Source organism: Diadema antillarum, unplaced genomic scaffold (assembly GCF_040938485.1).
Source record: "Diadema antillarum isolate AM-2024a unplaced genomic scaffold, OU_Dant_1.0 scf00000068, whole genome shotgun sequence".
Classification (NCBI taxonomy): Eukaryota; Metazoa; Echinodermata; class Echinoidea; order Diadematoida; family Diadematidae; genus Diadema; species Diadema antillarum.
In genome coordinates this window covers 1,315,590-1,387,678 of record NW_027270957.1, presented here as the reverse complement: position 1 = coordinate 1,387,678, position 72,089 = coordinate 1,315,590, and the positions used below count along the sequence as shown (strand labels likewise).

The 72,089-nt window shown below is 38.4% G+C and overlaps 3 protein-coding genes across 3 annotated transcripts in view; 2 read left to right on the top strand and 1 right to left on the bottom strand.

Annotated features, from left to right (window-relative positions):
* LOC139716625 (protein DD3-3-like) overlaps positions 1 to 10,278 on the bottom strand; it is a 25,371-nt gene extending 15,093 nt beyond the window's left edge. The window contains exons 1-3 of the mRNA XM_071628151.1: positions 10,190 to 10,278; positions 8,902 to 9,058; positions 7,630 to 7,707 (exon numbers count right to left, since the gene is read on the bottom strand). Coding sequence (XP_071484252.1) covers positions 7,630 to 7,707; positions 8,902 to 9,051 — 228 coding nt within the window. The 5' untranslated portion in view covers positions 9,052 to 9,058; positions 10,190 to 10,278. The remainder of the gene's footprint in view (positions 1 to 7,629; positions 7,708 to 8,901; positions 9,059 to 10,189) is intronic.
* Positions 10,279 to 17,459: 7,181 nt separating this feature from the next.
* On the top strand, positions 17,460 to 36,235 carry LOC139716624 (protein DD3-3-like). Its single transcript, XM_071628149.1, has 14 exons — positions 17,460 to 17,589; positions 21,032 to 21,085; positions 22,495 to 22,581; positions 24,450 to 24,545; positions 25,140 to 25,278; positions 25,876 to 25,992; positions 26,646 to 26,813; positions 27,218 to 27,423; positions 28,412 to 28,513; positions 28,972 to 29,124; positions 29,860 to 30,030; positions 30,744 to 30,979; positions 31,581 to 31,797; positions 32,782 to 36,235. Exons 1-14 carry the CDS (start codon positions 17,519 to 17,521, stop codon positions 33,266 to 33,268), a joined length of 2,304 nt encoding a protein of 767 aa, XP_071484250.1. The 5' UTR covers positions 17,460 to 17,518; the 3' UTR covers positions 33,269 to 36,235.
* Positions 36,236 to 39,891: 3,656 nt separating this feature from the next.
* On the top strand, positions 39,892 to 50,523 carry LOC139716623 (uncharacterized). Its single transcript, XM_071628148.1, has 5 exons — positions 39,892 to 40,109; positions 45,323 to 45,544; positions 46,206 to 46,577; positions 48,951 to 49,149; positions 49,861 to 50,523. The coding sequence occupies exons 2-5, from the start codon at positions 45,344 to 45,346 to the stop codon at positions 49,995 to 49,997; spliced, it is 909 nt and encodes a 302-aa protein (XP_071484249.1). The 5' UTR covers positions 39,892 to 40,109; positions 45,323 to 45,343; the 3' UTR covers positions 49,998 to 50,523.
* The last annotated feature ends 21,566 nt before the right edge of the window (positions 50,524 to 72,089 follow it).

Here is a 72,089-nt window from a genome sequence, read left to right as displayed (position 1 = left end):
TAACTGCGGAATTGCCCCAATGATGATGATTTAAGGACAAAATTTAGATGAGATCGGACAAAATGAGTGACAGGGTCAACAGGGATTGCAATTCAGGTACACGTAAAGAAATATAAAGCAAAATCACATAAACAAGATTAAATTCTCCAGGTAAAACAATATCGACAGGCACATCTTAATGAAAGTGCACCAAACTACAAGAGTCATATTTCTTTCCATACACTCTCAAATTCTCTATCTGATTTTAACAGACTTTTTTTTTTCACACATTCCCCTCCATTACAAAGTGATTTCTCTTTCACTTCACTTGTAAAGTATGTTAGTAACATTTACAATATTGTGAATAAGAATCACCAGAACTATGAAATATTTTAGGGAACTTTCCTTCACTTATAAATTCAAATAAAATCACATCTTTTCCATGTTTGATTTTCATTATCCGTTTTGCTGTTGTTGATGTTGTTTTAAATCAAGAGTACATGTGCTGGAAAGCTCTTCATGGTTGTTTAAAGTTTAAAATTACAAATTCAGGTGGGATGCATTTAGAATGGCATTGAGAGCTCCATGGCTAGGACTGACTACATGAATGTTGGGCTTTAAATTTGAGCAAAAATACAAACTATTGATGTCTTCTTACAGAAAGAATTCATAATTTTTTTTGGTTTTTTTTTTGGATTTTTTTTTAAAGGGGATGGCTAGTAACTGATCAGTGGGAATCAGTGGGAATGCTGAAAGATGATTGAGGGATGTAGAGTACATTATATATTTATTGTTGTGTGAAAATTGTTTGCTTCAGAATTGTCTCATATTCAAGTAATGTGCAGTTTAATGTTTCAAGTTTAGCGTGCCTCTACAGTGACGGGGAGATCGCTAACGGCTCATTAACGATCGCCCCGTCACTCTAATGGTGTGCTAACCTGGAAACATTAGACTGCCCATTACTTGAATATGAGACCATTCTGAAGCAAATAATTTTCACACAACAATAGATATATAATGTACTCTTAAATGAATCCCACAAGGATTGGAACAATCATCCCTGCAGCATTCCCAGCACTGATTCCCACTGATCAGTTACTAGCCATCCCTTATAAAGCAGTATTTGTTCTGACATTTACAGGAAATACTCTTTCCTGATTTTTTTTTCTATAATGGTTTTCCATCATGAAATGAAATCATCTCCTGTGGCTACAGTATGACTTTCATTTAAAAAGCTTATATTGCATTGGATGTGGTTAGATAAAAATGGAAACATAAGACTAACAGAATCCAACAATCAATGAACATTATACGATGTACATTGTACACTGAATTAATTTACAACTGCATCAAGGTGGAATCACATTGAATCACCTTCCGCAAAGCTGTGCATATCATCCGCACACATTTCCCACTACCTGCCCTTTGGAACAAACACATATCGACCCTCGACATCCTGTGCGACATCCAGTGAAGGCAGGCGGATACAAAACAATCGATCAAACATTAGAATTCCTGGCCATGCAATGACTAACAACTTCCTATTTCACCCACCACAGCGTAAACTAGGGATTAAATAATAGATGAGAAATTAGAAATTGCTTGAAATCAAGCTGAGCAGATGAGGAAACTACCGATTATATTTCACACCCCCTTGGTACCAGTATCTACCACCATACGTGTGGCTTCCCTTGTTCTCTTAATCACTTTAACTCACAAATATTTGCATTAAACACACTGCTTCAACACTGCTACCCTTTGAGTGCATTTCAAATTATGGTGAAAGCAAAACAACGTCCCTTGATTTCTGTAAGCAAAGAAGCAGAATACTTCTATTCATTGCATATCTCTGGAGCAGACATGCGCAAGATCCTTTTTTCTTTGTTGCTTCTTTAGTTGGAGAACATACTTTGCAGTTATTTTGAATTTGAGGAGGTTTTTTTTTTGGGGGGGGGGGTTTGGTTTTTTTTTTTTACTCACTTGTTACGTAATCATAAGTAAATTGCTGGTAGTCTGAGGGGTATCTCTTTCTTATCATGCTAGATGCAATTTGGGCCATTAGTACTGCTACTGCAAGGTGAGAAGGATGTTCCCCAAAGAGATTTTGCAGGAATGGGCAGCAAACAGCTCTGTTCTTTCCGCTCAAATTCCTCTACATGGTAAACTGATGGGGGGAAGAATAGAGACGGTGTATGTGTACCGCATGCACGAATTTAGAGCTAGGAAAATACTTGATTGGGTCACCACATGTGAACAATGTTAATGCAGTTCTTCAAACTTTATTCCCAGCATTTTTTCTGAACTGCGTAGTTTGCAACGATTGAACCCCTCGCATAAATCAGGTCACAGTGGCCTTTGATGCTGAACGAGGATTGTGTTTAAACACCCTATGACTGAAACGTAATAATCTGCTGCTGAGTTTTACAGTTGTACTTGAATTGTCTGCTTTCCACATTTTGATCACATTCATTAGGTTTGGTTGCAATTTAGTCAAGCATACTATAGGCCTATAGAGTGGATATGACTCTATTCAACCATCCTCGGATAAGACGACATAACAACACACACACACAAACAAAAATGAAGGTTATTTTAGTGTATGACGTGTACTTAATCACCTGTAAAATACATTGGAATTGCGTAGTTTGTATTGAAGTATCAACACTGCTGTTCTGTATTCATTCCACTCAAACTGATGCATTTATTGGCATATCTCTCTAAAGTTATAATGATAACAGCACTTTTATGGACTAAAAATTGAGGCAAAAATTCCCAATTTCTACTATCATGTACAATTCAATTGAGAGAACTTCAACAGGAGTTGAAAAAGACACGATGCGAGTGTGAATAATTTTGAGTTGAATGGTTGAATGCACAGCATACACACATTATGTGGAAAAGAAAAAAAAATGAAGACTTGAGATGAGGATGTTCAATAACAAGATAATGACAACACTTTAAGCTCCTCCCTTATTTTATTTTTCCAGGAATGCTATTCCAGCAAAAATAAAATAAATAAATTTAATTCAAATAAAGCTGTTGATAATGAAATGTGAGTTTGTGTAATTCCAAGAGTAGTTTGGATTGACATTCTGGCATGAGCAGCAGCATGATATTCCCTGCAAGAAAGTTGTTTCTCTGAAAGTCATTTTCTAAGCATAAAGCAGGCAATTTTGGCATATCAGAGGCTTCATCTTGGTGCACGTGCAAAGATCTGTAATTCATATTAGCAACCAATAACTTCAAGAAATAAATTGCTATTCTAAGCACTAATTTGTAGCCCTACCCCACCCCCCTCCACTTGAAGCCACATATTAAGCTGCCAATTTTATTCTAACAAATACATACCTTACTTAACGAGTCACACAAGGAAGTAAGACCTTCATGTACTGAGAAGGATATAACACATGAGTGACCAGGGACTGACCCTCTACCTCAAAGCACAAAAGGCTATTGTCCAGTAATGGTCACATCCAAAGGGGGGGGGGGGGTGGGTTGGGGGAAAGAAATCAAAAGGAGATCTAATGTTCTCTTCATAAAGATCTGTCAAACTCCAGTACACCCTTGTCAGACATGAATGGGTGACAGGTTAGGGGTGGGTGGATGGAATGGTGTGGGTGAGTAGGTGAGGATGAATGCCTAATTGTTTTGTGTCATTTCAGAGGGGTCCCCTGTAGGTCTAGTTAAAGCCCAAATAAGGCTAAACCTTTGGTTTGTATCCAAGGCAGCTGAGCAAGTACTTCCTGCTTTACTCTCCTCCGTAATGAATTGGGGCCCCTGTGAGTGATGGCAACTGCTGTCTATACATCCTGGCTCTATTCAAGCAATCTACGCACTATGAAAGCCCTATTTGTTGTTCTTGTTTCTTTATGGCGGTGTTTTCAGGCTTTGTTAATCTGTTAAACTGAGGGTTAGTTCCTGGGGCTGTTGTGAATGTCTGTGACGTAATTGATGGCATTTTGGAAATAAACTGATGTCTCTTTCTCTGGCCAAGCTCTAAATTATTTCCTGGTTCGGCACAATGTGAGGCCCCTTGAGGGAAACCTCCACTTCACCTTATGCAGAATAGTCTGTTTTCAGCTTCCATCTTTGGTTGTTGTTGGGCTTTTTGTAAAGAGGGGGGGGGGGGGTACGAATCTGGTGTTAGTCCTCTTTACAGCACGTGGTTATCCTTGCGTAAACTAGTGAGATACGATCACCACCTGACTTCTAGAAACACATGTTGGACAGCGCAAAGTGCATTCTATCCCTAAAAGAATATTAGTGACGTAAATATATAAAGTTCTACATATTCTGGGCACCTTTTTGACGCAAGGATGATGATGACGAGTGAAAAGGAGGTAAAATAAAAGAAAAGAAAAATGTAAGCAAGAAGAAATCAAGGAAAAGCAGATGAAGGTGAGGGAAAAGACCAGGAAGAAAAATGAGAATGAGAATAAAAAAGGGAAGAGAGAAAGGACAAGTTTGAGAGAAGAAAAAAAACAACAAAGTTTGAAAAGGAAAGAAGAAAGAAAGAGAGTCCAATAATGAAGCAAAAAGCAAGAGCATATTTAGTTTCTATGCACACTATGCACAGGAGGAAGATAAGGATACGAGCAGCAGATCATCTGTACATGGCATTAACACTGACTGAACAAGACTTCACTTATCATACTCTAGGACAATTGATGAGCATTCACTATGAAAACAATAATAGCATGACATATATCTAGCTCCAAGGTTAAGCACACCAAAGAGCATATGTTTATGAAAGGCATCAATATGTTCCCAGAAAAACATCAAGCATTTTGCCCCAAAAGGTGATAGTGTGCTAGTACTTGATTTACTTTCATTTTGATTGTGATTAAAGAAACAAGATTGTGCTGTCACCAATTCTCAATGCCAAGACATCAGGGCCTCCCAAATTCATGTTCAGAAAAGTGTTTAAAGTATGGTGAACGAGACATTAAAATCGAGAAAATCATATAAAATAAGGTGTCAAAGCAGAGGGAAATGTCTCCTACAAAGAGATTTTTAATGCGACTTATTAAAAGATATTCGCGCCACTGAGAAATCGCGAGTTAAAACTGACTGATTTGCTTCACCGATATTCGCTTCGGAACAGCCGTCTTTTTCGAGCCCTAAAATATGACATCACGAAATGAACAAAACCCTTTACGAGTGCAGAGGGACATCGAGGCCACCATTCATAAAGCACGTATTTCTTGGTGAACGGATGCAATATCTGGCCTGTCTTTAATAGTTGCATTTGCTTTCTCGGCTGAGACATTAAAATGTCCAATTTTTACCTTATATTGTACGGGAAGACTTTGAGTTTGACATCGAGAGTGAATTGAGTGATGACAGTGACAATAACATTGTTAGTGACAGTGGCAAAGTCGGGGTGGTGCGAGGGCGAGGCGACGGATATGGAAGGCCGCTTCGGACACAACTCGTTTGGGGCATACATGGAAACGGGCATACGTATGCAACTGCCGCGCCCCTCCATACGTATGCCCCAAACGAACTACGTCCGCAACGGCCCTCCATAGACGGAGCCCACTGTGTGGATGGAGTGCTTAGGACAGCGCACATTTCGTGACGTCATAATTTTGGTCACCAAAATTTCACCGTCAGATCGGGTTCAGGTGGTCTGAAAAGGGTCTCAAAACACCATCTCTCCATCGTTCTGGAGATGTTTCTACCTTCTGAAAGTTAATTATTCATATTCCTAGAGACTTAAGCTTTCCAGAAATGTATAAAACACCTTGTTTATGAATATCATCCTTTTTTTCTCATTCACCATACTTTAATAGTGCTAATAATACCCTTTAAAGGTAATCTTGACTCTGCCCCCGCTGTAGGTCCCTCCCATATGCCAAAGCCCTCCTCATTCTTTTCTGATGCTTTTATTTTAGCTTTGTTTGTCAGTGGTCTGTCCTTCCAGCAAGGGTACAGCAATGAGATAGTTTAAATTGTTGGTGTCGCATGAAACTACATGTATTATCACAAACTCACAGAAAGCAATAAATGTGGTATCTTTGGGCACTAATCACCATGAAAGCAAGATCCAGTATCCATTTTGAGTCTACTTTCCACTTTTGTTCTGTGTTATGAAAGGATAATTTGACACACAACTCTTTCCACTCTGAAGGTCCTCTCTTCATATTGACAAAACCTTGCTGAATGTACTGAAATGACATTCAAAGGAGTAAAATTTATCCTTTTTGAACCAATAAGGATATTTTCACAAGATTTTATTCTGTTTACACTAAAGAGCGAGAGAGAGAGAGAGAGAGAGAGAAGACAATAATATGGATAGATCATACATGTGAAAGCTATGTGTTGTGATTGAAAACAAACTTAATGATGCAATTTGGTTGTGTATGTTTTTATGGGGTGGGGGATGGGGGAATGTTACGTACACAAGTATGTAGTTGAAATGCTCATGATGTTAATTCTGTCCACGTTTATTATAGGTTTCAGTTCCTCATCAACATAAACTGTATTAAACCAGCAAATAAATGTACATTGTAAGTGGTAACTTTTCATTTTCAACATTGTTTACATGTATCATTACATCATCACCAATATTTTCTATGTCACAGCAACATGTATAAAAAAAGCTCATCAGCAGTGGTAATGCCATCATTAACTTGCAACTCTAATGGATTGCATAATTGATATTTTACATTGATCAGTGATTTGGCAAACACCAACTCTTCCCCTGTAAAAGACATCAGTAACAATAGCATCAGGCATCTCGGAAATGCAATTTTCCCATCTTATTGCCCCCATTTTAATAAGCAATCAAATCTGCGGGCTAAAATATTGTTTATTGTCCACTGAAGAATATCAATGGGACTTAGCATGTAAAACAGCAGGCAATAAACGTGAGTACTAGTACTTTGCCTCATCTGTTGCATGAATGCTTGATATACATTAAACTCTGGCTACAAGGCCACAAACTCTTGCTCCAAGTGCAAGTGGGCAATGTTGGTAAATTGCCCCATAGTCTACTTGTTTTCCCCCTGATTAAAATGCAATTTAAGATATGATCACATCAACTGTCCATATTTTCAAGTTTGCTCTTTCTGTATGTTATTTCATTTATCATTTTGTTATATCATTTGACTTGGGCAATGAGATTCTACTTCAGACAATAAATGCGCTAAGTTATCCCCCTCAAGGCCAGTCAATTATTGACTGGTCATTCAAGCACAATATTTCAATACGACAAAGTTGTTGATCACATGCAATGGATACAAGTTATCATTTCAAGGAAAGAGATTCTTTCAGCGTTCATGTGTAAGTCAATGGGAGACTTGTGAGGTCATGACATCGTCATCTTATTTGCATATTAATGCTGGGTTGCTATGGGAATCCTTGCTTCACCAAAACTTACTCAGAACTTTCAAAGTCCATAACTATGTATTCTTAATTAGATTATTTCAGAAACCTCTCACAGTACTTTACAGTACAGTACTTTATAGTTAGAATCTGACGCACAGCACAACAATCTTGCCACAGTAACAGAAATTTGATATTGAATACAATACTATGTATACACCCACAATACCTGGTAATCTAAAAACATAAAATATTCTAATTTTTAAAAAAAATTCTAGTCCATTCTTGATCAGTACTAACAAGACAAAGTGCTTGACTTACCATTCGGTACTGGTTTTCTTCTTGGGTATTGGCATTCTGTTGCGTTTCTCCTACATTGTATCCACCCCTGTTGTTATTCTGTAGTACACATGGATACAAAAGGGTAGAAAAATTAAATAGAACAAATGTAATAATTAACAAAGAAAGTAGGTCAAAGTGATAACTCTAAGCACATTTATTTTGCAGAGGAATAGTAAATCATCAAGATCAAAATTATGCAGGAAGCACCACAATCTGACAAAAAGATGAAGATAAAAGCTGGCAAAACAGGCCTTGCTGAGTACTGTTCCCTTTTATCATACGAGGACAAGGATATAAATTGGTACAATACCTCTGTAGGCATTACTCTGCATGTATCTAGCCAAGTGATTTTAAATAAAAAAAAGACTGCTTTTAAACTTCCATGTGACTTTTGACACTAATTACAACTGGTTTATAATTTGAGCTCATTACTAGTTCTTCTACAGGTGCACTGATCAGTTTACACTGTCATCAAGAGACCTGCGATTTGACCAAATAATTATACACATAATATAGTGTATAAAGTGACCACCCAGCTCCATCGCAGATTAGGATTCTCTGAACGATGAACCAAAACATAATTTGGGTTGACAAACTCAAATTTTTGATGTTTGTCTTACCTGGGAGAGTAATTTCAGTAAAACTGAAATTTGGATATTTTAGCCATTTTTCTGTAACATATATTTTCAGACAGGCACTGTTTTCACTGAGAAATAGACAACATTTCCACCGCTACTTCTGCACAGAACACCTGAGTGATCCTAATATTTAAATACTCTTTTTCTCCTTTGTCTATGAAACTACACCTCCACGCTCTCTTATTTCAATCACTTTTTGAATGGGTTTCGATGATCCCATTTAAAGTTTTATCATTTTAACGCTTACAGCTTTGCACTCTTTTAAATATGTAGACAGTGGAAATTCATTTTGACCAACTTTTTTGCAGGTTTTGTCCAGGGCAGTCACACAAATTCAGCCTGGCATGTACCATGAAGCTGAGTAAGGTGTGTAACACAACATAAAACACAAACCGAAAAATTAACACAATTGGTTGTGATACGTAATACTTCTCCCTCCACAATGCTGAGAAGAAAACAAAGAACAAAGCTGACCACCCAATCTCATAGAAAAGCATTAGAAATCATGCTAAAGTATCTTTCTCGCTTGGCACGAGAAATCTCAAATCTTTATGTTAAATTACTTTACTGTTTTTCATTTCCCCTTTCAAATACGAAAGCTCAGGAGACCTACCTGAGAGTCAAAGGCCCTGTTTGCATTCTGTCTGTTGGCTGATTGTTCATTGAGTCTGTTGTTGGATCCCCTAGGGTTGTGGAGGTAGACATCGGCTTGTACCCTCAACATGAGGGTAGCCACCAGTAAGGAGGTAAACCGGAAAATCATTGTGATACTGGGCGGGGAGAGAGAAGTAAAATGTGGTTAACATTTCTAAATGTCATCACTCATTAAAGGCATCATGAAGAGAAAAGAAAATGCAAGAAACAAAAACAAAAAAACAAATTAAACGCAAACATTTGATAAACGCATAAATGAATAGTGCAAATCTTGGAGTAAGCATCAGCATGTTTGTATGTGCAGGGGGGGGGGTCTACAACTTAAGCTCAATGACTAAACATTCACAATCCTCTATGTGTCATGATCATCTATCTCAGAATTTAGATCCTTGATCATACAAGATAGCTCTACAAATACATAATCAATGTAAATATGAATTCTGTAGGCCTGTTATCATCACTCAAAAACCAGCAACAAAGTTTGACCTCCCATGCACAAATCTGACTGTGTGCAAAAGCATGATGTAGCCAGCAGTTGAATTTTTGACAACATATGTTCAGTTGATTTATGGACGAATTGCTTTACTGCTTCACATCAGCTTTGGCATATTGACTTGAAAATCCATCATCCATCATAGACTACTACTACGAAGGGCCTTTTTAATGATACCGGTATGTTCTTTTTATGAAAACATCTGGCCCTCTCCTTTATATCTGTCACAAAGATCAACTTCATCTCACATCTGTACGCTTTGGTATCCTTTAGTGCATTTGTTAGTGAAAGTGGAAGAAAGCTAGATTGAATACCGGTAGTAGATCAGAGATACATAAAATTTACACTAACTTACACTAATTTTGGCGCATCACTTATTGAAACATGGATACATTCAAGCCGAAAGTTAATGCAAATGAATGACCACTAAGAACTACAATACTGCGTATACTACATTATCTTGTTTGAGCTGCAGATCCCATTCCGTCTAACCTACGGTTAACTTTATTAACTGATCACTAACACTAAATTTACAGGTTAAAATTTGCGAGAATTGTTACGGTGAATTGAGCCGAACAGTACATCTTAATCAGGGTGTGGGACTAAGCTCTAGGGACGCTGGCATCACCACACTTGTCAACATACCACCCATAAAGTATAGACTTTCACAGTTTTACTACTATAACGTTAAATTTGATTTGATTACTTGCATAAGACCTTTAACATACAAAGTTATAAGTTGTATCACACTTACCAATACTACGAGTTCTCTCTGCTTTGGCAAGTTTAGGTTTGCTTCTAACTCACAGTACGTGATTGTTGTCGTTCTTTATCTTGGCTACGATGTCATGAAAGTAGTCCCAGTCGAATGGGCGGAGCCTAGTTCGCCACTAGCTCAAAGTTCTGAGATGAAAGGAACAGGTTGTTGAATCGGGGGTGGGGTGGCTACACTGATCTCTCTGTTGTACTCCAGTACATAGAAATCATCAGTTTATTATGTACAAGGTAATTCCTCTTCTTTTTTCGACCTTCTTTGCTCCTAAAAGGCGAGTTATAACGTCTCCTTTTCTCAACCTATCTGCTGAAGAAGGCAAAACGCCAGATGCGAGATTTCGTCTTTTACACTACTTGTCGAGGATAAAGAAAATAGAATGACGTAAGCGAGGGCATTCAAGCTGGCTCCATTTCCTTATACGGCAAATAAGTTCGCCCCACAGGGAGGGGCGTCGAGTCGCATTGGCGTTTTGCTGTCCCTACGTAAGATGACTATTAGATAGCGTCAAATCAAATTCATGAGGATTTTAGTGTCAAATAGCCATATACAGGCCTTTAGACACAACATGACAAATTGCAGCCAGAGAAAGATTGTAGCAAGCCCCTAACAATCACGTAAACAAATTATTAATTCACATCAGCAGTGTAACTGTATCATAACATATCTAATGCGGTGATTTAATTCCCTCGATATGTTTTATTCTCTTTTACCGAAATCGAAGCGTAAAATGTCAACTACAAATCTATCAAGCGCTTTGGATAAGAATGATTAACACTTGTATTTGATGCTCATTATCATGCAGGCCTATATCCATGCATTGTATCCAAGTAGCTTTTGAATGACCGTTTTTACGATGAATGCTGCGATGAACTTTTGTACACAATATAATTATATGCAAATAATCTAATCTAGCTGATCCTCAAAACATAGTGGATATAGAATTAAAACATGCCTACTACAGGATCGATTTACTTGACTTTCGATTATCTTTTTTGACGCTTTACATTTCTCCTTTCACATTCAGAGTCATGCTGAAGTCTCTCCTCTGCTTTGCATTACATATCTGTTCAACGTGACTGTGAAAATTTGCCGAACAAGTAAATGAGATCCGACACAGCCCTAACCATGGAGCCGGAAAAGTACGTTTTCAGAAGCAGTGCATGGCAGATCTGGGGAAAACGGTGCCCGGGGCAAGTGCGAAAATTGCGCCCCTAATTTCTGAAAAAGTGTTCAACCCCAACCCCATCCCGGTAGGGTCTTTAAAAAAAGTCCACATGATATGCTTTTGTTTTTGTTTTGTTTTTTTTTTTTGCATTTTTTTTTTGCTCATAATTTGAGGTACCTGCACTAGACTAAAAACAGGAATCTCCTTATTGAACATTCCACATGAACTGAAACCAGATGGTAATTTAGTGTAGTAATAATGGGTGATGATGATGATGATGACAATAATGATAATAATAACAATAATAATAATAATAATAATAATAATAATAATAACAATAATACTAATAATGATAATAACATTAATATATATATATATATATATATATATATATATATATATATATATATATACATATCAAGCATTTACTTTTCGCTCAAATCATAGAGCAATTATTCATCGCACGAACTTCCTCGTGAGAATGTCAGGACTGTCAAACTATCATGGGAGATGGTTGCCACTTGTAAAGAAATGTTTGAGTTTCATTGTTCATCAACTAATATACACTATGAATATATGAGTATAGAACAAATATCTACCATAAAGATAAAGAAAGGTATAAAACTTTCACTCTTAAAAGTATTCGTTCACCGTACTTTCATAACTCCGTTGATATCCTCTAAAATTTTTGAGGTTTTTTTCCCTTTCGTAACATGTCGGTTATATAAACGTATCTATTTTATGGTCTACAGTATGGAACGCTGTAGTGTTGAGATCCCTATAAGAATCACACTTTCGGATGGTTGAATAAAAATGCTTACAAAACGACGACTATTGCCAGAAGGAAGAATTTCCTTCAAGAGGTTTCCTGAAGACAACTCTGGATGATTCCACGGAAAACCCTCTTTGAGCTGCGTTTTGGCCGAGACAATTCTTTAGTAAAGCAGCAAATCCACGCGGCAGTAAATTGCTTTCATTCATGCCTCATTTTGGAAGTTTTGTGAAACTAGAGGTATTATTCATATATCGTTTGTTTTGTTCTATTTGTTTTATACTGTAGAGTAGGCCTGTTCAGTTTTGCAGAACTGCTTTTCAAAGGCGTCCTGCAGAATGAAAGGTAACATTTGCAATCATCCAGAGAATGGATTATAATAATGAATAAATACGTAAAAAATAATAAACACATGTGTATGATAGCACTGTTAAAAATCAATTGAATTCATTATATAAGGCTTTGCATCGTTCTTTTTTTTAATCCATGGAGGGATGTACAGTTTTGAACATTTACAGGGAGTGCATTAAACAAGTTGGCTCCGACATTATGAAAAAAAAAATGTATTTCATACTCCGTATTCATCGGATGTCGGTGTTAGGGAAGTATTTGTACAGTAAAGCTGAGCTGTCTGTCAAATTATGATATGTACGACTTTTCTTTTTAACTGCAAGTAACATTATTGGTATAGTATAGGTATGGTCCCACAATCTAAACTCAATCAAGAAAATTTATTCGTTCCTACAGTATATGATAGAATACATGTCTTTGGAATCGGCTCTTCCTATAGTCCGAGACGCTATCCCTCTTCAAATTCAAATAATTTTGTTTTCATATAAAGTAATACATAATTATAACGCCTACATGAGTAAAAAAATTTTAAAAGAATTTCAAATCACACAAACTTCAATGTAGTACATAAAATCATCTGTGTATTTCGATAAATGAGGAAGTAAGCAACTACAATTGTTTTTTTTTCAAATGTAGACCTATATGGAAAAGAGATATTCACAAGAGAAGCATAGCTTGTAAATTTGTAAAAACATTCATGTTTACATGCATAATGTCTTTTATAGTGTATTGGTCAACTTGAGATATCCCTATATTGTTCCAAGGCTATCCGCTTCTTTTTTCATAATTATGTAATGTATCTTTATTATCATTATGAAAAACTTATTTTGCACTATTCACCCACAATATTGCCATTGTATGCTATCAAAACTTGATTCGTGTCCTTGATTTGTTACTCTGTTATTTTGTTGCACGGTCCCCGAAATAAGGGATAAATTACTGATGGGACTACCTTATAGGTAAAGAACACAGCATAAGAAAGTGTTAGTAAATGAATTAATGAGTGAATGAATGACTGAACGAATGAATGAATGATGAATGAATGAATAACTATCTAAGTACGTAAGTAAATAAATACTGTAGTAGATACAAACATAAATAGGACACACGTACATACCCCCATACATACATACATTCATAGATCAATAGATAAACGAATATAGATAGTGAGGTCAAATCATTTATAGGCATTGCCTTTTAAAGGCATAATGTACCATTTGTTTATTAAATTCAAATTCGGAATTAATGCTTCAAACTAGTTCTAAAATATGAGTTTGGAATAAAGACAATCAATGTAAATTTTGAATGAGTTCAATGTTAGATATACTTGAATTAGATACAAAATGTGAACGACAAAATAAAATGTTTTCAAACAAAACCGCCTACAGTTACGGTTTATTGAGGGAAAAAATAGTGATATCTCTTTATATTTTAGTATTTATTGCAAAATTCTTATGATGGATGATGTTTTGTGATACAACTGACCAACACAAATATATGCATCAAATGTGATTTCTTGAACATTTAAAATCACCACTCCCAATGGTGAATAGAACCTTTAAGCAAATAACTTGCCATTACTGCAGAAGATAATACAGCTGTTGTTCTCCTAAAATCAACAGAGAGAAAATAAAAAAAACAAACAGACAAGCAAACATCTATGTGATAACATTATTATTTTTTGTTGTTGTCGTGAAACGATCAAGTTAAGATGTGCTCTATATATGAAATAAAAGTTAAGGGTCGGTAACATTTACTTGGAGGGATTTATACATTCGAATCGACTTAAACAGGCGTGGCACATTGCTGTGTGTCTTTGTTTCTTTATGTGATTTCTGTTTTGTCTGGTCAGTATACAATGTCTGTTCTGTTTTTTTTTAATTGATTACTTACTTTGTACTGTTGTAATTATACAGAAAGACAAAGTTTTTTTTTTATTGCATGGCTTATCCGCAGTGCATGCACAAGCACTGCTTTAAGTGGATCCTTTTTTTTCTCCTCAGAACATTGATAATGCCACAAGTTAGTTTGAAACTATAATGTTTATGCTTTCAAGTCCTTCATCATTATTCATCCTCACTTTGAAGTCAGCCAATGTGTACTCAAGATCATTTGTAATTTTCTTATATCTATACATGTTTTGTGGAATAGAAAAAAAAATAACCTTTGATAGATTGAATTTAATAATTAGGTCCTATGTGGGTTTTTTTTCGCTCATTAGACCTTACTAATTAGGAAGGATAACCACTTTGCATTTCCCAAGATGCTTTGTAACGACCTATTCAATTTCCCTATTCCTGTTAAATAATGTTATACATGGCAATGCTTGGTATCCAGTTTGCATTAATTCAGTTGTTGCTGTGCTGTGTCGGGCGTGTCTTGACAAAGTTCCTGGTTGTCACAGAAACGACCAAGGCTGAAATGCGTCGAGGATGAGCTCTTCTGCAAGTGTGTATACCTCCGTTTGTCCTCTCTTGTGTAACTGAACGTTACATATCAATGAGGAAACACACTCGCAAGGTTTATATTCTGAAAAAAAAAACGACAACTAATCGATTATGGAAGCTGAACGAAAAACACGAAGTATTTTGCCTTTCTAAGTCACGTATACCTCAAAGGGAGTTCATCACATAACGGTTTAAGTTTTGGATTATTCCTTCGTTTTTGTTAACGGGAGAATGGAGCGGGATTTTAAATTCAATTCAAGTACAAATAATTTTATTTCCACACAAAGCAATGTCCATACATAACGCTTAGCAATATACATAACGCTTACATGGTTACATAATATTTTAAAGAATCTTGAATCATAAGTTCAAACAAAACATGGATACAATCATATCCTAATGATATCAATTTTGTTTTTTTAGATGAATAAACAAGTAAGCAATACAATTTCAATTTGTAACTCTATATTGAAAAGAAGAATTCACAAGAGAAGCACAGCTTGTAAATTTTGTCAATTACTCTAGAAGAGGAGGGCATCTCAGGAGTTTGTTTTTCACCATTTGGCAAATTTTATTTTCAGTCCAATCTCTTAAAAGCACTATCAACATTCAGAGACTATAGGTGGGACATGATGATAATGCAGGGCTCGACACTAACGGTGGCCCGGTGGCCCGGGGCCACCAAAAATGAAAGTCGGGCCACCAAATTTCAAAAAAGGGCAAATTTGGTGGCCCGCCTCGGGCCACCAAAATTTTTTGAAAAGTATGTCAATAAATTCGTAACTTTTTGCGCCGGAAATTAGCAGTTAAATTTGTTCAAAGGATGGATGAAAAGGACTGAATGAATGCCTGAGAGTGAGTGTTGCAAGTTTGTTGAAGTTTATTCATGAGTAGATATGTCCAACTTCTAATTCTTACTATCACAAATCTTAAATATTTGACTCATTTTAAAAAAAAAGGACTTTTAATGTTTTTTCATTGTTTTTTTTTTTCGTGACACCAAATTTTTCTCTCGGGCCACCAAAAATTTGAAATTTAGGATTTTGGTGGCCCCATCGGGCCACCAAACAACAAAGTTAGTGTCGAGCCATGGATAATGGATAGTTGATTTTTTTATAATCTCTGTTTATGTATATCGTAATGCTGATGATTTTGATAGCAATAGTGATTATGATAATGGTAACAGTGATGATGATGATGATAATAATGATAATAATGGTAATTCGACTGCTATGATAATACCAACGAAAATATAAATAGTATAGATATATTGAATAACATCAGGAGCAGCAACATAAAAAATATGTTTATATGTATAGATATACAAATGGCCAAATCATGTCTGTACTTCTATCTGGCAAACAGATGACTGTTTCATACTACGTATAAGAAGAAGAAGACGAAAACGAATATGCATAAATGCAAGGTCAAATGAAATTTAAGGGTCTTGTGCCAAAAAAAACCCCCAAACAAACAAACAAACTTCTATCCACGAATGTTAGCTTCCGACAAACGTGTCTGTGCTCCATCTTCCGATGTAAATGAGATTTTAAAAAACTTGGAGATGTTAGTGAGGTATATGTCACATGTGATGGAACTATATCTTTTCTCTTATTGACAACGTTTACTTCGATATGTGTCGATATCGCTGTAAATGTAAATGCGACATTCAAATTGACTTCTGCAGGCATGAATCAGCGAAAGCTGTTGGTTTTTTTTAGGGATATATATATATATATATATATATATATATGTATATATATATATATATATATATATATATATATACAATGTATATGGTATATATTCTTATATGTTTTTATAGTCTTTGATAATCACTTTAGCCTGTTGTCATTAGGTCCAGACAAGAGTTCCGAAAGTGCGCGTTCATGACACGGCGTCACTCCCGGCTAAAGTACCCTCCATGTAAGTAATGACAGTCATTTGACCTTTGACGTAAGATAGGAATTAACTATACAAAGTCTTCCCTTAGACCATTGTAGTAATCTTCTCCTATAGGCCCGATCAGCATTCACGCAATGTGAATAATTTTCCGCCATTAGTTTTGTAACGCTGTGGAACGCGGAAATGGTCAAACGCTGTGAAGCGGAGTGCGTATGGATTTCATACAACTTAAGGCAGCGGTGATGCGGTCCTCACACTTTTCCTTACATGTCACCGCCCACAATTCACAAAGAAACGAATGATTAATTCTTAAGTCCTAAGTGATATAAAACACATCACATTATACCAATACGTGTTTTTATGCACAAACTATCTTAGTACGTTAAGTAGTCTGTGATGTAAGGAATATTTCCTCACCAAACATCGGAGATTTGTGCACTATATTCTCATCTTGCGCACGAATACACCGTCACGGCCGACTCCTCTGGAGCATGACTGACGGCGAGTGTTTACAATGACGTCAGGTTTACTGTTCTCTCGACTGACAATTGGTACCGCCTTCGTGTGATATATTTCTGCTGATCACGACTCCATCTATCAGACCAGAAGGCTCGTGAACGGGTTCACTTTAGTCATAACTTTCGCAATTTTTATAGCAAGACACGAAGATGAAGCTTCTTGTAACGGTGTTAACGATGTTAATAGGGGTCCAGGCGGACGTTTACATGCACAACCCAAGGTAAGAGCTCATCGATTTATGCATTTACTCTTAAATTATGTACCCAAAGTGAGTGAATCACCTAATGGAAATTGCATCGCAATGCACGCCTGTCCCTCTGGCGTGTTAGTTACTAGTAAGTCGGGTCGGTGTGATGTGCCCTTTCCTTTCGTGTTGCAGACAATTATAGCGGTTTGTTTCACCATGCAGAAAACACAGCCACTAACCCTTGCTTGTTTTGTGCACGCTTGGTTTAGCTATGAATATAATCCAATCCTTAAGAGTTGAGGTGGTATGCAGATCAAAATAGTGCTTGCGATGATAAGTCTCAGTGATGACAGATCCTGCCATTGTCCACCACAATGCCAGTACTGAGAGAAAGATGGTGATAGAGCAGTCGGGTGTACGATATCTATTGTGTACAACGAATAATCTAGATGTAGTAAACATGAAGAAATATTGTCTGGATTCACTGATGAAATTATGAATTTCTCCACACTTTCCTAAGCACTGAATACTATACTGTCGATTAAGTTTGATTTAAGTCTTATTTGTGTTCACTTTTGTCATTAATAATAACAATATCATATGTTTTTCCTCTTTTGAATAAGGCAATTCTATTTCATTCTTTCTGTTGAGAATATTCACACAATTAAGTTCAGAAGTACAAGGATGAGGTGAAGGAAGTCATTTACTGCATACATTTGACAAGCAAGAAACATATTTCGTCATAAAATTATACTGACAAGATCCTTTGGGCGTATTTTGTCAAGATTATTTGCTGCAGCAATGACTTAAAGTTAATTTTTGTGGCAGCAGACAAGCTTCTGTTAAAGTAGATATTTTTGCTGGAGTAATTTCTCATGCTTGCCCGGGTAAGATGAGTTTTGCATGTTTTTAATTCTGTGGAATGAAGAGATCTTAAAGTCGTAGCCTGTCAATTTTATGAGGATCGCTTTCTTTTTTTATGTCTCAGCCATTTTAAAACCAATTTCCATCGAGCAAACGTTGAATCTTTCTTGAAATAACATTCTCTTTCATATTTCATAAGAGGTTTTTCATTATCTCACCAATGAAATGTTATAAACCTGACATTAGGTCTCGACCAAAACTATACAATCCCTTAACTTAAGAAACATGGTAAGCAATATTATTCATGTGCCTTTATTTTTGTGCTAGTTTCTGATTATTCGAAATGTGCAAAGATTTTAACACCATAAAAATTTTCACTTTTACAGTACATCAACTCAATCACATATGGTTCATTCAGTTGCTGCCTTGATGCATGAAATTATTGTATCCTACAATGATAGCATGTATGTTGTGTAAAGTGGAAACTTTACATGTAAGTGTATGGGATTTTTTTTTCTCAGGTGGGGAGTAGAAAAGCATTGACTCTTTAGTTATAAATCATAAATTGATATTTTTAAATTCATATTTACAAGGTTCTCAAAGCAAGAATCAGTGCTACATACACTGTAGTCCATAGTGGATTTAGAAGAGCAAAATAACCTCATATAAAAGTACAAGGACACATAGTATAAAAAGCAAATTGAAACAAGATGGTAGCATGAAAAACGTCATCTAATAACTTGCTAATTGATTTAGGTCTATAGAGGTGCTGTAAAAGTTCCCAAAGATGGACTTAAAGCACAATTTGGCTCTCTCTGTCGTTATCAATGAGAATGTAACAGTAGATGTGATGTGACTGAATTCAGTAATAGTAACATAGTAATATATGTGTGTGTCTGGACCTGAAGTGAGGGAAGCTTGACCTCTGACATGGCATACACTATAAAAGGAAAAACACTGTTGAACTTACTACGATGTGTACTTTGAAATGCAAAAAAAAAAAAAAAAAAAAAAATAGAGTGTATGTATTCATAAAGTATTCAAAAGAAAGAATTAGAATGTCAATTTTTGATTAATTTATGGGTATCTGTTTTGTGGAGTTCAAACAGAAATAGAAACTGTCCTATTAGAAGATGAAAAGAAATCTAATATAGGAAGTCAATTGAGGCTAACCATTTAAGATTCAAAATTATTCCTCTAAATTCCGATGAATTCAGGAGAAGCTACAAATCTTGTAATTTCTTGAGAGGTTTACAGAGGGCCACAACTATTCACAAGGTATTTTGCAGAATACTTGTTAGTGGTAAGGTTAGAGTAAAGATTAGGGTTAGGCTTAGGGTTAGGAATTTAGGCTAGGGTTAGGATTAGGTTCAGGATTAGGATTAGGGCCAGGGGAAGGGTCTGGGGGTAATTGCCCAGGGGGTAATTGCCCTAGACCCATTCCCGCTCAGCAGCTTTCTGCAAACTCTGTGTTTTTGGTGGTAAGGGAACTAATCAGAAAAAGGCCTTGTTTTATGCTATATATCCAATTGTACATTTGTGTGTGTGTGTGTGTGTGTGTGTGTGAGTGTGTGTTTGTACTTGTGTGATATGCAATTTCTTTACTTGTAATCTTACTTTTATAGGAAGATGTGCATGTAACATGTATATGACACTAATGTGGTATTCTTGAATAAAAAGTAATACAAAATATATATTAATCCCTCAGATGTGGTGCAGTTTAAGTTTGAGTTTTGAAGAAAAACTGCTCATGGACACATGGGAGGGGGTAGGGGTTGGCATACAGACTGCTTTTCATGTTTAATTCATGAATATGCAAATTTCTGAGACCAGGAAATAAACTACTTGAATGGTCACCCCAGTACTCCCAAAGAGCTCTTTTTGCACACAAATGTTTTCATTGTGATTGTCTCATTTTCTTCTTTTTTTTTTCTCTTGTGAGGATGGAAATTTTTTTTTCTCTCTCTTTTCTTTTTTTGTTTGTATAATCGCACAATAGATCCTATGGATGATTGCAAATCATAAATGCAGAGATATGATGTATGAAAGTTTTGTGGTGGATAGAGGGAATGGGAAACAAAAGGGAGCATGAGGTTTGTAAACCGTTTGACGTCTTTCAAATGAAATGAGGCATTTCGTCACCATTGTTAAAGTCATATCTCTATAGTACAGATGGTTTTACAGAATCCTGCCAGTTAGAATTTTCATGATATTCATACAATTCTGTCTACATGGAAAAGATTTGGTGGTTGTTAACTGCGAAAAAAAAAAGCTTTTATAAACTCATTTAATTGAAAGCTTATACAGGTACATCATGTACACATTTTGCATGAAGGACATACTGTACCATTGGTCGATTATCTTCATCATTGAAGTATCTGGCCTGAAGTTGTCATGATAGAATATCCATTCTTTCTTCATTCTTCGATTTTTCTTTATCATATTTGTCAACATCCTTGTGACAGTACCTCTTACTAGTGGTAATGTAAAGCATAACTTGCTCATGTACTTGATTTCCATGCTGCAACAACAGCTACTGTATAAACAAGGTGAGATTTTTTGTTATTGTTGTGTAAATTCATTTTAATGTGAATGTTTTATCTTCTTCCAGAGGGAGTAATAACAGACTTGATGAGAATGGTCGAGAGAGGAACAATGGAAACAGGTGAGAATACAGTGTACTCTTGCACTAAACTTTGGAACTTTCATCATAAATGTCCCTCTTTAAAATCAAGGTGTGTCACTACTCCCCCCCCCCAAAAAAAACAACAAAACAACAACAACAACAACAACAACAACAACAACAACAACAACAAAACAACAAAAAACACACAAAAAAACCCAAGCAAACAAACAAACAAAACAAAAAACCCAAAACAGAGAGATTTCCCTAAGTGTATGTGGTACTTCGTCACTGGGGTGACAAGACCTTGTATCTACAAAATGTCAAATGTTCAGGAGAGCCAAAAATTATGGCGGCCAAAGCACGGTGGTGAATGGGATAGCCTTTCCTTTGACATGCCGTAGTGGCTTCATTTTTGGAGTAAGACAGTTGGGATTTGGACAGGACATCACTTAACCTATTATTTGACCATTAATCCAAAAAAAGTCATTTTCACCAAAATTGCAGAGACAAGGTCTTGTCACCCCAGCGACGACTTGTTTTCTCTCATGTTAATATTGCCCATTAATTTTTAAAGTTTTGCATGCCATGTACTACAACATGTATTTCTACTATTACCGGTACTACTACTCACAGACAAAGAAAAATAGTAGAATATGCTGAGCAACTTCCTTTTTAGACTTATAATGTTTTCATATCTCTGTGTTTTATTATGTTTTGATTTATTTGTTGTTTTTCTCAATTGATTGAGTAATCAATTTTCACAGAAAAGATAAACACAAAACCACCAGGCACTCGAAATATACAGGAAGTCGAATGTTTGAAGAAGAAGCGATGTTCTAGCAGGATGTTTTCATAGCATTTTCATAGCTGTCTCATGCTAAAAAAAAAGAAACACACACACAAACAAAATGTTTCTAGACATTAGGTGTTGAACTTTTAACCCATGGTTGTATAAACTTAAGTCCTGTCTCTTTTTGCAGAAGTTCTTGTAAAGGTGTAAATGAGCCTCGCATGAGAATATGTACTGGTCAATTTTATGACCACTGATCTGACATGCGATGACACACACTGCATTATTGATTAGATGACCATGTTTGTTTACAGTGTTTTGTTTTGTTTTCAAATTGATGTAAAGACTATGACTTTTGTAGTCAGAAATCTCACTAGCAATGCATTGTCCTGTGTATAAAGTAGAGCTGTGTGTGATACTGGGTGGTTGCTTGGGAAGAACAGTATTTAAAAATTTTTCAGAGGTTTAATCTCTTGTAACTAGTCTACAATTTGGTATCTGGTGATTATCTGTAGCATAATTCATCAGATGAAGTAAATTTCAAATGATATTCCTGGAAACAAAGTGTACTAAAAGTGAAATGCGTTTATGTGTTTTGCAATTCTGTTCAAAGATTTGGCGTGAAAATTGTATTGGTGCTTTTTTTTTTCTTCCACAGAATGTTTGACTCTCAAAACAACAACAGAGGGGGCTACAACGTAGGAAGCTTATACTACTCAGCAGGCTCAGTTCTGCCCATTGAATGGTGAGTAAACACAAACTTTGCAAATATCACCCCTGTACACATGTAGATACCGAGTCAGCAAGAAGTGTGAACTGAACAGAGCAGGTGAACCTACAGTATAGCATTTCCAAATGCTTTTTCATTGGAGAAAATAGTCTAGCTGCCAGCTTTTCAGATTTTACTGAGTTTTTTTTTTTCATAATAATGTTATTTCCTGGTGTGCCTAGAGGTCTACTTTGAGTGTAATATCTCAAGGTAGCTTTAGTTGTACACGTTTGTATTTGTTTACTCATAATGTTCACTTTACCTCACAATTTGTTTTTGATGGTCTGCCAGATGATTTTTTTTTTACTTTTTCCTTCCTTCCTCCCCATTTTCACCTAGTCTATTCCTTAAATAGGCCTTGGGTTGTCTTATCAATCATTTCCTGTGTATCCCATATGTTAATTTGATTATAGTTTCTTTCCTGAAGAATCAAGCTATAGATTGCACCATTTATCTTTTGTGTGTTTACCTTTTTGCGTTCAACTAATCATCTATCCTCTTTATTTCTGAGCCAGAAATTAACTGTCTCTCTTTAAACCAGCTTGTTGATTTGTGATGTCATGAAGATCCCAGCCATTGGATTACATGTGGGACCTTTTAGGCATGCAGCAGTGATTTCTATTCATCTGCAGTGATACTCAATAATTTTTTTTTTTCAACTTTGAAATTATATCGCATTTGTAGGATGTTGATTCAGAAAGAATTGCACATTGATAGGAAATGCAAATTGATGAATCCATTCTCTGATTCTTTGCACTTGATATAGCTGAGTTTTTGCCACAGACTTGAAGACATTGAGTCCACAATGAAGCAATTAAGTGTAGATAAATTCCTGACCCCTCAGCGTGTCTAGGACTCAGATTTCGGTCAGGAGAGTTGATTGTGACTGTGTGGCTGTTCACTGCATCTGGTCTAGTCGATCAAATCCATTGTGGGCCATAGGTTGCATGGTTCATCTGTATGTTTGTGTTCTGCAATGCAAAAAGTAAACTGCCTTTCTGTCATGCCACAGATTGTAAAGAAATTATGACATCAGAGGGGAAATTAATGTGGGTTGTACACAGAAGACTGTATTAACAAAGCAGGCTTGATGTATACTTGTTTATGAGTGCACATAACTTCTTGCTCAGCACAATTTGGACGTTGAGTCAATGTGCGTGTGTCTTAATTTATATAAAAATTGCAAAAGCAGAATTTAAAGAAGATGAAGAAATTATGTAGATTTGATATGTAGAGGTTTCATTGCTGTAGATTTAGTCTTTATTTGTTATGTGTGCATACCGGTACTCACATGTATAAAATGAACAATTTGTATGAGTACATTGTATGTGTATTCGTGGGTATGTTTAATGCAAAATATGTAGAAGCTTGTTGAAGGCATGGCAGCGGAGCTTACTTATAGTACTTCAGAATATTATGCCCCATTCTGTCCCAAATGTCTAATGCTCAAAGCCCTGCAAATTACCAGACAATATTGGAGAGAAGAAGTGCTGTAGCTGACTAGTGATCACTTGCAACATATGTGTATGCAGACATTAATTGTTTATTTAGTTGTTTGCTTTTGATTTCAATTGTTGTTGTTTTTTAGAGTAGTTTGTATTTCAGCTTGGTGGACTGCCAGTGGCATACACTTAGACAATGCAAATTCCATAACGAACAAACCACTTACATTGTCATTTGTTGCACATTTTTCACCATAAATCATGGTCAGAAAATCAGAAAATGTGTTGTACCCGTATTTTTTTCCTGCCTATAGCTTGTCAATCACAGCAAACGCTGAGTCCCTCTAACTCGCCCTCTTTCTGTCTCTTTGTGTCTCTCCCTGTCCCATGTTGTCTCGACAGGACCAACCAGCACAGCTGCGGAGACCCGAACTCCCACTGTGAGCTCGTCATCCAGTACATGTGTGGAGAATGGGTCAGGGATGGAACAACAACCACGTAAGTAGTGTGGGACTGTACATGCGTCAGGGCCCCATTTATTGTCACAGCATCAGTCAGAACCTCTCACTCTAATTTTCTTGAAATTTGTTTTCTTATTGCCTATCGCTATTTTCCCTATCATTTGAATTCATTATTTTTATTTATTATTATCTTTTTTTTTTACTGCACTCAGATGTGTCTGTGTAAGACCCTGAATGCAAATTTAACTTTTTGAATGCTGCTCATTATCAGATTAAGACATAATTGTCCGTCAACACCAAAAGTACAACTGATTATTGATATTGTAGTTCATCACATTATGCTTGGATTATAATAATTCCTGACTTAAATGAGTTATGGTATTGTCTTTTAGAATGTACATCGCAAGTTGTAGTAGTGTGGTAGCTGTGTTCATCATACCGACAACTGTGCCCACTCTTGCTCAGCAAATTTTTGTTCATGCTCCAGTGAGTGAAAGAGAAGTTCATTTCAGAATATTCATAGACCCTCAGTGTGATGTATATGTATTTTGGTGATTTATCATGATAATTTGTTGCCTTGCTTTGTTTTAAGTGCATGCATTAGCATTAATTTTCTTCTCTTCCCATGCAGAACTATCCCAGAGAATCCAAATCAGTGCTATAACTACGACTGCAACACGGACATCCGATATGGAATGAACGAAAACTTTGACTACTACCTCAACTGTAAACTCAGACAGCGGCAGGCAAACCTCTTTACTGCCGATCAGGTCAGGAAAAGCAAATTTTTCGTTAACCTTCTTTCTTTGAGAATGAGAACTTTGGGAATATTTTTATATGACATTCTCTGAAAAAGTGTTTTAAGTATATTAATTAACTGTAAAGGAGGCATGCTCTAAGGGGAATCAGTCAGGATGCTGGAGAGGTTTGCAATCAATGCATGTGTGAGAAAAGGTTTCTATTAAAGAAAACCTTAGGGAAAAGGGGGGAGGTAATTAAAAAGGGTTTTATTCCAATAATTGAACAGTGTTCTCTATTGGAATGTATTGTGGTGACAAACTAATTAAAGAGTCAAATTATTGTCTGCTGCTTGACATGAGGATTATAGAACAGAATTGATTGATAAAGAAGAAAATATGAAAGTGATATCATAATTTCCCCATCAATCTCTACTTGTTTGTTGGCGTGACATCCTTTTTCTATCAGGAATTTCAATCAAGAATTTTACATTGCCAAATATCACCTTGCAAAGAAAATTTCTTGGAAAATTTATCATCTTATTGAGACTTAATACTGTTGAGAATGTTTAGCATCATTTTGTCTTATTTTGCTGTTTTCCCATATAAATTCTTTCTTGTTTGATTTAGAACTTGAAAGGGCAGACTGCAAAGTACACCAGACAGAACCCACAGGGAACAAGAAGGGGCTATGAGTGTCCGGAGGAGCGCGACTATTACCCCTACTGGGGTCCGTCTCCATGGATGGTAGGTTGAGTTATTGGTTGCTAGTGGCAAAGATGATATCTACTACATGTAGAGTATTATAATCCAGATTTCCTTCAGTTTTTTAACTAGCCAGAAACATGTTATATAGTAATGGCTGAAACCTTTTCTCTCATTTAGAAATGATATGATTCATTGCACTCCTGTTGTGACAAACACTATTATAACAAATTCTCATTACAATGAAGTAAAAATTCAGGCCCCAAAATTATCTCATCTATATGAATTTATGTATCTCTGTTCGGCTCTAACAAAATTTCATTATAAGAAAGAACACTGCTGGTCCCAAGGACTTCAAACTGTATTTGAAAAAGAAAATTGGACAGTGTCACTCTTCGTATTTTCCTAGTCAAATTAAAAATATTTTGAAGCTTCTTCAATCTGTGACATATCCTTCTCCATTGGTCATATTAACCCATCGAGGAGGAGTCCCGAGTATACTTGGGCAGGTGTCTATGGATATGCATGTTGTAGCAAAATCAGGCCATCGTCAACATGTTAAGATGAGTTAGAATGTGATAGAGAAGATGTAGTTAAATCCTCGGAGAGTCCTTGACTCAAAGTATATATATATGGCATATTATGCTTTACATTTGCAAATGGAGATGACCAAGTTACTTATCTGATGAATGCAGGACATTGCTGTGCTGACCAATGACCCGACTCGATGTGAGTATTACCAGACTGAGAGTCAGAATGTGAAGTCACGCTGGGCCTGTGACCTGCCCTTCAGCTACCTGCAGGAGAACATTAACGCCAACCGCAACAATCCAGTCATCCCTAACACCAAGGAAGAGTGTGAGGTGAGCCATTGGTTACCATAGCAACAGATCCCCACCCCTTATCAGTGGAGCTTGTGTATTTTTATTTTGTTGCTGTTAAGGTTTGTTGAGATTGAAGAGATAAATCTTCATAGTTTGTAGTGAAATTTTATTAAAGTCCCTTTTCTCCTCTCCAATGAAAACAAGTCTGATGACTGGAAAAGCTACATTGTCTTGAACTTTATTTATACTTGTTTCATGATTTCATCTTCTCTTTATTGAATTGAGCTTAAGTTTTGTCACATCATAAAAAAGTTCTTTGCTTGGGTTTTGCTTGCCAAAGTGTCAAAATTCTCCCAAATCCAGTGTGTTGTTACAATTCTCTCTTCCTTCTTTTTCCCCTCCTCCTTCGGTCCTGTCTTCTGCTCTTTATCCCTCGCATCCAGGCTGTGACTATCGAGAATCCGGCGGGCGGGAATGGCACCCGTGGCGTGTGGAAGGAATTCCCCTCCTTCAACATCTCTGCCCCCATCTGCCGTGAGAACCACTGGAGCCGTGACAATCACCTGGGCAACGGCGTCAATGGTCAGCCAAACAACCTCAACTGGACGATACCCAACACCATCAATGAGAACTGTGCCTTGCGTCTCAGGTGGGTACAGGGCCCTTGAAAGCAGGTCATCCATGACCCAAATGTTATTGATGACCTCAAAAGCATTGATTGATTCTTGATAAACTTTCTTCTTCATTCATTATTGATTAGTGCAATAGTGGTGTCTGACAAATTGTCGCATATGCTCTTTTTCGACAAGTATGTTGTGGCTATTGTAATTTTTCTTTCTCTTTTATTACCTCCGCCAAGGGAGGAGGTTATGTTTTCGTTACCGTTGGTTTGTTTGTTAGTTATTTAGTTCGTTAGTTCGTTAGTTTGTCCGTGTTCAAAATAACTCAAAAAGTAGTGAACGATTTGGGATGAAACTTGCAGAAAAGGTTGAGAATGACACAAGTAACAAACGATTAACTTTTGGAAGTGATCCGACAATTTGGGAGAATTTTTGAAGGATTTTTGATATTTTGGTAGGTAGGGTCATTGAACTTGGGAGTTCAGGGTGCGCGTATTTGAGGTTTGCTTGCGCGCACTATAGTGCGTGCTCTAGTTTCTGCTAGGGCGAGATGCGCTGTGCAGCTGAGTATTTCTGACGTAACAAAGGCTTCTATATTGGGAAATCGGGCGACTTTCAGCACACAATGCTATAAGTACTTATGGGTGAAAATCACTGATATCTCTATGGAATAACAAGATCAGTGGTGAAAATGAGCTGCATGCTTGGCGGAGGTCTGCGCTCTCAGAGTACTTTTCTAGTTATTATTATGTTGTTCTCATCGTCAGTACATTGACAACAAAATATACCATGAAATTTTTCATACATAATGCATATTACTTGAGAGAGATTAAAAAACAAAATCAGACCAGAAAATATAGTCAGAAGTTTGAGAAAATAATCACATGTAGTAACAGAAGAGGTGAGATATTTAATCCCCATGTGAGAAATGTATTTCATAATGGATATGTGGAATAAGTGATACTTAACAAACATGTAGTATCACAAATACATTTTTTGTTGCTTATTCCTTGACAGGTACAACATCTCCACAGGAGAATACCCTGGTTGGGATGGTACAGTCACAGCAGAACTGAATGCCCAAGGCAACCAGGACAGCCCACTTGATGTTTTCTCAAAGTAAGTTTCCTCATTTCTCTGTCTCGCCTTTATGTAAAATGCTTAAATCTTCAGTGGAAGTTTAATGGTGCAAGTGTCTGTCATTAATCAGGTACATGTAGCAATCTCTCATACCATTGCCAGAGAGAGATCAAATCATGACTGTAGAGGATACATCACACGAGATAATCTTTCGTAAGATTAGTCCTTGTCAAATGTGAAACAAAGATATATTAGCTTGAGTTTGAATTTTGTGGTAAGGTTAAGTTGTGAGGCAATGATTCTCAAATGGTATGAAAATGGGATCACTCATTCCATAAAATTCAAAGTGCATAATTATAGAGACTCTTGCCTAAATTTGCATGCAGCTCCCCCCGTACTGTTGAAAAACCATATCGGGTACAGTTTAGTTGGACCTCACAAGTCTTGCAGTAGCACACATGACGGAAGGTAACTATTTCGTAATTGTTGGTTATCAGGTATGGCCTGACCGAGGACGAGGCAGATGACAGGGGTTACGTCTTTGAGAACAACCCCAACGTGCAGATGTTCACCGATGCCCCTAACGGGGACAACTTCAACTTGCAGCTGGCGATAAACACAGCTCAGCTGGGAAGGACATTCCAGGACAGGTGAGATCCATCTGCACAAAGACAAAAGATCTTCCTCAGTCATTAATGTGGGGAATTTTTACTTTAAATTGTTTGTGCAAATGTTGCGTTCTTATGTCTTTCATTCTGTCAGATGCTGTGCCCGTGAATGCATTCTGAAAATTTGTTGTGGAATATGTTAGCATAAAAGTAAAGTCTAAATCTTCTGTACCTCAGGGATGTTCCCATTGGCACTGGCACTTATCACTTATCCATCAGATATTGTTAAGCATGACCACGTTGAGACAAAGGCCAAGCTTTCACTGTGTGTTTGATGGGGGTGACGTAAAAGGATTGCTTTTTCTACTTTTTGCATTGATGAAAGAAGGCTGTAAACAAGAAATTAATTATTGCTATCATCATCATTATGGCCATGAATTCTTCTATACTTTTTACACTTTTACATTTCACTGTAGAAGTGGAGTAGAAGAACATGCTATATATTCTCATTCATATTTGAAAAATTGATATTTCAATAAAATTCACCTCCATGAAGATACCTGAGATTGGGAATGGAGAATATGTATAGATAATTCACCCCCTAAACTAATATCACTACATCTTTCATTGCATTAAACACAGTCCTCTGCTTTCATTAAAATCATACTAATACATATTTTGCGAGGCAAATTGCATTGTGTTATGGCAGTGCTCTAATAGAACTCAAAACAACCAACCAACTAACCAATCGAGAATTCTATGTCTCATATTTTGCAGGTCGCATACCTTTGCCATCCGAGCACCTCCACCTGAGGTCGGTGAGAACAAGGTGCACAATCTCAATGTGCGGGGAAAACGAGGGAACATCGTACAGGTCTTCCCAGCAGTGGAGTACGACTTTGTCCCCAACGAGCTCGCAGTCATGCCTGGGGAATTTATTCATGTGCAGTAAGTTGCTTGTAATCACATGGCACAGGTCTGTGTTGCAAGATAGTTGTAGCCTTATGTTTGCCTGATTGAATTCAATATATCAGGGATGTTAAAGAACTCGCAGTGGAAAATCAGAACAATTCTAAAACTCTTTAAAAAATAGTCTGAAGTGCATTAAACTGTGAGCATTACAATACGTTTGAAGTGCGAAAAAGTCTGAAATGCGGGTTTTTGGCAGAGTAAAATAGAATCTGAAATCAGATTAAACTTTAAACTCTCACATCCCTGATGTTCAAAGCAGAAGACAAGGTTCCCTAGTCTCATGGACTGTGGAGTTAAAGAAACAAGATACTCCAGTGTTAACTTGATGTTGTTATTAATCTTATGAAATGGTACATGGAATGTCTTCTTTACTCACCAGAAAGATTTATTTGTTTTGTTTGTTCAGTTCAGTGACGTGCAGGTTAATGGTTCCAGGCTAGCATGCCTGTACAGTGACGGGGCATTAAACTGCACATTACTTGAATATGAAACCATTCTGATGCAAATAATTTTCATACAACAACAGATATATAATGTACTCTTAAATGAATCCCACAAGAATTGGAACAATCATCCCCGAGCATTCCCACTGATTCCCACTGATCAGTTACTACTATAGCCATTCCCTTTAAGTCTACAGTCTATGCCCTTGTATCAAGGATTTGACTCATTTCTCTTTACCCACTAAGATTCACTGGTTCCAACTCCAACCCCAACAACAATGACGGTCAGGGTCGCCAGGGTACTGACCGCAGCAACATCGCCCTGCTCAGGGACCAGAACTACCCCGAGGGGACCGGTTCCTACTATGAGCCCAATGGCGTGACTGGTCAGTATGGTAACAGCTACCCGCAGGACATCAGGAATGCCTCCTTCCTCGGATTAACTCAGCAGGATCTGATTGACCTGGCTGTTTTACAACCAGGTAAGAGAATAGTGCATGAGTACACTTAGATGAAAACCATAAAGAAACATTACAAGGACATTGATAGCCGATGGACAGTGATTTCTGTTGCATACAGAGTTCCATAGATTAAGAGTAACTGCTTGAAGTGTTTCGGCTTCTCTACAATCCTGTTTCACTTACGAAACTTGATTATAATGAGCTTTCTTATAATAATGTACCACTTTACGTAAGGTAGATTTTATTGGCCTTATTTTCCATTGCTGTATTTAGCTGATATTTTTTTTTTTAAACCTGTTAAAGGCTAATCCCTACTATACTGGGCAGGTGTCTATGGGAAATATGTGTTTTAGCAAAATCAGCTTGTCCTCAAGGGGTTAATTAATTTACATCAAGGTACCAGTTATATTGAGGTAAAATCAGTCATACCATTATCAAGATTTCTCAGTGCAATATAATTTTTGGATGATGTGAACTAAACATGATAGATTATTGCATTTGGATTGCCAATATGAATTATATCATGAATTAAAAGTGAGTGGTTTGAAATATTGCTACCAGCATATCTCGATGTTGATTCCTCCTCTGTTCCTCCCCACACCCTCCACCCGCCTCCTTCCAGGCCAGTTCCGAGGAGAGATGTCGGAGCTGGATGATGCGGGCACTTACTATGATTCGGGGCCCAGGAAGATCACCATGCCTGGCACGGCCCACTACATGTGCACGAGGAACAACAACTTTTCCAACCGCAGTCAGAAGGGACGTATCGTCTCCAGCATCGAGCAGGTCAACTACACCCCGATTGGCTACACGGGAGGCAACGTTACAACTGGACACAGGTATGTTTTGAAGGGAGAGGTGGAATGAGTAGAACAGAAATTGTCAGCATTGGACCCTCCCATACAGAATTGCAAAATCGTCGCTGGGGTGACAAGACCTCATATCTACAAAATGCCAAATGTTCAGGAGAACAAAAAGAATGGCAGCTAAAGCACTGCATCGAATGAAAGAGCCTTTCCTTTGACATGCCATATTGGCTCTATTTTTTGGGTAAGACAGCTAGAACTTGGACAGGACATCACTCAACTGATTATCTAACCATTCATCCAAAAAACTCATTTTCACCAAAATTTCAGATATGAGGTCTTGTCACCCCAGCGACGAAATGATACACAATTGTAATGTGCCATGTCATGGAACTATACATTCTGCAAAGTGGCTATGTTTTTTTGATGAATGTGGCTTCATAAAATCTGTATCTCATAATATCAACTATTCTTCAATGTATGTGGCACCACAAACCACAATTTTCTTAAGTGTCATTTCAAGTGTTTGATACTTTCCCAAGCTTTGTGAGTAACTAGTAGCAGGAATAACTAATTTCTTTTTTTTTATCACTTTATCTAGTTTGAGGGCTGAGGGATGTTGAGATGCTGTAGATATCAAATCTGTGTTGTATTCCTATGCAATGTGACAAAACTTCCCTCTATTCATGCAATGCTCACGATGATTTTAGTTTGCCTCAGCATATGTATGTCTACCCAAGTATTGTACAATGTTCTTTATATTATGTGCAATTGGAAGATGGCAGTCATAAATAGGTTAATGTGACTTATTGATGTAATGAGAGAATAAGAAGGGTTAACTATGATATACTGTCATATGTATATTTGTCTTTTATCAGTGATTAGATTGAAAACAACTATGGACTTTACAGTGACTGTAACTTTGACATTATATTAGCGAACTCTTTCTTTAAGCTATTAAATTCATAGAATTGGATGTACAATTTGTTGAGTCAGTATCTTTTCATTCCTATGCAGTGAGCTGAACTTCCGCGTCGGCACTCTGGATCACTTAGAGGACATCAAGATCGTGGAGTGGACTCCAAACCAGGGCCGCTGGGAAATCGAGAACAAAGGTGGCAACCCCGATGACCTGCCAGGTCAGAAGATTGAGAGCAACTTCATCACTGTGTACCCGACCACCAAGTTCACAGCCAACGATGAGAAGTTCACGCTCAATCTCTACCTGAACGGCTCCACGACGGACAACCTGGAGATGTACCGCGCTGATCCTGGCACCTTCACGACCTGGGAAAAGGTCGAGTACACGAAGCAGGGCAATGCCCTCGCTATCGAGACCGACAGCGGCGGCACGTATGTCGTCACCGGCTCCACAAATGCCGGCACAATCGCTGGAGCTGTGATTGGCTGCCTGATTGCTGTGGTGCTGATTGTTGGCGCTGTTGTCTACTTCAGGATGCACCCTGACAAACTCTCAGGGCTCACCAAAACTGGCCAGGTTTAAGTGGGCTCAAGGTGGCACCTAGGGGCCTCTTTTGATTTCATTTCAGTTTAAGCTCTCTGAATGTTAAAACCAACGTCAGGATTTTACCAGTGCAACTTGAATCACGGAAGCCACATTTTGTTATACGATCATGAAGCATTTATTAAGTGACCATGTACATTGTATGACCAGCTGCAATTCTGTTGTATTGATGGTGTGTGATAAATTATGAGAGTATAACTTGTGAGTCTTCTTTTTGTTGTTGTTTACAAATGAACTTTAACATGACTGTGAAGGATCCAGGACATGATATGGAATGTACTGTGATGCACTAATTATGTTGTATGACCTACATGTATGTCGGGGTAGGTATTGTTCAGCAAATGAGCAACGATTTCTTTCCCCATATGAATTGTTAGTAGGTACTTTCACCATACACACAAAGTAAGGACAAGATGCATCAGTTTCATCCTATTTCTATTGCCATAGAGATGTACAATAAGATGTATATAATATTTCTATAATTCAACACTGTGGCACAAGTTTACATATATTTATTCTATACTGTTTTTTTCATGATACATTTCTAACAATTGTTAATAACATCTAGCTGCAAGACCACTATGATAATGTGTAATAATATCAAATGATGCAGATGGTATTGAAAATAGATGGAGAGATGAAAGCTTCAGAAAAAGATAACACTGCACCAAAGTAACAAAATTGCAGAAACACACTAAAAAGTCATGACCGTTTGCTTGTCAGTTGAGCTTGCAGTGCTTTTTTTTTGCCCTACCAAAATGGCTTTTTCCTCCTTACTGTGGTATTCCATGTTAAAACCATCTCATTTGTTTGATTAAAACAAACAAACAAACAAACGAATACATTATTATTTTGTTTGTTTGTATGGAGTTAACCTGCGTGTAATGAGGAATAAAGAGACTTTATCATTGGTTGCAGAGAATTACACCAAAAATTTTCTTTTCGTACAACTGTGACAGTAGGGACAATTTTATGGTACAGAGTGCATAAGCACTTCACAAATACAAACAAAAGAAAGAATATCTGGTATTCTGGCAATGTGTGAATATTGATGTGACCAAGACACAAACAGACAACTCGATTAACATCCATAGCATGCATGTTAACCCATTCTTTATAAGACACCAGAATCCTTTTAATGACTTTATGCAGTACACACCAGGTTACAGTAAGTGAAGGGTTAAAGAGCTTCACTGTCAGTCAAATGATATTTTCCCAACCTGTAAAGAATTTGTTCTAATGTACACTGACCTGACAGTGTTTTTCTTGTACACCATCATCAGAACTTTGCTCTTCTCTAAATGACTTTCTCTGTAAGGTGAATTTTCCTCGTATATCAAATTGAAATGTGTTTCATCAACACTTGTTTTGTCTTGTATCTTTTCAATTCATGCACACGCTGTGTGTGTAGCTCAGCAGATTGCACACACATGATTCCTCTTGTATCCAAGTACTGAATTCGACCATATAGCATTGCTTTCGTCTTTGTCTGTCTGATATCATGGATTACCTGTGTCTTTCTCTTAGCTCAGTTCATCTAAATTGGAAAAGAAGTATCGATGTGGTCATTGACAGAGTATTAGTTACTCTTTCATATATCAACATAGTGTTCATCTGATGCAAGATTTATAATAATGTCTGGGCAATTCAAGATTTGTCTTTCTCTGTATGTACCTCACCAGTGTAAAATATGACCTGGTGGCCAGGCATGCATGTTAATGGAAAGAATATTTATGGCTTCAATGAGTGTGCGACATTTGTTATATGAAAGGATATGGAAAGTGCCTACAGAAAAAAGAATTGTGATCAGATGACCAATGGGCATTTGTTGATAGAATTTAGATGTTTACATGGGATTTTATCAGGAGATGTTGATTTTATGCAGTTTTTTATCAGAACATTTTCTGAGTATCCCAGAGGGAGCCAGTGTGCTAGTGTGTTTGCACAGAAGAAGGAAAAAAGTACTAAGAGAATATATTTGTGATCTTAAACCTTTTATCAAGATCTATTGTAGAGATGTAACAATAACGTTCTGTGGAACAGCATACATGCATTTGAATGTTCTCTAATTTTATATTGATAATAGCATAATTCTGTCCTCTAATTTGTTGGTTTGAGAAAGGTACATTGACAATATTGTTAGCAAATATTAATGCATATTTTTCCTTTGCATTGTAGGAGAAAAATATGACCTTATCAGGTGTTGAAATTGTATTATTTTTCAGAGAATTACCAACTACTGTACTGCATCTGGCTGTGAAAGGGAGACTGATCATTTCTGTACATTAACATGTGTTGTCAGTTTGGAAGATGGAGGGCATAAATTCCAAATGAAGTCTTTGGCATTAATGGTCTTATGCATCTCATCAGATGGTGTTGATGCTAGTGATATTTTTGTGATGATAAATATAATGTGAGATTCATGTGCAGGTGTCTTGGTTATTTGGGTGATTTTTGATAATAATTTTTTTTTCATTCTTCATATCCCTCCGCTGTGCCAGTGAACTTTGCATTCATATCTACAAACCATTTAGAGATTGCAATGTCTTGGTACTTTTTCATTATCATTCTCACCCGTATGTGTGACTGTAATGGTGCCATCCTGATGAAAGAAGAAAAAAAAAAAACAAATACTGGTACAGCTTTCATGATTGCATATTCAGGGACAGTGTGTCAGTATTTTCAAATTCATCTCTATATGGACAAAATCCTTTTTTACCCCCTCTGTTTTGTGTGCATGTCTTTATCATAATTTTGTCAGAAGCGAGATTCTCCTATATTACCCTGGTAGTGCTCTCAATCCGCTGGCCGGAAAAACAAAAAATCCAACTAAAACAAAATGTAGATATGCTGAAGATGTGAGGCAAAGGATGCATGGATAACATATCTTTCTCTTTTTGTCTCCTACCTCATTAAACAGAAGGAGGTTATAGCTTGCTCAGGGGCAGATCCAGAAATTCTGTAAAGGGGAGAGGTCTTTACAAAATTAAAGAGGGGGGATGCATGCACCCCCCTCATTTTTCCTTTTTATTTCTTTTGTTTTAGCAAAAAAATGAAAAGGGGGTGCGCACCCGGTGCACCCCCCTCTGGATCCGCCACTGGCTTGCTGGTTGACACATTATATTGTGGAGAGGCAGAGAAAGACAAGAGAATTGTCAAATCCATGTATGCTGTAGTGGCATTACTCTTTTCTAAAGAGAGAGGAAGAGACATTTAATGGCTTGGCATTTTAAGCAGGCATTAGGGCCTGGTCATTTTAGCTCTCAGTCTCACCATAGATGTTTAACATGGACATAAAGTGCACTTTGTGACCACATTTATATTTTTGTCAGTGGTATTATGGCAATAAAATGAGTTTATATGTACTTTGCACACATTACAACTATTCTGTAAAAGAGATTTGTTATTTGTTATTGAGTTTGGTGTCCTGTTGTTTTGAGTTGAAAACGTTTAATGAACTGTAGTAACTGACCATAAAGATGGTCACTCAGCTTTCAGCAGTCTGGTGGTCTCCAGGATTTGTGTTTGTTCGTTTGTTTGTTTGTTTGTTTGTTGTGTTTTACAGCTCGTGTGTGATCAGTCCACGGGAATTTATGAAATCAAAATATCCCTCAATGTGTGTCTGTATATTAAAAGTGTTTGTGCAGACAATTTTTCTGCTATGTTGTGTGTCTGAGAATGTGTATGTTCAGTAAAAGTGAGATTTAAAATTCTTGCTGCTGTTAATGGATTTTTTTTTTAAAATTTAATGTGCAGTTCTGTATGTGCCATTTTCAAATCGGCTTTGATAAATCAACCAAATTCAGACAAAAAGAATGATAAAAGTTTTATCACAATCATGCCTCTAGAAACCCGGAATATCAAAGTTTCCTGTGTTTTTATGAATAGGTGACATCGGTCATGCGCACAATGAATTATTCAAGTTGGCAGAGTGATGACACCACCTCGCAAGGATCCTTTTGAATTACACACAAATTAACATGAAATGTACTCTTTTTTTTGTCACGAAAAAAACTATGAACAAGCTTGTGGTCGTTATGGTAATCTAGCACTGATAAAAAAAGAAAATGGTTGAAGTAGTGAAACCCGGTTAGCTAAATCTTTCACAAAAACATGATTTTGATGATATATTTGTGCACAAACCAACAAGAGACTTTCAGGGCAATGACATTATCTGTTCCTTTAATCTGTATGTTTTTGATTAAAAAATGTGAAAGTTTAGATTTCTATAACCCCTTGTTTGATCCCAGATTTTGATGAAATTTCTGACATTCTGTACATCTCTATTTTAGTGTGACATTGCACCGTACGAGGTACAATGTACATCTTTTTGTGACAAAAATAGATATGCACGTATATCTTGATCAAGTAAAACTGATGTGTTTACAGCTCAGATGTATGTGCAGGTATTGAGGTTGAGTGTATTTCATAAAAGCAGATGCCTGTTAAGAAATGCTACTTTCTACACTATTGTACTGCAACGTGCATGTCAATGACATTTCGGTCAGCTACGTCCAAAGTGTGTATCTCAACACATAGTTCATTCTTGTTGGCAAACAAAATGAGTTCAGAAAACTTGGAAAATATTTCTGGCAAAAGCATAGATGGGTTTAGCAATGACACGGAAGATTTCCTGCTTCGAAAGCAAAACTAAAACAGAGAGAGTGAGAGAAGAAGAAAGAAAGGGAGGGTGGGGGAGAGATTGACAAAGAGGCAATCTGTCATGACAAAAAAAAAGGGGGGGGGGAGAGGAATAAAAATGGGGATGGAGGGAACAAATCATAAAGCTGGAACAAAGCAACTACAACGAAACGCTTCACCGGATTTTTGCGTGCGATTGTTGTACACCAAGCTCTTCGTAAGTTTGATGAATCTCCGGAGTATTAGATACGGTTTACAAAGCGCAAGACATTAAGATTTAAGCAGACGAACTTGCCGATGTCATTCTTGCTTAAAGGCATTTTATACCATTTGCAGATGAAACAAAAACCCATCATTAGTGTTTTGAAATAATTCTAAAATGTGAGTTCCGGATAGAAGCAACCACTGTAAAAAAATTGAATCCGTTTAATCGATGTCAAGTATTGTTGAATACAGAACATGTGAACAATAGATATGATAAAAATGTTTCCGGTCTAAGCCGTCTGCAGTTATAGTTTATTGAGAAAAATACTAATATCTCCTTAAATTTTAGGCTTTATTGTGAAAATTGTAAACGGTGGGATGTTTTGTGACACAACAGACCTACACATATGAATCAAATGTCCTATTTTGAAAAAAATTTAAATCACTGCTCCAAAAGGTAAACAGGAACCTTTTAACATAAGCATCAATTGCATGTGGCATCTATGTGTACACGAATCTTTATTTCTAAAAAGGAATCGTCATTGTTCATATTTTTTAAAGAAATATAAAGGATATCGTATTCAACAGACGGTTTGTATAGCCACTTCGCAACTAAGGCGTCATATCTTGAACATATCTCTAAATGATGGAATAACGTCAATAAGAAAATCAATTTAATGTAAATCGGATGACTGTTTCAAGTAAATTATCTTATCATGTTGTTCTAAAAGAACAAAGTCGTTCCTGAAGTGCAAATTGAGGCAATCTATGAGAGAGAGAGAGAGAGAGAGAGAGAGAGAGAGAGAGAGAGAGAGAGAGAGTAGGGTGTTTATAATAAAAGAGAAATGTGACTTTTTTATTTTATTTCAGCAGTTGCACTAGACATTTCAGGCAAGGTATTGAAGAGTTGGTTCAGAACTTAATATTCTGCCCTCGAAAATGAGTGGACTCACAATGCCAGTCTATATGTTCTATTATTACACCCGCACTTTTCTATTCCTCCACTTGTTTATTTTCTATATTCTTTTTATTCTCAATTTCAGGGATGAAATATGCTCAAGCCCCTTTTCTATTCTCACAGATAATATTTGGAGAGTGTCCGCAACGAAGCATTGTGTGCCAGATCTGTTTTCAACCTGAAGCACGCCGGTAAACTAACGACCATGCATATCGTCCATGATCGATCCGATCTTTGTCAAAAGCGAGTGATTTGAGAGATTAGAATAACGGTTTCACAATAAGAATGATTGATCGCCGTCCGGCGAACAATGTCCCCGCTATCTGTGAATGAGCGAGTGGCAGCTACGATTGGTACCATGGCAACGACATTGTTGACATCGCTCACTGCGGCAGCTCCGAGCTACTATTTTTCTCCGCAGGTCAATGCCGATCGAAGTAGGAGCTAGTCTACGGCAGCTGCTTTCTGTATGCGTTTTTTCAATCTTTTCCTATCTTCAAAATGACACGAAATTGCAACGAGAGAGATATTTGACTCCAGATCTATCACAGCATTTGAGATGTTCAAATGACGTCATGACAAAGAACTAAAAGTGAAAGATTCATGTAGTACGGTAATTCTCTAGCAACAAAATAAGACTCTCGTAGAGACTACATTACCTCGGTTGAGGGATGTTCCTAATACGCCCACCTTGTCACACACCCACCCCGGTGTTGTATTGCCCATTCATTCGCAGGTTGAGGGTTGAAGAACAGTGGGACCAACAAAAGGTGTCCGGTGGTAAATAAACGAGCGGCGTGCAGAACAACCACAACTCAGGGCAAATACAAACTTTCTAAGTTCTAAGACTGGTCATTTGCCCTTGTTCTTGTCCTTGCCGAGGCAAACGCCGCTGCATCTTTGACCAGGAGACACACCAAGTTTCTGAAGACGTCACAACTGAAGGAAACTGATTTGAAATCTTGGGAATCTCGGATATTGCTTCCGTCAAAACGACCGTCTGCAAAGGATATCGAGGTACGCGCTTAGCATAATATTATACATTTTGTCACGTATATTCATCGTTAGAAATCATCGGTGTTCAGGTGTGTTTTGGAATAAGTTTGACTTTAAAAAGTGTACTACGTATAGTATCGATAGATGTTGTCTGTTTGTTGCTTTTTTGCTTCTTCAGATGTGATTGCGTTCGACATCAGTTTACGTATTATTTCAAACCCAATGTGGAAAGGTTTTACATGCATTCCTAATATTACACTAGGTAGTTATAAGATCAAAAAAGGAAGAGTGCATTTATCTCGTAATAAAATGTAGCGCAGTATGACTGCGTAGTTTGACGTGAAGTTTAAAAAAAAGTTAACAGAATTCATATGTGATTTGTATTTTTGTTTGTTCCAATCAGAAAAGTCTTTTTCTCACCTGGCGACTAATGTTACCTATATATTTGCTTTGTTCTTAGTGAAAATAATCATATAGCATCCAAATTAATGCAGTGTCGACAGCAAACCAGGTCAATAATTGCGCATGGAAAATGTGCTAACAGCAAAGATTATTCAAACTGATGGGACGAAAACAAAACAGGTCGCTACCTATAGCAGGATTAACTGCTTTAATTAAAAGTGTGGATATGGTTAAAACGTTAGAGTTTGGATTTCATATAGTTTCAACTTAAATTACATATTATATAGACTCTAAGAAGGCCAAGAGCAGGGGAGATAAAAATAAACCAGATTGACCAGAAGATAGAGAGAAAGAGAGGAGAGAGAGAGAGAGAAGAGGAATCTGATATGTTTGACAGTGATTTATATACTCTGAATCCATGACGAATATTTCTATGTGTTATGACAAGAAAGCTTGTCTGGTGGAACGTGTGGACGTGGTATCGATCTTCAATGGACACTCAGCATTACATTGGAAAAATAACGGGCAGACAAATGCTGTAGTGACATTGTCAGTAATCAAATTACCACATGATTGACTAAACGAATGTATCTATCAAGTCGGTAGTCGGCAATAAGTCGGTATGTTTTTCATGTGAATTTACCAATTTGAGGCTCAGGCGCATGGGGTATTCTGATTCTTTGTATCCGGAAACATTTGGACGTTCTCGTATTCTTCACGCAAGAAATTGATCCATATCGCCGTGGCAACCTAATGTTGAATTGCTTAATTTGTCTACAACTGAAGTGTGTATAGGTCCTACATGTGTTTCCGATTTGATTTATATCTCTGCTGTCTCGCTCGGCGTCTCGGAGGAGCCATGGAGACATCATATCAAAGTAAACACTATTTGTGCGTGTTCATACAAGCAAAACATATAATTCTAAATTAACACTCCTCAGGCGTGGCGTGCTATACGAGCATGCCGAAGTAACACGGACTCAAGTATTTGCATTGTGTAGAACAAGTAGGAAAGACCTGGCACAACCGTTTAGGGTCTACATAGGTCCCGTTTACCTTTACCTGGCGAACAAAGCACAAATGTAGCCTACACCATTTAAGATCAAACGTTTAAAAGAAAAGAGCGTGAAACATTGTATGTGAGATTGAATTCATAGCGCGGTGCTGTATTCTTTTGCTTTGGTGAAAGACAGTTTGCGTTGGGTAAAGTGAAATGATATGAAAATGATACATAAAGAAACGGCACAGAAACATCGACCACATCATTATACCCACTCCTCAATGTGACATCAAAACGAATCCCAAGAAAGTTCTAGTAGTTATATAAGTGATCCGTTGACTATGGAGTAGTGTGCACGAGTGTGGTCGTGATGGTGGTGGTAGTGGTGATGGGGGGGTGATTTGTAGAAGAATTGTCAATCCATTTTCCAGTTATTCTTCTTCGACAATGCATGAACTATTTGCGTAGCTGTTATCGTGTCGTAATTATGTCAGAGCGAGCAAATATGTGTGAACGTGAATACACGTTTGAATTTCTTGAAATGACTCTGCAATGCCCTAGCACTGATTGTTGAATATTTCGGGTCAAAGTCTACTTATTCCACTATTTTGACTCACGTAATCTCTGAACGTCTGAATCTCTGAAAGGTCATGCGATAATCGTACGGCGGGTATACAACCGTAAACTCAGCAGTTATCAACACCAGTATTTTGAAGAATATGAATAATGAAAATTGTCAGAACTGTTGATTGCCTCCCTGCAAATCTGGTCAAAATCTGGTCAAATGGGGAAATCCGCTTAGTAAAGTGCCTTTCATCCATCAAGGACAAGGGGACAAAATGTGTTTCAAATTCTTTCAGCCGTGTATAGACCTTAATCTCAGCTTCCATTGTAAGTGTTTTGAAGTAATTCTCCACAGACGAGATGATGTAGGCCTACTCACCCTATTTGTGACTTACGGAAGCCGAAGCATAAGTGACTAAAGGCCGTTTTATCAGTGTTTTACACCGATATTCTAAATTTGAAATTTGATTAAGGAATGCAAAGGTGTCACAGTCCTTAACTATTGCATATCGTATAGCTGTCTTGTAGGCCTGTAGCGTAATCTGTTATAACTACTACAATGCTTGTAATAGTAATTGACCGCAATATAGAACCATGGAGCAAACTCCAAGACAGCAGTATATTTTCTCTTACACTCACCGTTTTGACCAACAAAGATTTCGTTGCCGAACTGCAGTCAGCTAATTGTATATACAGAACTCTTGACAGAATGCACAGTCCACTAAAGTAGAGGTTTATATACGATGAAGACAACATAATAGAGGATGAATTCTCAGGATGAACAATTCACGTCTATGTTTCATCCGTGTTCGCAGGGAACGAATTTGATATTTAACTTCTAACGGAATTTTTCAGCTTGACATGATTAAATTCATTACTGCAGTCATGAACAGTGTATCAAAAAAACGTAATACAATTTTGTAATTCTTTATAGAATCATTGCTTTTTGTCCTACACGCACAAGACCTCAAACTAACTGCTCTCATCCGTACATAATATTGCGTGTCTTCACCCTTTTGAGGAAGGTCATTTGAGGAACGCTCCAAATCAAGGTTGCCCATCAGACAATTTAATGAGTATAATTCTTGTCGTGCGAATTTCACTCCAGCCATGGCATCGGTCTCCAGTTTGGCCGCAATAATTAGCTCTTGTAATTGGAACGCTGTAATAATGGCACTGCACTGTGCGTCATTGTTAATATGGTTTCAGTGAATCTGTTTTTATAGCGACCTTCCATGCATAAAGAGCGAGTTCTGTTTGTGTCGGTGGTAGCCATAGCAAAGTGCGATATGTCAATATTTGCGAGCATTTTAGCTTCATAAATATCAAATCGTGGTAGCCTTAACGACGGGGTCGTTGAAGTTGTCATACATGCAATATATTCTGGCCTACGTTTACGACTAATGCTACATTGGTCTGCTTATTTCACAGCATCTCATTTACTTTGGTGCATTTTTGTGGGAGAAATGTGGTAAACAGAAATATGGCTCAGGATTGCAAACAGACAGTCAAATTCTGCCAAGTGCGTTCATCTACGGGCAAGGAGTTTAAACCCAAATCGTCTCTTTTTACCCAAATGAAATGTGCATGGGTAACTAGCAACGCTGGAGTAATGATAACGGCAGGGCCTTCTTGGCGAATTAACACCCTGGATAAATAAGATCATTATCATAGATTTATCGTCGTCGTAATTGTCCTTGTAATTGTAATGATATTATTGTCATTATTATTATTATTATTATTATTATTATTATTATTATTATTATTGTTATTATTATTATTATCATTATTATCATTAACATTATCATTATTACTATATTACTACTACTGCTACTACTATCATAATCATCATCATCATCGTCATTATCCTCGTCATTGTTTTCATTATTATTACGATTAATTTTGCTTAAGTCAACTGCCTTATCAAACGATGATTTCAAAGAGCAAAATGATATACAAGACTCTTTTCAAATATCTTTACACGTCGGTTTGAGTCTATTACTTTAAAATCAAAAGCGCAATCAAAGTAGCGCTGTGGCTCTTTCTTAAACGACAGAAGGAGTGCTGAACTGAAGAGATTGCATGGCATCGGAATTTTGTTTCTTACTTCGCAAATGTTTTTTTTTTTCACTTCTTCTCTGTTTTGACTGTATTGATAATGAGAATGAAAAATGTGCCGTTCGTTCTAGGGTCACCTGTTTCCGTCTGGCCAATTATTGGATGCACAAGCGATATTTTCCCTATAGGCCAAAATAAATCTTGTTTCCCCATGCCAAAATATCGACCGCGTTAATGATTAACGAAAATACATCCGTCTTGGGGAACATTCGCTATCTGTTTGGGCATGTATTTACTGATAATCAAACACTTTGTGGGATAATTCTTATCTATTAGATTGTATTCCAGCGGAGAAAAGATCGATAGACCCGGATGCACTTTATCCAGCTGCGCTTAGGAATGTGTCGTCAAACATGGCGTTGCGGAGTGAAATGGATAACCATAGTATAGAGCAGGTGATAAGCTGCAGGCGTCCTATGTGATGTTGTATAGCTCTGCCTTCTTTGCGTCATAAACGTAGAACTATATATTTCACAATAAACGCGTCTAATATAATAGTATCAGCTAATATTTCGCCTGTCGACTGTCACTCTATTCAGTAGCAACATTCATCCCATTCTTTATATGATATAATATCTGTCAATAGCACATGGGGCAGTTCTCAGGAAATGAATCACATTGTTGAGAGACTAATAGTAACGAAACCAGTGAAGTGTGAATATGAACGCAAAGAAATGGGAAAAAATCTGTAGAAAGACATGTAAAGCGACATCTTGTAAGAACCTCTTGGCAATTTCAGTTCAATTTATTTTATTTGATCGCGGCAATTTGCTTCAGCAAAGCTGTTCTTCTGCAAATCCGTGGCTTCGAAGATGATAATGTCAAGTATTTATTTCTGTCTATGTCAAACAAAATGCCATTGATTTGTCTAACTGATAAGTGTTTATGATAATGGTGATCAGACTGTGATACTGGTCATATCGTTTGACGCTTGGCCGCATGGAATATTTCTTTGTATCCGGAAACATTTGAGCGTTCTTGTATTATTCACATATGAAATTGATCCATATCATTTATTGAATGTTCTTTTGGTTTTTTCTTTTATTTTCAACAATAGCATATTGCAGGAAAAAAAACATTAAAAGCTAAGAGTCAAGGAAGTATTCAAAACAATAGATTGATTATTTTCGTCGATTTCTCATTCTCACAGAGAGCTAAATCCGAACGCGAGATGGCGTCAAGCCAGAATCCTGACGAAGTGTTGCCGTATGTGGCTCGGGTAAATTCGCAGCTTAGCGACGAGGTCCGAAAGCTTCAGGAAGGAACATGCAAGAAGCTCTACAAACAGACGAGAAGTTTTATCGACGCACTCATGCGCTCGCCCAACGGCCAGAACACAACGTACGGGCCCAGCATCTGTACCATATCAGAGGTAAAGTTTGAAAAAGCTCTGCAATAAGTTAATTGAATTCTAACCTGGGCAAATATGATTCTTTAACACACAATTAGAGTTCAATGTCACACATAAAACGGCTCGGTTTATAGTGAGTAGAATGTAATGATTATTGATCAACATGATACATATCGAGAGAAAACGGTTGATGGTCAGTCGATAGATTGTTGTCATCGTATTAGAGACCCGAAATGATAATGTTAAGGTTGAAAAATTTTGATTTTCTTAGGACTTGGGTGTTTGTAATGAGATCTAGATACACCTAATGTACACCCGGCTCACGTCCTTTTTCCTTCTCTCTGTGAAGGGAACTTTTAATATGACAACCTTTCATAGCTGTCTCGTGATGCCAAAAACATGTTACACGGGCTCTTGTATGTATTATGTGCGATCTTAGGGACACGAGGATGATAAAATTATTGGAGTTTGTAACCTTCCAGATTCTCAGGCACAGAACTTCATTCGAGAACAAGAAGTCGTCTAGGAAACGGTGTTTAGTGGTGGGATGTCTAACTTTTCATTAGCATTAATTAATGTGTAGTTATCTGAATGGTATATGCTTTGCCGAATGATATTCTTGTTAGCACTACATGGGGAAAAGAAGCCATAAAATATGATGCCTTCTCCATTTTGTTTCTAGGTTCGCGAGTGCTTCGAACACTCGAAGCAGCTAGATGGAGACCGCCCCACCCACTTCACCCACGTGTTGGAGCTCTTTATCACGTCTATCGAGACTCTACAGCGATTGTGCAGTGAGATGCATACATGCATCGGCGAAACTGTCATGGCCCTGACGCAGCACGAGTGCCAGCGAGCGTCGGCCGAGAAGATCCGAAATGCCCTCGAGTTCTGCCGAGAGCACCTGAACGAGGACACGAACTTCATCGAGCTCTCGGCGAAATCGACAATCGAGAAGTTTCGCGGGCTCAACACGGGGGAGGTGGCCAACTGGGGGGCCGTGCTCAACCTTATACCTGTCATCGTCAACAAGTGTCAGGAAATAGCAGATGCGGTGAGAAATTTATTTGATGATTAATTTTGTTTTAAAATCATCATGATATCTGTCACTCATACAGAATCAGACAGGTATATCTTCTTCAAGCTCTGTCATTTTTGTTTAGTCTTTTTTTATTTGATTTCTATGATTTTCAATGCACAGAGTATTTTTTTCTTCAAAAATTATTGGTTCATCCAATTAAGACCTGGTGTACCGTTGCACTGGGTTACCCCGTGAATTTGGCCATTTCGTCGTGCACATGAAGCACAATGTATTGTGATCGATGAAAATGATACAATGCTTATTGAAAGGTGTTTTTTTTCAATATCAAGATGGAACGATCAGTGAACAGCAGTTTATTTATTTTGCAAACTCAAGGAAAACTGCTGTACGAATGTCGTCACACCCGGGTCGTCACATTACTGAGCTGACAGCAAGCCGTTGACAAACGCCCTCTATTGTCTCTTTTTTCCCCTTCCTTTTTTGTGACCGCCGAGCTTCGCAGCTGAGCGATCGCGACCCGACGCCTCGGGCAGACGTTGCTATGGCTACCCGTGCCGGCGTCAGTGGAGCGCGCGACCCCGGAGTGAACAATACCATGCGAGTCGATACACAAAAGCGTTGCGGACTCGCCCGCTTGTCGTCCCATACACAAGCCATGTGTTGAAAGGTTCCGGGTAGCGACTGTGTTGACAAACTCATACTGTTATTATAGGTCTTACAACAGGCCCGTTGGTTGGCTTTTCTTCTTGCAACCTATAATCGGTTGTCATACTGTGGAAAACTGCGTTATCCTTGCCGAAAGCAGAGCCAGTTTTTGGAGTCTGACAGGTAAATTTCTGCCCCCTGTGCTCGATGTTTGCGACGTGCGTCAATATAGGCCTATAGCCTTTCTTTACTCAATTTTGTTTGAAGACCTGTTGATATTGTGTGAGCAGAGTACGACTGCTCATGTAATTTGAGTGCATAGATACTCGCTGTGTCACCTGTTGGACTGCAGTTTTTGAGCAAATGTAATCATTATCAGTATTATCGTACTAATATCATTTGGCATGTCAGTGCTTTAGCGCCTGCAATACTTGTGCTTGCAATACGAAAGTGTTGTGCCTTTTCCTTTACAGTGTTTATTACTAATGTTCACATCACGGCCATTGATCCTGTAACTGTGATAGAATGGTTGATAAACAGATTTGGTAGTTGGTAGCTTCCCCTCCAAAATACTTCTAGTGGAGTTTCAGTTATCTGGAGATTGTTGAGTAGTACAGATGGGAATGATGAAAAAGCTGTTACTGTATGTTGTTCTCGTTGGTGATAATGTTTTCGATGACATCAGTAATGTGTATGTTTGTATTAAGTATCATAATGTTTCGTCAGTCCTGGAACCAGAATTTGTACTTTATTTCAATACACAAGTTCATTATTTTGATAATGACAATTAGACCGGTTTGCCAACATATTCAAATTTTATGCATGCATTTCTGGGTATAATGGATCTCCTTGACAACTGAAAGCTTGCCCGAAGTTTGCCCGATGTAGCAATAACTAGATGTATAGTATATGCAAACTGGATTCCAGTTATTGAAAAGTTTTGTTCTGTTTTGTTTTGTTTTGTGTTGTTTTCTTCTCTCTTTTTTGTAAAGGTACACGTTAATATAGTAATTCCTTGCGTATGGGACGGGAAAAACAAATCATTAATTCGAGAGTATTAGTACCGCGGTCTACTAACACGGAATGGATGGGAAAATTTTTATCTTCTACTTAAGATAATGAATCATGAAATAAGGTTGACTTTTCGTGAAATTACACGTAAACCTATTTGGCTGGAGTACATGCATCATGGTTATCTGATCTCGTGTTGAACGATCGCGTGTTGAACGATCGCAGTTAGTTTCCCGGTCTCGTTAAAGAAAGCCTCCTTGCCGTGTCGTTTAATGTCCGTGGTTTCCTCCTTGTGCCCAATATTTATGTGTATTTGTTCATGTATGTATGTATGTATGTATATATGTGATATGTAATGAATACAATTGTATGTGTATGATATATGTAGATATGATTTTTAAAAATCTGTCTCCCTATCTACTGTATATACTCCCTATACATGTAGACCAGGGCACCGTTTCATGAAAGTTGTCAGCCCTGACAAGTTGTCAGTATCTGATAATTAACATTCAATTTGTAGTAACAGTCATTGACCAGAGCTTTTCAGCCAATCAAAGCCAAGGATTTTACTGAACTTGTCAGAGACTTACAACTTGTCAGGGCTGACAACTTTCATGAAACGGTGCCCTGCATGTTTTCGTCTCCTTGATGAACTAAAATATTCGTTTGTTGAGTTAGTCTTCTCTTGTGACGTATTTTACAAATGTTTGTCCTTTTTTTCGTGTGCAGACGGCAGATTGGACGTCAGTCACGCTATCACAGAGGAACGTCATTTTCCGCGAATCTAAAAGCAAGGACGCCACCAAGCCAAGAAGCGCCTCCAGACAGAGCGGACGGAATTCAGCCACCGGGATGAACGGGACTCAAACGCAGAGGGCGGGCCAGCAGGCTGGACAGGGTCAGACGCGGAAGCCAAGGAAAACCTACGGTAAGTCCAGTTCTGAGTTCGTCTTAAACCAATTTAGTATGGCTCCCTGGTTCGTGGGCAACTGTTACTGTCATCATTTATCCTAAGCCCCTTTCTACGTGAGGTGAGGGGGCTTTATAGTTATTGCCGATCCGATTCCTTGGTGAATTCCAATTTTGTATTGAATTCCTTTTGTTGAGACAAAACGGTGAATGTGTGAATGGTCGAAAGATTCGAACGATCATCATGAGTGTGTTATTACGGTTTTTAACAATTATTGTGGGAGCAAATGTTAGGCCGCTAAGACTACGTTCCTAATATATGAACTTGAAACTTTGATTATGAATTCAGTTTACATTGATTTGGTGTACAGTAGTTAATATGAATCAACATTGCTTTTTTATCTCGGTTGAAATTCACTCGAGCACAGAGAGGTCGCAGATTTGTAGACCTGCAACTCTGAACAATGAATTTCTGAAGAGTAAATATATTGAACTATGATATTCTTTATAAAGGAAAAAAAAGTCGAAAAAAAATGATTCATCTACATGGCATAAGCATGAAATTATAATTGTGTTATGGTTCACATTTTCGGACCTAGTGGACTGCCTTTATCAACATAATGATCTCTCGTTTTGTTCTCAAATCAATAGTTTAAAGAGCATAGTAGGCCCAAGTGGGCAGTTAACATGTCTTGTCACATGTCTTGTGTGTGATGTTGTCTCTCTTCAGCTGACAAAGTTGATGAGCGCAACAAGGGACGCATTTCTCTGTTAGAGCGCCCTCCTTGGAAGCCGTCATCCAACCCGCCTCATAATCTCTACCCTCAACTGCACATTCACCTCGGGGATCCAACGCAGCATGTTTAGGGAACGGGGTTGGCGCTTCGAGCGGCGGCAGCGGCTGGCCTATCTCTCGTGTGAGCTGCTCCGCACATCAGAGGGGGAGTCCATAATACACATCGCTCCCGCCGCATAGAATTCGGGTCGTCACGGCATAGGAAAAACACATCAAACTTTTCATCTAGGGCGTACGGCCCGAAAGCATGTAAATCATTGCACTAATTTCTGGCACACTTTAATTCCGTAGGGTAAAGCGTCCCCAATAATTCATGTTCGAATTCTCTGTTGTGGAGTGTAGGAGACTTTTCAGGTCGCGTTTAACGTTTGTTGATGGAGAATCCGTGCCTGGACGCCTGCCTGCTTTACGCTTTCAGGCACTGTTCTAATAATCAAGTGCTTCTCGTTTGGGGCAAAACTACGCCACTTTCTCTCCGGCAACCTTCGTCAATTGCACGCCCATGAAGAGAACTCTGCGAAGCATCGATTTCCCAATCAGCGACAGAGTGATATGCCTGGAATGCTCTCCCGTTAAGTTACTCAGGCTGTCGCCCGGCAGATGTTGACATTCTTGTGAAAACTTTCCGCGCCCCCATTCCGACGAATCGTGTGAGCTTCCTATAGTTTGTAAAGCTAGATTCAAGAATTGCACCAGAGTTTACAGTCTTCAAATCTCGATTTTTGTTTACACAACGTGTATCACAACATCCAGTCATGCGATCAGTGTCAACATCTGCAGGCATTGTTTTGTTATAATTATGTGATGTCATATCTGCGGCTGTCATTATTGATTCATCATCAGGTGGTTTATAAAACGACATTTTGCATTGGCGTTAGATAATCAGCCAATAAAGAATGTACTGGATGTTGATATCGACAAATGAAATGTTTTAAATTGCCACATTTAGCTGAATTTCTTTCGCGTTGTTCATAACAATGTTGTTTCATAATCATCAAATGATATGTCTGTTAGAAATGGTAGACCTCATCAAGCGCATTGAAGGGCAATTTGATGCTCTGCGTCTTTGGTTGCGATTGGAGCTGTGATTAGTGAGAGTTGTCCTCTACAAAGTACGCCTTATTAGGAGGCTGGACACGCTCTCCTTTAGGATCGAATACATTCAGAAAACAAGATCTTCGAGCGGAATTTGAGCAGAAAACCCCTTTCCAAATTTCAAGAGTGACATAAAACAAGTTGGTTCACTGAGATACCAGTATGAAGCAAGAAAGACATTGAACCTTTTGTGCAGTAAAAAAAAATGTATGTATTCTTCTTTTTTTTCTTATCTGTACGTTTTAACACGCTTGTCTTGGGAGAATTTTTGAGGCGTGAGACTTTCACGTCAGCAATGCAACAGCGCCACCTGCGGGTTACTATAGTACGTAATTGGTGCTGTCTTTTTACAGCCCAGAGAATCTGTCAAATCCTGAAGGATTTTGCATTTCATCGCTTTATCCCACGGCCCCGCTGTCGGCATTGTTTTGATCACCTTTTCACAACTGATTCGCCGAGACACAGGTGTCGTGTGTTTGCTTTAATAAAGGGCGAGGCGCAAAGGTGGGACCGCTGGAATTGCCATCACATTCAAGTCCAATCAAGGCTATCGGTTATCTCACTCGGAAAGTGTGCGAGAGAAAATTAATTCTCTGCAGCGCAGGTGGTAATCATTTAATTCGGTGTCACTCATCTTCACTTGACATGAAAGGTAGAAGACACCTTATGTCTAGCTAATCATATCTGTATTAGTTCAGGCGCTGGATAACTTTTTTGCTTAGACAATGAATTGGAGAAACAAGAGAAAAACGTGCATGTATAGTGATGCATATCGTGCTGAATAATATGGAGTCGACACGGTCTAGAAAATGACAAGGTGACATTTAACAGCGTTGTATGTCAGCTTTGAATGACAGGGAGGAGTGTGTTATTCAATGCCTAATCTCATAAGGAATTGATATTAACTCTTAATGTCACGGTGTCATTAAGTTAATTGGAACATGTTTAAGGGAAAATATATTGAATTCGTTCTCATTACGTTGTTATGATGGCTGAGAAGATGCCATTATCAACTGCGTGTTTGCACGACCGAGTTTGTACGACAGAACTGATGTAAGTGTATTAACAACAAACCCGCTCGTGTGATGACAGTTTATGTTGTTCTTTTATTCTATAACCAAATTTGACTTGTAGTCCATTGTAGACTAACAAAAAAAAAAGAACTTGACGAGAATGTTCATTCTTGCCTAGATTACTTTACTCTCTTACACAATAATACAGACATAGATTTAAAAGAAAAAGAATTCCTCGTATATTTGCATTTTAATCCCTGCGATCGGAAACACCTAATCGGAATTTCCAGCATATTCCCTAACACAATGAAAAGCGCGTCGAAAAGCTCTGAGGAAATTAATAAATCGATGTACGGCGCAGGTGTAGAGAATTTCCCATCGTGTTGATATCATCATGGACCTACCGTCGTTGTAGGTCCATGGTATCATGAACCTTTATGGCGTGTTCAGGCTGTGACGTGAATTTTGTCACCTACCATGGGGCGGAAGTGTAATGGTCTGCACAAGCCACGTAGCTTTGAAAATGTGAAGTTACATGTATATGCGATGATACCTAACTCAGAGTAACTTGAGTAAGGTTGGAAGTATGTACAACCTGTAGATCGTTATCCCCATGAGCGATGCATCTCTGACGAAAGTCTCGAAATCACAGAACTGTTGTGAACAAGGCCCCGGCTTCTGGATTTAAGCGCATGATGTACTCATTCACGAGCGCGTTTACACAAGCGCCATTTGACATGAAAATCGAAATGTGGTCCTCTCGGCTGACAAGCTGAAGAAGGCTATTACTAGTAACGTAACGATCTCTCCCTATGACTCATGTGTGAAGCATGACAAGTAGTTTAGCTTGAAACTTAGGATAGAGCTGTTTATCACTGAATTCATGAATGTTGAAAAAATGTTCTCCTCTTGAAGATAGCTGTCGTCTAGGGCCTCGCACACTTTCTTCTGCCAAAGAGTTCCTTCTCTTATTTTCATTAAGTTGCAGAATAAGATTGTGACACTGTTTCAAGAATACTAGTAGGCCCTACTTGATATTTTTATTATCAGTTCCAAAGTTATTGGCAAAGTGATTGTTAGGAATGTATTCTACATGCTATAGTGGAACAGTTTGAATCGTCTGCTTAGAATTTGGTGACATATGCCGAGCTACTTGTTTTTTATTTTGTTGAACACTGTCATCTTACGCTCTTTCGTTATTGATCTTTAATATTGCAATAGTGACTCCTTGGTGCCTTCCGGTGTGTCCTATACACAGATCATGAAAATATATAAATAAAAAGGGAAAGACATATGAAATTCGAGTATGATGTGATACATGAGTGCTGACGTCTAAGTCGAGTATCATGTGTATGTATGAATGTTTGTGTTTACACGTGCGTTTGTAGATAATTATGGTCCCCGCTTTGGCCTCTCTGTATGTATAAGTTGCCCGCCAATTTTCAACACCTCTTTATTCAAACTAATTAATTTTCAATTCGATTTCGTCTGCAGGAATTTACAGCGTGCAAATCTGAGGTTTAAGTTTGTCAAATTGTCACTCATAATTTTTGCGTTTTGCAAATCACATTTAAGAATGAAGCATTCAAAATGTCAAACTCGACAACGGCCATAATTACGTCTCTGCCGCTTGTCACTGCAAATTGGGAACACTATGGGATCAAATTCGTTTTTTTTTTCTTTTCAAACAAATTCATTATTTTGTCATTTAAATTCGTGAAATGTTATATTGTGGGCCTTTATTTTGCGGGTAAAGTAGATCTTTAACCATTTCTGAGTGTCGGCCAAGTGGCTATAAGTGTAAGTGAGTTTTGTGAAAGGAAATTTGTGTTCTTATGTACATGATTAAACGATGCAAATGTGAGTAAACGAGTCGGTTGAAGCTATTACAGCATTGTAGGGCATATTTGGGAGACTATTTTTGAATGAAAAATGAAATGACAAAAAGGAATGAATGCCAATAGACCAAATCGATTTTGCTGTCTCGTGCACAGATACTGTGACCGACGAATTTGACTTTCACTCTACGAAAACGGGTGACAAATCACGGAATGGAATGATAATGTTTCAAATTGATCGTTAAAAGACGAAATTGAGACCAAGTCTTGGCACATGCCAGAGTGTCCGAGACGAAATTGAAAACGTATTTTCAAACACTGCATGAATCAATGACGGAAATTGGAGGGGAAAACTTGAATTTTTAAGGAAGACTCTGACTTCGTTCCCCAAAGCGCGACACAAAACAAAACACACCAAGCACGTCGACAGTGAACAAATGAATATAAGTCAAACACTTTTCGTATATTTCTCCCAAAATCAGTGACGCACTTACATGAAAACATGGACACGAGATTGGAATTAAAAAAAAAATCTCATATACGAGCAGCTGGATATAAACATTTTAAATACATGTATATCACACATTGCTTCCATTACCACGAGTGACACAATGTTTCACACATAGATCGCGTGGTGTAAAATTATAATACGATTATACTTCGCCAGTGTACGTCTGCCAGTCGCAGAATGCAACAGTGATTTTTAAGCAAAATTAACAAAGATTATTTCAAAATTCAGAGGTTGAATGATTCAGAAACAGGAAAATTTCAATGAAGTACTTTTTGCCGATGGATTTATGGAACTGCTACACTTTGTTCATACGATGGGTTTACTTTTTTTTTCTTTTCATTCAAAACTCTTTATTTGTTACACGTTTAAACTCCGACATGTCGTGAATTGGGGTCCATGAAATGTATTCATGTTCATGTACAGAACTTTGTAGTGAATTAATCATGTATTCTTTATGAACGAATTATTCTAAACTTATAGACATCAATTGTTTGATTACGGTTTAAAGTGAAACATATAATTCATGTCTGATACGAATGTGTAAAAGTACTGTGAGCGTTTGGCTGCGGTGAATTGAATTGAATAGCAAAATCACATAATTCACACAAAGTTATCAAACTTCAAATATTTTTCTGTGAATCCTAATCTCTTAAAACATTATAATACCTGTTATGAAATTTTAACATTTACGGATCTCAGGAAAATTCAATTCACATGTGAATGATAATCTGTGGGACGGAAACGTTCCATCTCTTCTTTTGTAGAAAAGATATTTCTGTATATACACCGTCAATTCTGATAATATTACGAGATTATTATGACTGTATTCATTATTTTCCGAAATTCCCATACTGGATAGCATGATTCCTTTACATCTGTATATAGTGTATGGACACATATTGAAATATACACTATATTCGAACGGGACTTAGGACGGACGATCCTGTGTAGCCTGCTTCTAAGCTTCCGTTACTCCGTAGCTGCCATCATGTAAAAATCATGATTCAATGATTCAAATGATTCGATTCATTTCAAATCAGTTCAACACAAATCAACATTCGACGAACAAATTATCCATGCAACAATGTGCAATGAAGTTTGCGGTATCGCAGGAAATTGGATCTTCTGTTTTTATTTCCGGAGTACATCAAAAGGAGACGAGGGTAATGTGAGAAATCGAGATAGGAACTGTGTGAGGGTGCGAAACTTTTTTTTTTCATGTAAGAGAAATAAGAGATGACGAGGAGAGGTTCTTGGTATCGGAAAATTAAAGAAAGAGAGGGAGAGAGAGAGAAAAGAGAGAGATAGAGAAAGAAAGAGAGAAAGAATAAGAGGGAGAGAGAGGGATAGATACCAGGAGTACGAGAAGGAGGAGGAGGAGGAGGAGGAGGAGGAGGAGAGTGCAACCGCAACAGCGCAAGATGAGGGGAAAGAGATTGCGTGAGAGATATGTTGCTAGGAAGACAGATAAGGAAATTACGATATACCTCTTTTCTACACGTTGTCGTAGATACGGACAAGAAATTAGCATCACTGAAGTTTGTTGGTGTGATCGTGTCTTCACTGCCGACGTAATAATGCACATTGATGATAATGACAAACGGGGAAGGCTTTTTTTTTTTGCAACATTAGTACAAAATATCCAAATGAATAGACCGTGACTACAGATTGCCGATCGATGCATTATCAAGTCGAGAAATTAGGTTTTGGTGCAAATCGATCTTCCGTGACACGCTGGCAGTATAAGTTGGGATATGACGAATATTATTATGCAATAAAGTAACCTAATCATGATACGGTTACTTTTAACCTCTCCGATTATATTTAGTTGTGTGAGGAAGTCATCAGTCGTCTGTGCGCTTCACATCATTTTGGTGGCAAGAATTTCTTAACCATACTTCCAGAGTTTGTAAGATGTTTTTTTTTTTTCGGAACCATTCGACATACCCGTTTACATATCTTTCAGATATACATGCATATTATATTACGTGGGAGTACACTCAAGAGTGATCGCACGGTAAAGACACCGTCTTCAACATCTCTACATCTTTTCGATATAGAGCGTTATGAATTGAATATTTAAAAAAAGCCGTTAAAATCTTTGTCATGGTATGCAAAATAAATCTCAACTTCTGACCTAATGTCACGACTAAGTATACAACCGTTGAGTGAAAAGGGAGAGAATTCCACTGGTTACCCTGTTTTTTACTCAGAGTATTACATACGCAGCACTTCACCATATCTGGTCATAATCAGTGTAACTCGTAACCAGGCACAGTGCACGCCGTTCGTTGTAGGGCAAATTCCAATGTGGTGTGCTAGTGATATATCTGCACGATCGGTGGTAACATGGAACTTTGCGAACATAACATTTGCGTTCGTCTCGGATCACTAAAGATTATTCCTCTCGCAAAGGAATCATCGGGAATACTCGATTATCAAAGCAAAACCCCATCGAATTTCCATTTTTCTTTTGCCGTCTGTATGTGCGTGTGTGTGTGTGTATGTTTATCTCTTCTCTCCTCAGGCTTATACCGTTCGTCGACGGGAAGAGAAAACATCTGCCAATGCCTTCATAAGCTTGACAAAAGATCGATAGTCCAAAATAGAGGGAGAAATCAATTTCGAAATACGCAAACGAAAATGAAATTCTGTCGTGCAGTCATAATGTGGTGTGTCCTGAGAAGAGGGCGTGTTGGTGTTGTCGTGCCAATTTATTATGATACCTATCCGTCCAGAGTGGAACATAAGAGTTATTCCTATCATTTCATCATATCACACGTGCTCTTATTTCCCGCTGGTGATTACACTATCGGGAAACCATGCACACCCTTGAGCAGATGTGGGCTATACGCAGCGTTACGACTGCAGCTGTAAGCATGCCATGTCTCCGTAAGCGCTTATACTTCCCCGATGATTCAACGATCAGTTTATGTACCTAATGTGGACGGGTATGGTTTCCCTGGCGAGAAATATATCATTATCTCTCATCAGTATTGTCTCGTATATTTGATATACGTTCCTCATGGTGTGTAACAATCTGTTTATCTTATAGGGTGGATGCGTATGCTTCTCTGGCAAGAAATATATCAATATGTTTATTGAAATATTATTATATAATCACATTTGAGTCGCATCAACTATAGTTTTCATTGACAACATGGGATTTACTACACCACTAAAATAAAGACCCTTAAGTACATACACTTTGATGGCGGCAATCACACGAGCTACAGAGACATACTTGTATTTTTTTTAATGACATAAAAGGGAAAAAAGTAGTTTGTCTGCTTTTCATAGATACATCTTGTTTCACGCGCGTTTTTACAGGAGTGTCATCATTTTTCTCTTCGATTTCTTCGAGCTAATACATAATGACCATTGAAATTGGCGTCAACGTGGATGTGTCTTTGAAAACATTTTCAAAGCCTTTAGCGATGAGTTGCTCACCACTTTATTTTCAAACAATACCAGAGACACTGGAAGCAGGTAGAACCATTTTCCGATTTGAAAACATTGAAAACATTGCCCGTACAGGACCAGATGTAAATCAGTGATGTTGGTGGTTCACCTGGCTTATCCGGTTGTGTCATAATAGGTTATGCGTCTTGATTGTCATATACCGTCTGCAGGAATGTGTTTACTTCGAGAGATTACACGGAAGTGAGAAGGTTCTCTCTAGAATACGAAAATGTTGAGACATGCACTGCAAAACGATGTCTGGAAATGTTTTTACCGTCCTGATAATGATGTATGATTCTGTTATGAATGAACTCGAAGCAATACACTCGTCAATTGCCTCCCTTCTTAATCATGTTGACGCTTACATGATCGCTTACTATCCGCGAGTGAAGATGAAAACAAATGAAATCACTTTCATCACCATTTCGTCATCATATTGTCGGTGATCTGCATTTACAGTGACAAAATGTCACATTTTCCGGCTTCGTGCTAATGAGCATCGACAAAATGATCCTGTGTTTCTTACATAGCCTTTTGCGTTGTTTTCTTTATGTAGAATAAAGTTTATATTGACTTCTTGCCGCATTATACTGTATGACTGTATTGTTCTTAGGTTTGTTGATATGCTATACAGCAATGAGCATGCTAACCAAAGTGGCACTATGCGTTCCGGGTAAGAGATCTTTGTTCCACCAATCACTATGGACATCTAATCACCATTCGTCTTATGAAAACAAACTACAAATACCAATTAAACAGACATTAGGCTCATGTTAAATCAAAACATCGAAACACATACGTGAAACATCTTAAGACATCATATCCAATGATCATTATGTTCAAATACACCTGAAATGACATCAACCGAATTTTGTTTTCACAAAAAAAAGAGAGCAAATGAAAGTGAAGAAACATGCTAGAATTCTTTCTTTAGTAGTGGTAATAGTTTGGTGAAGCATTTACACAGACGTGACTACAGCTTTACCAACGTTCTTGCCGTCATTTAGTACTCTTACTTTCGAATAACGAAGCGATAGTATGGTCAGATGATCTGGTCACTGGTTCTGTGGTCATCCCTCTCTCAGTCAAAAGGCGGATCAGTTGCATACACTTTTCTTTACAATCACTGACAAGAATTTCGAACTTGAACTTGAGTACAATCACGGGGTAAGTGAGCATGACAGAAAACGGAATGTGTTAAGGTACGTCGCTCTCCATAGGAGCTTATATGCGACATACCTGACCATGCGCGCATTCTTAGCGCCCAAATTGGCCATTGAGTAATTGGCAAGTCGTCTGAGTGTAAAAATGTTTGTAGTGCAGCCACCAGATCAATGATAATAAAACCGATGTAAAAAGTCTTGTTCTCGTTCTTCACCTTTACATATACACACATAGTAAACTCCGCTCAAGATTGTTAACAAAAAACACTTTCGGTCACTTCATGAAAAGTGTTCGGTGTGCTGCGAATATGTTTGAATTATGAATTACTACAGCGAATCGCAGTGTACATCGCTCATTCCCTTGTGGGTATGGCAGCGTTGATCTATTTGAGGGCGCGCTCTACGCCAAACATTTGCCTGTGTCGGCTCCGTTCCTCTCCAGCTTCTTGGCCTTGCAGTAGAGCTGCACAACGTAGAGGGCGGTGCTCACAGCGACTGCCGACAAGGACAGCCCGACAATCAGTTGTATGGCGAGCGCCGACGCGTATGTTGTGCATATCATCTGAAAATCTTTGACCTTGCTCATTTTCTGCTCCTTGAACGCCCTTGGTGACGTGCAAGTCATTCTATCCTTGGCGTCATACCAGGGATAGAATTCCTGATCTATGCTTGTAATCGCTTCGCACATGTACCGTATCTTGCAGTCGCAGTGCCAGGGGTTTCCGTAAAGTGTGATCTCCTGCAAGAGAGGGGTGTACTTAAAGAACACGCGTGGCAGAGTGGTGAGACTGTTGTTGTCGAGTTGCACGAGTCTCATGTTGGTCCCTGCGAAGGCATCCGTGCTGATAAAGCTGATGTCGTTGTTGCTGAACGCGAGAAAGGTGAGCCGCGACATGTTGGTGAACGTCGACTGAATCGTTGTCAACATATTATCGCGGAAATCGATGAGTTGTAGGTAATGGTTGTCCATGAATAGATCCAACACCACGTCGCTTATGGTGTTCCCCCTTATGTATAACTCACGCAAGTAATATACATCTTTAAACGTTTCATTCGTCAATTCGGAAAAGTTATTATAATTCAAATACAATACTTGAACACTCGTATACGCAAAGGTCCACAAGATAATCTTCTGCAGTCGATTATAACTTAGCTCAACTTCTATAATTCCTGACGCATTGTAAAAGGACAACTGTTCAATGATGGATATCTTGTTATAAGTGAGAATTAATTCAAGTGGTGATAACCTGCCGTAGAAACAGTAATTCGTTATGTTTGCAATACCGTTGTAACTTAAATCTAGCCTCTGAAGGCTTGGCATATCTCTTACCGCATCGCAGGGAATACTTCTCAACCCATTGTGCGCAATGAATAGATGCTGCAGATTAGGGTAGAGCACTGATCTTCCCTCGGGTAAAATGTGGGACGATTGAGTGTAGTTCCAGATGGCACGATTCATTTGTAATGTCCACAGACTTTGCAGGTTATCCATCCAGTGTGGAGACAGCTCCTCAATCTTGTTGTGGGACAGGTACAAGTCTTCCAGTCGCGTCAGGTGTCTGAACGTGCCGTCGTGAATGGCGCTGATGGTATTGTAGCTGAGATTCAACGTCCGCAAATTGACCAGGGTGTCGAAGAAACCCGGCGGTAGCGTCGAAATGATATTCCGGCTCAGATCCAGATTGCGGAGCTTCGTAAGATTCTTCACATTGACCACCTCCAGAAAACGGATGGCGTTGTTGCTCAGCACGAGGTCCTTCAGCAGACTCAACCCGGAGACGGCGCGGGGAATTCGGCTGAGGTAGTTGTCGCTGAAGTTGAAGCGCCGCACTTTTGGCGCCATCAGAAAGGCGCTGTCCTCTAGCTCGCGGATGTTGCTGCGCACGATCTCCACCTTGCGCAGGTTGGCCAGGTTTGTGAAGGAGAGGGCGCTGATCACAGTGATGTTCTGATCCGCCATGGTGAAGGCCCGGATGTCAGTAGGCAAGCCCATTGGCACGGATGCGTGCGACGCCGTGCCATCCACACACCTCACGGTCTGCTGCCGGGAGTCACAGCTGCACAGGTATGGGCACGGCCAGGAAATGACTGCTCCTGTTGTCTCCATGGAAACGAAGATGGCGATAAAAGCGGCGACGACTGTCCGATACGATCTTGACGCCATTCTCTTTGCAATGGACCACCTGAAAAAAAAAAAATCGATACAATAACTCTCAGTTATCTTTAAATACGAAATGGATACAATATATGGTAGGTCATCTTTACAATGATAGTTATGTTGACATTTGCATAACTAGATTAGTGAAAGAGATATGGTATGCAAAGGAGAATGAACCATTTTTTTTTCTCAGATGTGATGCTAAACCCATCATCCTGAGAGTTTTTGTGTGCGCGTTTTAAAGTGTAATTTTGAAACAAATCATGCTCATCCACAAATAAGAGGGGTGGGGGAGGGGCATCGATCAGGGACAAAAGCATAATCTTACCGTATTTTCAATGGCGATGATGATGAGTGTTGTTACAATTTGATGACTAAATCGAATCAGATTCCACAGGTCAGATTTTCACTAGGTAACTACCGGATTGAGAGAGAAACTAGATAAGTAGATCGAATTGTAGCGTTTGCTTGTGTGTGTGAGTGTGTGTGTGTGTGTGTGTGTGTGTGTGTGTTTGTGTGTGTGTTTTAAAAGCCCATTCGATATCGAGAAAACCCTTTACCAAATCTCACTGCCAACCCTGTGTAGTGGTCCCCCACCTACCGACACAAGAAAATGGCGAATGAGTCCGACCCTTCGTGGTTCGCTCCGAGAATGCTATCAATAGTCAGTAAACGGTATCAACCAGGCCCATTGTGCCATACGCTTCAATGAATGAATGAATGCATCTTCATTGTTTGCAGCGATATAAAAAAGAGTGGATAATTTATGATAACGACGATTAATAGTGCAGTGATAAAGAGTGATGACAAACTATGTGGTGCAATCCACCATGCAATATACCCACCATACCAACAACAGCATTATCTCGCGGATAAACATAAAAGCCCATCAGCATAAACACTAAATGCTCAATACCCCGCAGCCATCGTCCAAAACTCTCCCAAGTATTAATACGTCACGGGTCAACAAGGACATGGTGGACAAAAAAAAAATCATCCCAAGATTGTGCGTTCGGGGCAGGAATCTGACCCTAGACCTGCTGGTGCTGGCGAGTACGAGCATCCTTCACTGAGCCAAAGAGCTGTAACAATCCATTCATCGGTATCGTCTTAAATACAGCACACATCAGTTTTTAGATCAATAATGTGCTAATGGGAGAAATGTTGAACTGTTTGATGCAGACTCCTTCAACTTTTCTTTCGAAAGCAATGACAGCTTGAAATCCCCCGGAGAAAACGTCAGTATATTACACCTGCCACACATCAATACACCCTCATGCATCACCGTCTTGTCGCGCTTTCAACTGCTCTTCACATGTCACATTTCCGGCCAGCTGACTGTCTTCCGTGGGATAAATTGTCAAATCTGATGCTCAAAAACTTCATAGGGAGAGAAAGTGCAATTAGGAAAACTCTGCGTTCATTCCCCGATATCTATCGAGAAACGCGAAGTGAAAAGTAATGCCCATAAGCTGCTCAACTGAGATGTTTGCTGCCCAAAAATGGTATCGGTTTCCCCGCGAGCCGAATGACCAAGATTTGTGTGTCTTGTCGCCGGGCTCTCGGGAATCGAGAGGGGTGCACACTGCGACGTCATGCATACATTGGTACTTTCGTTTCCCTAGAAACATCATACATTGTCATGACAACAAGAGATGATCCCCCTTTTTAGCCTGATGTGCTACGATTACCATGTGCATTGAATTCCCGAGAAGCGATCCCTCATGCATGAGGACTCATCAGGCTCGTGTAGCTATTTGTGCGATGTAATCCTGAGTGCCCTTATCTTGCCATCACAACCCGCTGTCCTCAACTAATGCTCGTAAATTCCGGCGAATGATAGTTATGCAGAATGGAATAATGGAACCACGCTCTATCCAGCTACCAATGTCTTATGGCGCCTGCTACATCCATGACATCAGTCAAATGCAAAACTTATTCAGTCTTCCTGCATAACAGCTTATGACATGAGTAATGTTTATTAAAAAAACATGAAAAACAAAAAAAATCCAGCGCATACATTGTTCTCAAAAGTATCAAAATGCGTTGAAAAAGGAAAATCACACAGAATATTTGACAGTACATAGGTTGAAAGGCTTTGCATTTAGATTACTTTTTTTTCGCAATGTGTACACACATTACACCAAGCCAAAACAGGAAAAAGAAAAAAGCGGTTTAAATATTTTGGATATGTTCAGCCCTTCCCTTGTTACCACCATATAAGCTTTACAATCAACCGAGTCTACGTGTAGACAAACACCTTGATTGCATATTTTGGATGTCCGTTGATGTTCACACTGTATTCTCTACGAATATTTGATGAGGAACATGTTGTTGCGAGACAATTTCTTTTACTGAGAATAATTATGGTGTTGTTTCCTTCACTCTTACCTTCACCTGACATTTAGAACAGTATCGTTGATACTGAAAGTCGTTGAGATTCACATCCCAGTATAAATTGTTGATTTAAAGTCGCTGGGGAACAAAAACATAAACAAACAAAAAAGTCGGGACGTATCAAATCGACCGAATACAACATTGGAAATTGGTATATTCGGCATGTCAAAAGAAGCGTCGCATGCAATATTGCATTTCCGCAGGAATCAATGTAAGGTTCTAGATAGAATGAAAAAAAAAAGAACAACCCGACAATACTATTTGTGATTCTGTTTTTGAGTCCTATGAGCTAGTGAATCTTCTATAGTATCGCGATTTCTACACTGTCTATCGATGTCTCAGACACCTATATCGCGGCGTATTACATTGTGCCGACAAATTTAACGAATTCGGTGTGGCAACCGCAATTGAGAAACGCGTCGCATATAAAATTCTTCCTTTCTCCTTGGTCAGATATTATGTGCATGTAAATGTTTTAGTAAAACCACTGTGATAGTCAACTGGAAAGCTTCTGGATGTCGAAAGGCTGGATACCACAGCGCTGATGATATCATGGTTACATTTTCCCCAAGTAGCCCCCATTATAGTGTAGGCTACTATTCAACAAGCTGCCATTATTCGTGGACCTGTGCACATCCAACTGCAGGTTGTCTGTTTATACGCCTGGTTCAGAAGGGACATAATATAGTGGGGTACACATCCCGTTCAAGGGTGGATGATCTGGTGCAATTTCTATTATACCAAATATCCACTGATGATTGATATACAATGTATACAATGATGCGAATGTCTGCATTAATTCTTTAAAATCGTGTCAATAATAGCATTTTTGATAATATGGCAATTGCATGTACTGCGAAAACTAGGTCAGGTTGCAGCTGAACATAGGAAATAGTACGAATATTGCTGGAACTGTTTCATGTAACGAGTGGGGAGGGGTACGGGAACATCGGAGACGAAATGATTATACCCTCGCAGGGGAAAATAGCGCTAGAAGAAACATGTATACATTCTGTTGAATAAGTTGTTATGTTCACTATGGGGGGGGGGGGGGGGGCGGCTGCAAACGATGGATCGCAGCGATCGATCGATGGGGGTGTTGGATAGGGTATCCCCTGTCGCACGAGGGAGCTTTTGCATTTTTGGACGTTGGAAGTAAGTTTCAATGATCTGGCGCACACTTTTGATAGAATATTTGAGAAAAAAAAAAGTATTAAAAGGGTAAGAAATATGAATATTCAGGGAAAATGCGAGGGACGAAAACATGGTATCTGTCACCTTTTGATGTACTACGGTTACAGAGGTGGTCAGAAGGCGGAAGAGTGTGTCCCTAGGTCTCCAAACACGAGGGAGGTTTAAGTAGTATTAAAGTCAAATTTTCAATCAAAAAACGTTCAACATTTGAACATGTTCGCAGATGCAAAATCTATCAATAACTCTATAAATAGAAAAAAAGAATATTAATCTTAAAAACAAGAAAAAAAATCGAGGAGAAGGGGAGACACGTCCCCCAGTCCCCGCCGGGATCGCTGCCTATCTGCAGGAGACATGAGCCATGGGACCACTCGGCCTAGCGGATCGTCAAATCGTGATGAGTTAGACATTTGACATTCGGAGACGACTCGATCAGAGACAACGAGTCTCGATGCAACGAACACGCCCACGTGATTTCGGCAAATATTTCCAGGAGGGTTGTGCTAGATCGATGCAATACCAGGAGCGCCTTGCCCTGCCATGCAAAAATAAAGCACCACGTGACCTTATAGAGTATAATCATTTTTTGTACCTATCCCCGAGATGTCTAAACAGTTGAATATGTCATGACTAGCTTTGCGAAACACAGGAACCTCATCTCATAAATGCTTCCCACTCATTTTGTTTTCCAGATTGCCCCATGTCATTTCCTGCGAGAGAAAGTGGGATTAGGATTTAATGATTATGTGATATTTGCATGTTCATGAGAGAGTAAGGTTTCTGTGCAGCCACAAACCAATGCTGCTAATAAATAACAATGTTTATCTTTCTATATATCATACAAGTAATACGCGTGATTTGTAATATGGAGAATGAAATTGGGTATCTCCCTTGCCGGCATACAATTGTCTGGATTAGTTTCACCCCTTTTTCCCCCACTCTGTTGAACAATGGCACTTGCACTCAAACCTCTATGTCTGCATTCTTTCTGTGCATTGCATCTAATTATTGGCAATAATGTCGTCAGGCCACCCTTGTTCAATTTTGTTAGCGTGCCGTATCGTCTCAAATATCAGTCATTGTCATTTCCATTGCATGGTTTGATATGTGTGGTATCTTTCAATGTAATCAGAATAACAGCTGGAAAAAAGCAACAACAAACAAACCTGGTATGTAAAGCCGCCTTCACACCAAATCAGTTTTCACTTTTACGTAACTTTTTACGAGATTTTTCTTTTTCTTTTCGTTTTGCCAGGAACATGATTATATTACGTTTCGAACGTACGCAGAAACGCGCACGCAAACTGTATGCAGCAATTACCGTATAATTAGGCCTATGTCATTTACAACTAGTGGTAAAGTGGGCGTGGCAAGGATCATCATCTAAAATTGCTCTTCACATCACGTACAACAGGTCGTCAATTGTTCATCACCCAATGTCATAATAGTGATGTAAGCGAGGAAGTCATTTGCAGTTTGTTAAATATGTTCTAGTCTTGTTGTTTTTCCCTTCAGGAATTTTAGCAGCAAGTTCCCTCGTGAGTAGACGCTTTCTTTCATTTAAGTTCCCTCTGAGTATAAAAAACCCCGAACATAGGCTAAATTAATAAAAGAAATATATATGTGTGTTATTTATGGATATGAGGGTGTCCCCTATAGTCTATCGTATGCTATCGTAGCAAAATTTGACAATAAAGCGACAATTGCAACCAAAGCGGATCTATCATTCATTCATAAATGTAGGTTAGTCCCACGCACAGTCACACAGTGGGTCTTGCTTATAGTCTACAAAATTATATATGTACATTGCAAGCAGCACATTTTCGGCATTCTGTTCACATTACTGGCCGACGTCCTAGATGGTGTTAACATTAATGCCATAGACGTAAGGGCTCTCTCTCTCTCTCTCTCTATCTCTCTCTCTCTCTCTCTCTCTCTCTATATATATATATATATATTATATTATATATATATATATATATATATATATATATATATATATTTACATCTCCTATAGGAATGAAAGGAATATCCAATTATCATCATCACCAAATCTGTATACCACCCGTCCGAAAATTATGCCAGTGAATACATTGCTTTTTTCTATATCAGCCCCAAGATAAAGTCAGTGGTGTGTTGTGTGTTGTGTAATGATAAAAACCAGTAGAACATGGCAGCAATTGTGTAATGGCACATCCCAAAAAATAGGTCACGCATCACGAAGAGAGAGAGAAAAAAAATCATCCTTATACAATAACAAAGATATGTATATTCATACACACATGCACGAAATAAAAAGAAAAGAGAAAAAAGTTCGAGCAACCGCAACGCCGCGCCGCCGCGGCTGACAAAACAATGTTTCCCGTTTAAGCTGCGGTGACATTTACACAAAAATTCCGCGGCTAATTTCAGATGGGTATTCAACCTTCGTTTTTACGTCGTTTTGTCACTGAAATGCTTCTTCTTGATCGCGTGTGTTTTGACGCAGGCCAAATGTTGAGACTATGAATGTTATGTGTGTATAAGCTTACGCATGTGTGCACGTGTGTGCTCGCAAGTATATAAACATTTACACTGTAAACCATAAAGAGAAAAGACAAATCTATCCTGTCTATAGTGAAGCATCAAAACACTTCATACGTGTCATAGGAAAAATCTGACTGTTAAGGAAAGACTTTCACGAGAATTTCCAATTACATGCGGTATATCCTAAAGCTATTGAATTACATACAAATAATAGTTTGCTGAACTTGTATGTTTTTGTCTCATTTTCCATCCGAGAATATAGCTGGATAGCCCATATTTAGGTGCTCTAGCTGCTCTTTCATGGGGTCCAGTTTGGTTATGAGGCGGGACCACTTCACCATGTTATGCAGTGAATGAAGCGGGATCTTTAATATGAGTTATGACCTCAATTAATGTCCTATCCGAGGGACAGAGTGTTTTGCCTCTTACTAGAGGGGACGGTATGATTACACACAACATTGCTCAGCTAGACTCGGAAATCGAACCGGGTTCCCTTGGACATATAATCTAGTGGCAGACGCGCTATACTGACTGAGCCAAAGCACCGCTCACAATGTCGTTTAACTTATTCTTAATCGTCAGTCCTCCCTTCGACTTGTCTTAAAGTGTTTCCATTATATGTAATCGCTGACGCAGTTATAGTTATACCTGATATCTCTGATCGTACAATACTTTTGTTTATTTACATGTGATTGACCTTCAATGAGCACTGTGTTTCCAGTCTTTAAGGAAAGGTGATTTGACAGCGTTGTTATGAATGTATATAGTTATACATAATAATTATATATATGTATATATATATATATATACATATATATATATATATCTGTGTGTGTACGTGTGTGTGTGTGTGTGTGTGTGTGTGTGTGTGTGTGTGTGTGTGTGTATGTTTAATAAAACGTGACGCATTAAAAAGGAAAGAAAGGAAGAGACCGGGAGCATTAAGTTAGGGAAGAAAACGCACATTCACTTAAAAAAGATCGGCACGTAGGCCTACTTCCTTTGCATGCCCAAACTTTTGGAATTAGACCACGGCAAGGTATAACCTCAACGCAAATCAAGTACACGCCCGGCCTATCTACCTTGGTGATCAATACAGCTCACGAATGATTGTGTTTCCTTTCCTTCTTTTCTTTGTTGCTGTTGATGTTGTTTCTTTCAATACCTCAAAGCATCCCATCACAAGACAAATATCAAGAGCTTAATGACGCCGTTAAGAGGGATGGTTTGCACCCCTCCGGTATTCTTACAATAATGCCATGCCACCCCTGTGGGAAATTGGGTTATATAAACTCCTCTGCATTGGCGTTGCACGGAGACATCCCATGCTTCATATCGATTTCGCGCAAACAATTTAATGTTCCCTTATAGAAAGTCACACTGGTCGACGATCACGTCCACTTTTCCCAAAACAACGCCTGCCCGCAGGGGGAGATTTTATCAAATTGCGATGAAGTTGATTGCCAGCAGTTCTCCGCTCGAAGAACACAAAGACGAAAAAGAAAAAGAAAACAGGGAAAAAGCTGCAAGAGGGATGCTTCATAGGCGTGGTAGAAATCTATGAGAGCGCCTAGCTCCTTGTCGTTGCTTCTGAGTGATTTAGCCTCAAGTGTAAGTTATGATACCCAACATTGCTGCTGGAGTTCATCTACCAGTCGCACTGGACTTTATCGTGGAATGCTGTATATGTAATCGTAAAGTCAACCAATATCCAAGAAATGTAGGTGAAACAAAGAAATGACAGGAATCTGTCTGAAAACATTATACTCTAGAGCCGCGCTTCTCAACTGTTTTTTTTTTCAACCCGAGGCCCACTTTTGGCTCCTACAAAATTTTAGAGGACCAGTAAAACTGAATACAAAACTTTTTTATTTATTTTCGGCCTATATCGCGGCCCACTGTTTGAGAAGCGGGACATTAAAGCAAGACAGGTAGACAAGCTAATAAGGTGCTCTTTTCTTTCACGTCTTTTCTACACCAACAAAAACCAAACTGAGCGTCAACATAAATTAGAACCGATGATGGATAGATAGGCAGAGCTGAAAGTAGAAAATGACCCACGACCCCATCAGTGATGAAGAAAGTACGTTTGCCTGGGGCCTGTTGCATAAAACTCCAACCGGATTTTTTTCCGGTTGAAATCACAAAATTCCGGTTGGAAGCTCCCAACCAGAGTTTTTATGCAACGGATTTTACATTCTTAGGTTAGCAACCTTAAAAAATTCAGGTTGGGCAAATCCCAACCTGAATTTTTTAAGGTTGCTAAAAAAGTTTTATGCAACGGGACCCTGGATTCCTGGGCTGCGCGCTCGCGTGCGCGCGCGCGCGCGCACACACACACACACACACACAGACGCAATTTTCAATTTTCCGCATTGTATCATCATTTTATACTGGTGCCACCCAGGACCATCCCTGTGTTTTGCATTGTTTTATTATTTTTTCTTGTACAGTTATGTTACAGATTTAGTTATTTGGTTATTTCGTTAATTGCATAACATTATACGATTTTTTTTTCCCCAGTAAATTTATGTACCTTCATTGTACTTTTTCATATTGTTTTTCTTTTTTTTTTTTTGTCGATACGTAATCTCAAATGTATAATTTATCTGGTTATCTCCAATACCCTGATTGGGTGACATGAGGTAAATAAAATTGTCATTGTCATTGTCATTGCACGCAGACACACAAATCAATCTCTGAATCTTTAAACAAGCCACCTTTTAATCATGCTGACAGTCAAATCTTACAATAGATTGCATACCGAGTTTTACGAGGATAATGTTGCTCTCCATGCCATGAATAGGACGTCTTGATTTAATACTCTAATGGAAAGTCTCGCTAATGTGCTGAGAGATTCTCCCATGTGGTATTCTCTCACTAAATTCTCAGCTAATGAGAGATGTAAAGAGGAGACGTTGCTTCTTCCGTCTGAAAATTGAGCTTCGTGTGGGGAAAAAGCGGGAAAGAGAACTACGTCGTTTTTTTAATTCTTTCCAAACGACAGTTAGCGAACCGTCCCGTCCACTAAAAGGCGCAGTGAACGCGTTGTCGGGCGTCACCATTAGGTGCCACGCGGTGTAATGAGACCACAAAACGGAAACAGGAAATACGTCACATATCTATATAATATAGATAGATATATGAAGAGCTTGCAACCAAAAGGCCCTAAATCCATTGAAAATGATGGATATACCGCCTTTTGGAAGCGAGCTCTTCATTATATATATGTATATATATATATATATATATATATACACAATATCTGCTGCTTTTGGATGACGGCTTTTGGATTTCTGTTCCTTTCTGGCATTAATTTTGTTTCCTACAATTTCTACGTCGTCTCTTACTAACGTCATTGAAATTCACGATAAAGACACATTTGCCTTGGAAAAAAACGCAAAACGGAATAGTGAAAGGTCCTCGTAAGTAGTGGGGTATATCAGAAGTGTAATTGCGAAACAAGGCTATTGTGTGGTTTCTGGCACAAGATTAAATTAGAAAGAGAAAATAAAAATGGAGATTAATTCTTATCATTGTGTTACCTTAAAACGCTGGCTGCATCGGTTATTTTGCATATTGACTAAAATGCGTTCCTGTCGGTATTTCGAATGCTACAAGTAATGAATGCAAATACGTGGTGAGAAATACTAGAGCCAACTCACACACATTAATTCCAAATTAATAAGCGCAGTTCCGTTCTAGTTGCCTTCTACTCTATCAGAAAACCTTCCCAATACACAAGCCAACAGTCTTATTCCCTCTATCTTATTTATAATGGAATCATATATTGTCCTTGTGATCTTCACAAGAATTGCCACTGTTCACAATCACACCACTCGAGCGCATAACCTGCAGGTTTGCTACGTCAGATATTACTATACTACTTTGTCCTGACTAAAGTAGGGCCTACTATGTAATCTCATTTCCCTCTATTTGTACTGATGGACACCTCAAACTATTCCTGTCCCATTTTCATGGTCATGAAATTTACACGTCGAAAGAATAACGATTGATAGTGTTTTATTTCTTTTTAATTGTCTCGTTGTCTACACATTTGTCGTTATTGTTGTACTTTGCTTCACGTTGTCCTGCTTTGATTTTAAATACGATTGGCTGTGATGCGTCTTGCAATGGCGCTGTATGCTTATTCAGGTTTATATCGCCAGTTCCTCAGCACCATGCTCGATCAATTACTGGTCCAATGACGCGTACAGTATTATCGTGTCAGAGCAGGATGCGAGCGCCACTGCACCAAAACATGCTTCCGTTCTTTCACATCTCTCTTCTCATCTGTCCATTCCTCTCTCTCACTCATTCACTTACACAAAGACACACACACACACACAGAGAGAGAGAGAGAGAGAGAGAGAGAGAGAGAGACAGGCAGACAGACAGACACACACGCTCCCTTCCCATCTATCTTTCTATCTATCTTTTGCTTAAATCCTGTTTTGTTTTGTTTTGTTTTTCGCGTGACCCATGTGGAATTAAATGAATTACATTGCCGTATGATCATTATCCGGCTCAACGCGTGCGCCGTTTTTGTCATCCAACAAACGTATTCCTCCTAATTTCGCGCCACGCTTCGACCAGACGATGCAGGACGCTTATTTTGACAGGCAACGTCCCGCGTTATTCCGCCATGTGGCACAACATCATTGCCAACGCAATCATAACGACGCAGCTGACCTTGTTCGAAGACTGTTGCCATGGTGAACGTGTGTCATGACAAGGTTAATTTGTCTCTGTTTTCTCTAATCGCAGGAAAATTCGTTGTGCTTTTTTTTCCACCTGCCTTTCAGC

Bases quoted from the DNA above. Each gene is read 5' to 3' on its own strand.
- LOC139716624 (XM_071628149.1), top strand. From the start codon at position 17,519: ATGAAGCTTCTTGTAACGGTGTTAACGATGTTAATAGGGGTCCAGGCG. The intron at 17,590-21,031 runs GTAAGAGCTCAT...ATCTTCTTCCAG, and splicing joins GTTTACATGCACAACCCAAG to AGGGAGTAATAACAGACTTG. The intron at 25,279-25,875 runs GTCAGGAAAAGC...TGTTTGATTTAG, and splicing joins ACCTCTTTACTGCCGATCAG to AACTTGAAAGGGCAGACTGC.
- LOC139716623 (XM_071628148.1), top strand. From the start codon at position 45,344: ATGGCGTCAAGCCAGAATCCTGACGAAGTGTTGCCGTATGTGGCTCGG. The intron at 45,545-46,205 runs GTAAAGTTTGAA...TTTTGTTTCTAG, and splicing joins GCATCTGTACCATATCAGAG to GTTCGCGAGTGCTTCGAACA. The intron at 49,150-49,860 runs GTAAGTCCAGTT...GTCTCTCTTCAG, and splicing joins GAAGCCAAGGAAAACCTACG to CTGACAAAGTTGATGAGCGC.